We start from the raw sequence: 72,089 nt of genomic DNA, 5'->3' as shown, positions 1-72,089 counted from the left end.
TTTGTGTGTGTGTGTGTCTGTGTGTGTTCTTACCTAGTTGTTTTTACCAAATTGTATCTTTACAGGAATGAGTCAAGCTCGTACTGTCCCGCGCCTTAAACCATATTTATCGTACATATCCTTAAATTTGTGAATTGTTTTGACACACTATTTCATTCGGTAGTGCATTCCACTGATAAATTGCTCTGTTTGGGAAACTGAATTTCCTTACGTCTTTATCACCTCTCTTCTTATGCAGTTTTTTGCAGTGTCCTCTTGCTGATGCTTCCCCATAGGTTAAGTAATCATTTATGTCTATTTTCTCCTTCCCTGATATGCACTTATATAGCATTATCATGTCACCTCTTTTCCTTCTCTCCTGTAGTGTTGGTAGATTCAGTTTATTTAGTCTTTCTTCGTAGCTTAGGTCCCTTAAGCTTGGTATCCATCTTGTAGCGGCCCTTTGAACTTTTTCAATCTTGTCTATGTGTTTTTTGGGATGAGGACTCCAGACTACTGATGCATACTCCAGGGTTGGTCTGATGAATGATGTTATTATCCTTCTTAGCATGTCTTCACTTAAGTATGTGAATGCTATTCTCATATTTGCAAGCAGTGTATACATGTTCTGTACCTTCTCACTGATGTGGTCAGCAGGAGATAGTCTGTTATTGATAATCACACCTAGGTCCTTCTCTCTTTCTGATGTGTGTAGGGTTTTATTTCCTAATGTATAATCCCAATCAGGTCTTTTTCCACTTTTACCAAACTTGAGTACATGACACTTGTCCACATTGAATTCCATTTGCCATGTATTACTCCATTCATGAAGTTTATTTAATTCTTCTCGTAGCTCTTTACAAGAGTCTGTGTCCGTAATTTTCCTTTGTAATTTTGCATCATCTGCAAACATATTCAGATAGCTCTCATTTCCAGTGTTACTGTCTATATCATTTATATACACTAAAAACATGATTGGTGCAAGCACTGAGCCCTGTGGTACTCCACTAGTCATTTCTTTCTATGATGAGTAATTTCCCCTTAGTACTGTTCTCATTTCTCTTTTTATGAGAAAATCTTGCATCCACAGTTTGCCTCGAATTCCTCCTTGATGGTACAGTTTCCATAAAAGTCTTTGATGTGGTATTGTGTCAAATGCTTTCTTGAAATCTAAGTAGATACTGTCCACCCATCCTTCTCTTTCCTGTAATGTGTCTGTTACTCTGTCATAGTAGTTCAACAGATTAGTAACACATGATTTTCCTTTTCTGAAACCAAACTGTCTTTCTGTTATCATATTGTATTCTTCTAGATGATTTACCCAAGCTTTTCTTATAAGCTTTTCTAATACCTTGCTTAAAACACTGGTCAGTGATCCTGGTCGGTAGTTGAGTGGATTTTGTCTATTCCCTTTCTTGAAAAAGGGGACAATATTTGCTTTCTTCCAAATATCAAGTAGTTTACCTTGACTCAAGGATTTCTTGAAAATTAAAAATAATGGTTTACTTAACTCCTTTGCACATTCTCATAGCACCCAACATGAAATTTCATCAGGACCATTTGCTTTTCCTCTGTCTAATTTACTTAACTCCTCCTGTATTACTTTTTCTGATATTTGTATATCTGGTAGTATGTGTGGGCATGCATGTTCCACATAGTCCCTGTCAAAAATTTTTTCTTCTGTGAAAACTAATTGGAAATTCTTATTTAGTGCTTCACAAATATCCGTCTCTTGTGTATAGGTGATTCCCTCGTCCGTAATGGATTGTATTATATATCTTTTACTTTGGTTTTGCTTCTGATGTAGCTGTAAAATAACTTCGGTTGATCACTACTTTTATTTATGATGTCCCCCTCAAACTGTTTTTGGCCTTCCCTCCTTATTTTTGTATAATCGTTTCTAGCCTGTTTGTAATTATTATATGCCCTTTCACTATTGTGTCTTCTGTATCTATTCCACAACAAATCTCTTCTTTCTTTTGATTTTTTACATTCTGTATTGAACCATTTCTTTTTCTTTTCTGCTTCTTTGTGCTGTAGGATGTAATTCTGGACTCCTATTTCATAAAATTCACTGAATTTTTTATATACAGCATTTAAATCTTGTCCTCTAAGCTCATTTTCCCAATCAACTTCTAAGAAATACTTCTTTAGGTCATGATAATTTCCCTTTTTATAGTTTAGGCTCTTTTTGTAACTTTCATTGTTGTTAACTATGTCATATGCTATCCTGAAGTTGAAATTTAGTACTGCATGGTCGCTTTTGCCGAGTGTGTGTGTGTGTGTGTGTGTGTGTGTGTGTGTGTTCTAACCTTACCTAATTGTATCTTTACAGGAATGAGTCAAGCTCGTACTGTCCCGTGTCTTAAACCATATTTATCGTACATATCCTTAAATTTGTGAATTGTTTTGACACACACTATTTCATTCGGTAATGCATTCCAATGATCAATTGCTCTGTTTGGGAAGCTGAATTTCCTTACGTCTTTATCACCTCTCTTCTTATGCAGTTTTTTGCAGTGTCCTCTTGCTGATGCTTCCCCATATGTTAAGTAATCATTTATGTCTATTTTCTCCTTCCCTGATATGCATTTATATAGCATTATCATGTCACCTCTTTTCCTTCTCTCCTGTAGTGTTGGTAGATTCAGTTTATTTAGTGTGTGTGTGTGTGTGTGTGTGTGTGTGTGTGTGTGTGTGTGTGTGTGTGTGTGTGTGTGTGTGTGTGTGTGTGTGTGTGTGTGTGTGTGTGTGATATTTATCCCAGGAAATGCTGGGAAACGGGTAAACAAAAAGCACGTCAGAGATGCACTAGGCTCGCGCGGGCTGTAATTAACAAGGGGGAGGGTAATCCCTAACCGTGGTGAGGAGTAAGTTGAAGGGTGCACTGGTAACAATACCCACAGCATCATTTATGTCGTCCCCCATCTGAGTGAAGCCCATGTCGGGCGACACCTAAGCGGAATAGTGGCTGGATAGTGGAGGAGATAATGGATGAGTGGTTCCTCAGATCTAGCCAAGCAGTGGGGACATGGGTCTGGCTCTGCACCAGAAAGTTGTTTGAAGCAGAGGAACCCCAACTGCAATCGCCGGAGTCGCACCACAAGATAATTAGGCAGGCCCGGGAGGGGCAAAAGCCAGGCATAAGATGTGGCGGTGGCATATCACGCAGCAGAGCGTGAGCCCTCAGAAATAGAGAGCTGGTGGTCAACCCGTGACAGCCTGCCAATGGTGCCCATCCAGGTGGTGACAATGTGTAAGATGCCTGGCCGGAGTAGGAACGTGGCCTCCAGGAAGGATCAAGCGGAGCTTGCTGTGGCATCAGCAAGCTCGTTCCTGTTATTCCCACATGACCTGGGAGCCACTGGAGGGTGGCGATGACACCTCTGTCGGTGAGAAGAGAGGCAACGTGAAAGATTGCAGAGAGCAGAAAGACATTATCATATAGAGAATAAAAGCGGATCTCTGGAGCGATGATAGGGAGTCAGTGTGGATGACTACATGCCTGTGACAATGGTTATAGGCATGGTGCAATGTCCCAAGGATGGCCACGAGTTCTGCCTGAAATGCAGAGACTCCCTGAGAGAGTCCCCATGACTCTATATGGCAGCCACAGACAAAAGCTGACCCAGCAGAGCAATGAGGACAAACTGAGCCATCTGGTAAATAAGTGGCTGAGTCAGGGGAATGCGAAGTAGCCACTCTATGAAGGCCCTCCTGACGTAGCATGGCTGGAATGGAAGAGCATGGTTTGGCCTCTGAAGGGCAGAAGATCGTGAAAGGAGGAGGGTGGTCTCACCGTGGTGGGGCAGCAAACCCAGCACAGGGTAAGTCTGGATCCCAGCAGATGGCAGGAGCAGCATCCAAACCGTGAATAACACCAGCTTTTATGATGGCCCAATCATGATGGGGTAGAGGGGCGGGAGGCCCACACAGCAGCTGCTTGAGCAAGACCAAGACTGGCAGGTGCGGGCGACATTGCAGAAGCTGGAGATTGTTAACTTCTGTCCTTAACGCAATATATGCTCCAGTGACGACAAACCACTCTCCATACTTAAATTAACGAGCCAGGTCCAGCAAGGAACGCCCAACACGATTTGGAGCTTGTCATTCCGCAGGACCTCCAGTGAACAAATGATTGGAGGGGCAAGGCCAGTTAAGCAGATGGCACTGTAGTCCACCAAAGCCCTAATGGCATGAATGTAAAATGTCTGGAGGACCCTGTAGGACGCTCCCAAGCTCTGACTCGAAAAACACCTGAGGGCATACATGTGGGTTGCAGCACACTCCAGCAGGTACTTCACATGTCTCGTGAAGGTGAGGCCACCGTTGAACCAGACTCCAAGATACTGGTGGAAAGTGATAAAGGCGAGCTGGTGCCCACCAAGAGTCAGTGGAAAGTCTGGGGAACGGAGGCCAAAAGAGAGACACTTAGTTTTTACCAAGTTATTTTTCAGGGCCAATTCATTGCACCTGGCTTGTATCTTGGAAAGAGCTGAGTGGGCCTGAGTAGAATAATCTTGCCTCATAAAGATGAGGGCCAGGTCATCCACACAGCTGAAAAGAGTCACCCCAGGACCATAATCTATGGTCAGTAGCCCCTCCACCAGAACGTTAAACAGGAGCAGGCTCAGGACACTCCCCTGAGGGGTGCCATTGGGGTGGCTATAAAAATAGGAGAGGTGCCCCTGAAAGCGGACCCCTACCGTACACTCCTCAAAGAAGTCCCTGAACCACGATAGCAGTTTGCCGCTGACTACCTTGGCCGCAAGAGCCACCAGAATAATGACAGGGCTGGCCAGTTCAAAGGTTTTTCGAGGTCGAGGAAGACAGCCATCCTCCTTCCACTTCTGAGCTCCCCAAGGAAGGATGCTAGGCAGTGAGTAGCACTCCTGCCTGGATGGCAGGCATAAATCCTTGGGTGTAGCGGTCCCAGATGCCAGGCAAGGCTAGAGTGCACAACCCTCTCCACCGTCTTAGTGATGGAGCTAAGAAAAGGAGATAGGGCGCATAGCAGTGATTTTGCAAGGTTTAGGAATCAGGTGGATGATAGCTGTCTTCCACGACCCTGGCAGCCAATCTTCGGACAGCGAGAGGTTGAGCAGATATAGCAGTCACTCACTACCACAATCTCCAGTATGAGATAGGACAGAGTAAGGGAGCCCACCAAGCCCAGGTGCAGTGTCGCTCACATGGCTTAGCGCTTTTGTGAGTTCCTTGTTGGTGATGGGACAATCAGTGGGGTCAGGCCTTTCACAGGCAGCTTGGATCTCAGTGACATGGGAGGCAGACAGCCGTGCTTGCAGGGCTCAGACAGACTCCAGGAGATTATGGTAGGCAGAACAGTCCGTGAAGTGCTGCTCAAGATGGCTGGCCTCAGCAGCAGGGTTGGGATGAAAAGGCAGATGAGGAGAATGTGGATAAGTGATGGACAGGATTCTCATCCACACTTCATGGAGAGTGGAGTGAGAATCCAGGGTACGACACCACCTGATCCATGCCTCCTCCTTGATGCGGTGCTTCTCAGATGTTACATGGCGCATAAGTGCAACCAGATACTGACGGTCCTGGGATGTATGGAGCCACCAGTACTATCTGTGCTGCTTTCAGCCTAGTATTCAGGTCCTTGATCCATCTGTCTCAGTAACACCGCGTGGATTGTCACAGCAGTATAGTGAGCGAGGCCGCATGCGTAAAAGCACGGGCTACCTGATCTGCTCGGCTCTCGAGGTCCGGGGCAGGAGGAGATTCCGCAAAGGCTGCCGCCAAAGTGCAGCTGAAAGCAGCCCAATCAGCCTTGCTGATTTCCCATTGCGACAAAGGGAGTGGGGGAGGCGGAAATGGAGCCATTTGCAGGGAGACCTGTATCGCAAAGTGATTGCCTGCAAGGTGGGGGTGGAGTGATCATGTTGCAGAGCAAGAGGGGAGAAGACAAAAGACAGGTCGAGGCGACCCTCAGCGATATGTGTGGCCCAGGCAGTGTCATTTAAAAGGGAGACACCTCCCATCTCCTCAAGAACTATGGAGATGTGCCGCCCTGCTTCACTGGACCAAAGGGGCGAGGAGAGAAGGGCGTGGAGGGCGTTGGTGCAAGGCCTCCTAAAATTAGAAGGCCTCTCCAACCCTCTTGTGACGTCAGCGGCGTAGGTTAGGGGCAAGGTGCGTGATCAGGTAGCGGTCAAGGTTGCCTCACTAACTCTCTGTTGTGAGTGTGTGTGTGTTGTTTAAATGATATTATATATTAATAGACTTATTGGTACTCATAATATTATTCATGTGAAAAATTTACAATGGTAAAAGAAGAATTACTACAAAAGAAACGTATGTAGTAACATCTGAAATCTGGCATAATTTATTACAATATACAGTATATATATATATATATATATATATATATATATATATATATATATATATTGTTACATAGCCTATGATTTCATCATCCTTTGTGTAATTCTAACGTACAGTATGCTGCATGTTTGATCACGAGCGTGTTCTACCTCACTCCCCCCGTCCTCCCTCATAGTAGAGTAAGTCGTTCTTTCTGTTGTTCAGAGCAGGATTGTCAACTCTTTGTCCCCTCTGGCTTCATTTGCGCGTCCTTCTTACAAGTTATATCAAGCTCTGCCGGCCCCAATATAATGAGCTCAGTCTCTGAATTATTGCCACTTAGATCTACTCCTCATTTTGTTCACATCTCTGTCCTCCCCTGTACAGTTGTTATTATTGTGAGTGCTCAGGAAGTCTCCAGCCATCTAGCAGCTGTGTAATTTGAGTATAAGTGTTATTGCATTTTTCTTGTACTGTGTAGCATAAGGTGTTAATTCTTAGGCCTAGTAAGGTTTTTGTGATTAATGTAAAGTTTCATGTCAGCCATTGTTCATAATATTTCGTATCTGTAATAATATATCTTGCATTCACTGAGTATTATCTGGTATTTTCATTTTATCAGGGCTGACTTAGATAAATTTACTCTTGCTAATTTCGTGTTAATAGAGGCTATTGCAGTTAACCATATATTTAACCTGTTTTTTGCCATTACATTATCCTTATGAGTCCTGAATGTTTTGTTCTTAGTTTGACCATTAAACTTTAACTTGTAATTTTACCTAACTCTTTTCTTTTGAACCTGGAACTTTACGGGACAGTAGTGATTTTTAGTATTCTCACTTAAAGTGTACATTATCTTTCTCTGTTCCGTAACATAAATTTGGCGACCTCTTATCAGGATATTCAGGATATTATCATAAGGATATTGCTTGATATTTTGTGACTGTGGTTTATTCATGATGTCTACTATTACTACGCTTGATGATGCAAAAGATTTTTTGTCAAATATGCAAACAGTGTGTGATGTAGAAAACAGAACAAAGAATGAACTTAAGCTTGTTGCTCAACAATTGGGAATTGCGGTTTGCTCTCATCATTCTAAAGATCAAATTGTTCACATGATTAATGAAAGCTTGTTTAATGTAACTCCTCCAAATGAGCAAAGGCAGATTGAATTAGCTAAGTTACAGCTAGCCCTGCAGGAGGCCCGTGTTAAGGAGGCTGAATTTCAGGCAAATGCTAAGGAGGCTGAGTCTCAGGCTCGTATTCAGGAGACACAAATTGAAATTGCTAGGATTCAGGCAGACCATGAGTATCGCATGAAACAAGGTGGAACTGGATCAACTAGCTCTGATGATTTTGATGTGGCTAAAAATGTTAAACTTGTCCCTCCTTTTAATGAATCTGATTTAACAAAGTATTTTCAGTTGTTTGAGAGGGTAGCTACAGGTTTTAATTGGCCAAAAAAGTATTGGCCAGTACTCCTTCAAACTGTTCTCACTGGTAAAACTCAAGTAACTTATGCATCTTTGCCTCAGGATCAATCTGATAATTATGATGTAGTTAAGAGCTTGATTCTTAAGGCCTATGAGCTTGTTCCTGAAGCCTATAGAGTAAAATTTAGGACAACTTATAAACAAGATAAGCAATCTCATGTTGAGTATGCAAAAATCAAAGAAGATCTGTTAGAGCAGTGGTTAAATTCTATGAATGTGGATTCTGATTTTGACAAATTTAAGCAGATGATTTCGCTGGAGGACTTCAAAAGGTGTGTTAATAAAGATGTAAGCCTATATCTTGATGAGAAAAGAATAGATAATTTGTCTGATGCTGCAGTTTTAGCTGATAAATATGTTCTCACTCACAAGAGGAAAGCTGAGAGTAAGTACGTTGCCTCTACTCAGAGTACAGGTAATAGGAAAGAGAATAAAGATGATGTTTCTCAGGAAGTAAATACCAGCTCCACCTCTAGATTTCAGAAAAGTATATGTACTTATTGTAGTAAGCTTGGTCATACTACGGAGAAATGTTTCAAGAGACAGCGTGATGTGAACAAAAAGGAGTCTTTAAATATTCAGTCAATTGGTCTAGTGTCCACCCTTGAGAGTTCCCAGAATTCCTTAACTGAGTTAACTGAACCTGCTTTGAGGGGTAAACTAAATTCTCATGATGGAGCTCCTCTTTTGAGCAGTAACGTGGGTGACACTCTCAAGAGTTCATGTGCTAATTTCCTGTCTGAAGGTTTTGTCAGTCCTCTGGACAGTAATGACAGGAAATCAGTTAAAATACATCGTGATACAGGTGCTTGCCAATCCCTTATGCTGGCCAGTGTTCTAGGCTCTAATGTTAATTCCTCTGATGAACCTGTAATCTTACAAGGTGTAGGGAATAATTACTTCTCTGTCCCTCTGTGCAGAGTGAATTTAGAGTCTGGTTTTGTTAATGGTTCCGTTATGGTTGGGTTGGTTGAGACACTCCCAATGTCAGGTGTAACTTTCTTACTTGGATATGATATTGGTGGAAGTCAAGTGTGTCCAGCTCCTCAGTTGTCTAGTGAGCCAGTGACTGCGACCCAGGATTGTGATGTCCCTGATGTGTTCCCTGCATGTGCTGTCACTAGGGCTAAGTCTAAAGTTACTGGTGACTTAGAGGATAATGATGATGATGATGCTATCCTAGCTGACACTTTTCTTGCTAATTTGGACCACTCACCAGATGAGGCAGTACCGCGTAGTGTTCATAATTTGTTTCGTCAAGAGTTGGTTGAGTTGCAGGTTGCTGACCCTGAGTTGAAAGGTCTAGCTAACTCTGCTTGCAGTGAGGAAGAGTCAGCTGGTGCTTCTACTTGTTATTGTATAAAGTCAGGAGTACTTATGAGGAAGTGGAGACCCCCAACAGCATCAGCCGACTGTGAGTGGGAGGTTGTACACCAAGTTGTCATCCCTCGTATTTGTAGGCAGGATATCATTAGAGTGGCTCATGATTCCAGTTTGGCAGGACACCTTGGAGTGAGGAAGACTGTGGCATGCATTATGAAACACTTCTACTGGCCAGGTATCTTCAGGGATGTTTCCTGGTATTGTAAGTCTTGTCACACCTGTCAAGTTGTGGGGAAGTGTAATCAGACCGAAAAGGTTGCACCTCTAGTTCCCATTCCTCCTTTTCAGGCGCCATTCACCCGTGTGTTGGTGAATATTGTGGACCCTCTTCCTAAGACTTCTTCAGGATTTTCTTATGTGTTGACCCTGATTGATATGGCTACTCGTTATCCTGAAGCCATTCCACTTAGAAATATCTCAGCAAAGAACGTGTTTAAGGAAATGCTAGGGTTCTTCACAAAGTTTGGTCTGCCGAAGGAGGTACAGTCAGACCGGGGAAGTAATTTCATGTCAAACGTTTTCAAGCAATCTCTGAAAGACATGGGCATCACCCAGATCATGTCTTCAGCTTACCATCCCCAGACCCAAGGAGCGTTGGAGAGATATCATCAAACACTCAAATCGATGCTCAAGAAATACTGTTTGGAACATCAGAAAGACTGGGATAAAGGTCTTCCATTTGTTGTATTTGCCGCAAGAGAATCTCCAAATGAATCACTGGGCTTCTCACCTTTTCAACTACTGTTTGGCCATGAAGTAAGAGGACCCCTTAAGCTACTCAAGGAATGCTGGCTGTCGGAGGAAGATGACGTCAACCTGCTGGAGTATGTGATGAAGTTCAAACAACGGCTATCCACTGCTTTACAGCTGGCAAGAGAGAATTTAGGAGCTGCTCAGGAGAAGATGAAAACTTGGTATAATAAGAAGTCAAGGTTACGCCACTTTCAGCCAGGAGATCAGGTTTTGATTCTGCTACCGGTTCATGGGCAACCTTTTCAAGCCAAATTTAGTGGTCCTTATTTCGTGGAGAAGAAACTCAGTGATGTCAACTATGTCATCGCCACACCAGATCGTAGAAAGAACAAGCAACTTTGTCACATGAACATGCTAAAGTTATATCACAGGTGGGACGAAAATAACCCAGTCTGCACTGTAGCTGTTCCACCCGAGTCTGCAAGTGAAGCTCTCCCATGCAGCATGAGCCTGAGTTATAGTTTGGGGAAGAATCCTGATATCATGAATGATCTCCAGACTAAGTTTACTCATCTACCTCCCGAGGAAAGGCAGGAGTTTTCGGCATTACTGCAGGAGTACCCGCAAGTGTTCCGTGCCACTCCAGGAAGAACCACTGTGTTGATGCATGATGTCGATGTTGGAGACGCAAAGCCAATTAAACTGCCTCCTTACTGTGTGAACCCAGTGAAAGTTCCTCTCATCCAGAAGGAGCTTGGCTACCTGTTGGACCACAAGATGATTGAACCCTGTCAGAGCGAGTGGAGTTCTCCTGTCACTCTAGTCCCTAAGCCAGGTGGGTCACAGCGGCTTTGCATTGACTACAGACGTGTTAATCAGATAACCAAAACAGACACTTACCCTCTCCCTCGCATGGAAGATTGCATAGACAAGATCGGAAAGGCTAGGTACATAAGTAAGTTTGATTTGTTAAAGGGATACTGGCAAGTACCTATGACTGAACGTGCTAGGGAGATCTCATGTTTTGTAACACTAGGAAAGACTTTTGCATGTTCTGTAATGCCATATGGTATGAAGAATGCACCAGTCACTTTTCAGAAGCTCATGAATGTTGCAACAGAGGGTGTGGCAGGGTGTGTTGTTTATATTGATGATGTATTAATCTTCAGTGACAACTGGAAAGATCACCTATGCCATGTCAGTAAATTTCTTGAGCGTTTGGTTCAGGCTAATCTTGTAGCTAATTTATCAAAGTGTGAGTTTGGTCAAGCTAAAGTTCAGTACCTTGGGTACGTAATTGGTGATGGACATGTTGCACCACCAGGAGCTAAGGTTCAGGTTATAAGTGATCTTCCCAGACCTAAAAGTAGGAAAGAGCTACAAAGATTTTTGGGAATGGTAGGTTATTACAGGAGATTTGTTCTTAACTTTTCAATTCTTGTATCACCACTTACAGACCTACTGAAAAGGGGAGTTAAATTTGTCTGGACCGATAACTGTGAATCCTCTTTCAACAAACTTAAAGCTATCTTATTAAGTCAGCCAGTGCTCGCTACTCCAAATTTTGCTAAGCCTTTTAAGATGGCTGTTGATGCAAGTGATACAGGAGCTGGGGCTGTTTTGCTGCAAGAGGATGATCAGGGTATTGAACACCCTGTATCTTATTACAGTAAGAAGTTCACTCCGCCTCAAAAGAACTACTCAACTCTTAAGGAAGAGCTTTTGGCCTTGATTTTGGGTTTACAGCATTTTTCATTTTATTTGTGTTCTGGTTTTGACCCCATAGTCATTTATACCGATCATAACCCACTGAAATTCCTTAGTAAGTTTAAAGATAAAAATCAGAGATTGACAAGATGGAGTCTACTTCTTCAGGAGTATTCATTAGACATACAACATGTCAAGGGGAAAGAAAATGTTATTGCAGATTGCTAGACTTTAGACAGATTGTTTTAGAGTAATAAGAAATTTCCTTTGTAAATTTCTTTTTTCTTTGTGGGGAGGTGTTACATAGCCTATGATTTCATCATCTTTTGTGTAATTCTAACGTACAGCATGCTGCATGTTTGATCACGAGCGTGTTCTACCTCACTCCCCCCGTCCTCCCTTATAGTAGAGCAAGTCGTTCTTTCTGTTGTTCAGAGCCGGATTGTCAACTCTTTGTCCCCTCTGGCTTCATTTGCGCGTCCTTCTTACAAGTTGTATCAAGCTCTGCCGGCCCCTATATAATGAGCTCAGTCTCTGCATTATTGCCACTTAGATCTACTCCTCATTTTGTTCACATCTCTGTCCTCCTCTGTACAGTTGTTATTATTGTGAGTGCTCAGGAAGTCTCCAGCCATCTAGCAGCTGTGTAATTTGAGTATAAGTGTTATTACATTTTTTCTTGTACTGTGTAGCATAAGGTGTTATTTCTTAGGCCTAGTAAGGTTTTTGTGATTAATGTAAAGTTTCATGTCAGCCATTGTTCATAATATTTCGTATCTGTAATAATATATCTTGCATTCACTGAGTATTATCTGGCATTTTCATTTTATCAGGGCTGACTTAGATAAATTTACTCTTGCTAATTTCGTGTTAATAGAGGCTATTGCAGTTAACCATATATTTAACCTGTTTTTTGCCATTACATTATCCTTATGAGTCCTGAATGTTTTGTTGTTAGTTTGAGCATTAAACTTTAACTTATAATTTTACCTAACTCTTTTGTTTTGAACCTGGAACTTTACGGGACAGTAGTGATTTTTAGTGTTCTCACTTAAAGTGTACATTATCTTTCTCTGTTCCGTAACAATATATATATATATATATATATATATATATATATATATATATATATATATATATATATATATATATATATATATATATATATATATATATATATATATATATATATATATATATATCACATACGTATTTACACACACACACAAATTATAATGGTAAAAGAACAGTTACTACTAAAGAAACTTATATAGTGACATATCTGAGATCTGGGGCTGTTATACTGGTGGTATATTGCGATGTTATATTGGTGGTATATTGGGGCTGTTATATTGGTGGTATATTGGGGCTGTTATACTGGTGGTATATTGGGGCTGTTATATTGGTGGTATATTGCGATGTTATATTGGTGGTATATTGGGGCTGTTATATTGGTGGTATATTGCGATGTTATATTGGTGGTATATTGGGGCTGTTATATTGGTGGCATATTGGGGCTGTTATATTGGTGGTATATTGGGGCTGTTATATTGGTGGTATATTGGGGCTGTTATATTGGTAGTATATTGGGGCTGTTATATTGGTAGTGTATTGGGGTGTTATACTGGAGTGTTACTGTATATTGGGGTGTTATATTGATGGTATACTGGGGGTGTTATATTGGGCCTCTTATATACGGGGTGAACAAGGTAATGCAGATTTCGTTTGAATTCGATTCAGTTTCTTTATAGAGGAAAGCTGTGGAGATATGTTGGAAAAATGAAGGGTTATATTTTCCTCTCTTATCCAGCTCCAGCCACGTCTGTGTAATGGCTTTGTTCTTACACCCTAGCATGGCTAAGGCCTCATTTTTCTTATATTTAGTACAATTACGATGACTTAAAGCTTCACACTGTACTCTCTACACTTTTTGGATAATAATGAACAGAAAATAATGTTGTACTTACCCTGCTGTTCCGATTTGGAGTGAACTGGTCGCGCTTAATGGCACGTAGCCACTTGGAGGCAAGTTCTTTATCTTGCGGGAAGGAAAATACACTTACTTTTGGTCCATTTTTATAATTTCCCTTACATCTGGGAACACAACACATGTAAGGCATTATTACCTTAATAAAACATACAAATAATGTAAATATCAATATATAATACAATGTTTTTCCGTCCTTATTGTCATTGAACACACAGCGTGACCTCTCCCGATCATAGCTGACCCAACACTACCTAGACCTACCTAGTAGTACGTCACGGCTTACCGTCCCCCCCACCGACGAGGCCTTCTAATTTTAGAAGGCCTTGGTTGATGTCGCCTCCGATGTACACAGAGCCAGTGGTACCCTGGGAGAACAGGTCTCCCACCTCCAGGGTGCCCCTGTTGCTTTGTTATACACTGTACACCGTTAGGGATGACGTCGCCAGGTGGAAGACCACACCCTGTACCTCTACATCAGGCCCACAGAAAGGAGGGGGGTCACAGTCTGTGGACGCAATGTGATCCCGAACTAGGACGGCACAACCCCATGTGATGCTATGCACATATGGGAGAAGATGAGTGGTGTAGCCTGGGATATGGAAAGCTGCCCACTCCAGCAGTAGTGTCTCCTGTAGCAGGAAGACATGAGGACGATCCCTCATAGCTGCCTCCAGTAAGAGCAGGAGCTTACTCCTGGCCCCTGGGCAGTTCCACTGGAGGATGCAGAGGTGAGAAGTGGCATCTCACAGCCAGATGGATCCATCTGCAAGGTGTCCTCCATTGGAACCTGGATCACTGGCACCATCGTGACCACCATCAGTGTTGATGGGGTCTCTGCGGAGGGCACTGGAGGACGTGGTGCCTGAGCAACTGGGGGAGGGGGAGAGGGAGGCTGAACATCGGCTTTCTGATCTCGTCAAGGCTTCCTGCAAAGGCGAGGAGAAGCAGGGGAATGGGGCTGCTGCTTCTTCCCATAAGCCTCAAGACCGACCACGGCAACAGCGGGATCTGTGCACACCGGTAGCCCTGTCATTTGTGCGATCATCTGCACTACTGCCATGGTTATTTGTGTTCCCAGCAACTTGAGCTCCACCATCGAGAAGAGCGGAATCGACTGGGTAAGAGCCGGGGGGAGGGGGACGAAGCTCAGAGCTGGGTGGCTGGGTCTGGGGAGAGGGCTCTGCTGGATGGTGGATCTCAGTGGTGGTCTGGCCCTGGATGAGAGCTGTGGGCAGAAGTGGAAAGTCAGCCATACTGAGAGTCAGCAGACTTGGCGCAATGGGGCATTGTTGCTGTCCCCAGACAAAAGTACCTGGGGAAGCAGGAATGGCACTGGCAGCCTGCTGGTCCTTCACCCACGCTACTTGCTGTTCCCTGCCCTGCATCACACTTTTCACCCTTGCAAGGCACCTAGGATGCCACACATGGTGAGACCCTGAGCAATTGGGGCAGCAAGTAGTGAGAATCCTTCGCCTTGAAGCACGCCAGACACTGCTCGGTGTCATGGGCACCACTGCAGATCCCTCACACCACAGGGCGGGTTCAGTTGGCACAATGGTGGCCGTACCACTGACAGTGGTAGCACCGTAGTGGCTTTGGCATGTATGGGTGAAGGTAGTACATTTCTCAATTCCCAAGGTCGAGCTATGGCACTAGAGGGCCTCTCAGGGTTACACACACTTGCTGAGTCTCCTCCCGTGCGCAGCGGTTTTGGCACTGCATCACCTCTTCCACTAGTCTGTGTTTCAGCAGGATATCCACCAGCATGCACCGGGGATATCCCATGACTGGCTTTGGTAAGTTGGCCACCCCAAGACAGCTCCACGATATGCACTTGCGGTGCTTTTCTGCCACCACCGCCCTCAGCCACAGATACGCCTCCTCAGTGGCCGGGATCAGCACACAGCTCTCGTCATGGCTGGGGTTCATGACCACAAGCCCTGGCAGGTGATGTTCCAGGGCTGCGACCGCATCATAGCTGGTGCTGTATCCCAAATGGACAGGGCCATGAAAAGCAGGGAGGGTGGAGCAGGGTGGTGGAGGGGCCATGACTGGGACAGCAGGGCACGGAGCAGGTGGAGGCCCCTGTGGAGCTGCCAAGTGTGGTGCCTTCTGGGAGCCGTTACCCTATGTCACTTGCCGTGTTTTCTGTGACACAGGGATCCAGTCATCTTCCTCAGGAGAAGCAGCAGGGGCTGCAGAAGTGGTCGCCTGGGCAGGAGGAGCAGTGGTCAGGGGTGCCATGGTAGCGCGAATGCCCGTATTCCCGCCAGAATGAGCTAGGGTGGCAGAGGTGGTGGAGAGAGTGGGTGGAGCTGTACAGGTAGGTACTTCCTCCATCACATAGTGGAGGTGAGCAACCTTCACCGATCAAGCCGAGGAGGAGTTGGTTGAGGTACCATGTCAGTGACGAGCTACAGCCCCAGTGGATCAAGGAGGAGAGTGAGCAGCAGGGGAATCCCTATGTGTCAGCAAGTGGGAGCTGCCGGAGGAGATCCACTGCTCCCACTTTGCACCCGTGACTTGTTTAGGGGGAGGAGGGCCTCGATATAGGGGTAGGGAGGCAGGCAGGCCCCAGGGGCCTAGGGATGCTGGATCCCTTCATGCTTCCGACAACTGACACACACAGACAACACACACAGACTTCACACACAGAAAACACACACAGACTTCACACACACAGACACACAGGCATTCACCCCAAAGAGAATAAACTACAAAAGTGGCCTAATTCCCCACAGTGACCGGCAACCTATGCTCCCCTCCCTCTAAAGGGTGACGACATAGGAGGCCCCCTCACTGCCTTCTGAGGGACTTCCCTAATCTATCAGCAGTTGCCCTCACTGCCACCTTTAACCAGGCCCTAATGTCCCCCCTTCATGGAAATGCCCTAACGGCACCCCTTCAGGGCTCGTCGTTATACTACAATGAGAGACACTAACGGCAGGCAAAAAAAAAAAAAATCACACACACTCTCACACCGACACCCACACTCACACACAGTCAGGCAGACGTCTGTCAGCTGGAGACAGAATCCCAGCAAAAGCTGGTAAAAAAAAAAAAATCTTTCTAATTGCCAGAGACAAAGTCCCTAAATGACAAGAAACTGGTAAAATACCAGAAAATCTTTCATCAGTAAATGGGGGTATGGTAGCTCAGTGGTAGAGCTTCTGGCTCATGACTGGGGGATCGGGGGATCGCGGGTTCAAGCCGCGCCCAGGTCTGTCATGCCGGGAGGGGTAGCTCCCTCCTGTAACCTAGCAGGGCTATATGACCTTTGATGTCTAGCTCGGGTAATTCATTTCTCCATTTCCTCAGTAAATAAGGCAGAGTCCAAATCAAGAGATAGACTGGCCAGATGTCTGCACTCCACGGTGGCTAGGCAAGGAATGATTTCTTAGTGTAATAAGAAAAGTGTATGGTAGGATGCTTATTGACAGAGTTAGGGAAATAACAGATGAATTAGTTGGAGAAGAACAGGGAGGTTTTAGGAACGGAAGAGGTTGTGTAGATCAGATATTCATTCTTAGATCTTTAGTGGAAAAGTTTCTAGAGAAGGGAAGGAAGTTGTATGCGGCCTTCATGGATTTGGAGAAAGCTTATGACAAGGTGAATAGACAAGGATTATGGAAAATATTAAGAACGTATGGAGTTGATGAGAAGTTGTTGAATGCTATGAAGAGTATGTATGAGGATGCTAAGGCTGCAGTGCGTGTGGATAGTGAACTGAGTGAATTTTTCTACTTGAAGATCGGATTAAAACAGGGATGTGTCATGTTTCCATGGTTGTTCAATCTGTATATGGATGGGGTTATAAAAGAGATACAAGGTAGGGAAGTGGATGTGGGAGTGGCCCTAATGAGAGAGGACAGTGTTGAGAAACTCCTGTAGGCTACTGTTGTTTGCAGATGATACTGTGTTGTAAAGAGAAGACTAAGGGGAGCTGCAAAGCTTGGTGGTTGAATTTGGGAGAGTGTGTAGGAAACGGAATCTAAGGACGAATGTAGGGAAGAGTAAAGTTATGGTCTTCGAGAGAAGTGAAGTCAGTGAATGTACAGTGAGGTTGGATGAGGAGGAAATGGAAAATTTGAGTGCGTTTAAGTACTTGGGTAGTGTGATGAGTAAGGATGGAAGTTTGGAGGGTGAAGTGCTTGAAAGGGTACAACAAGGACGAAAAGTTGCTGGTTCCTTGAAAGCAGTGATAGGAAACAGGGAAGTGAGCATGGAAGTGAAAAAGCTATTACATGACAGTATTGTGATACCAACTTTAACGTATGGAAGTGAAGCTTGGACCTTGTTGGAGGGACAGAAGTCAAGAAAGAGAGCAGTGGAAATGGGTTATTTAAGAGGAGTATGTGGAGTCACATGGAGAGACAGACTGACAAATGAGGATGTGAAGGAGCGTTATGGTGTGGATGTGGATGTGATAGGAAGTGTTAGGAGAAACACATTGAGGTGGTTTGAGGTGGTTTGGCCATGTGGAGAGGATGGAGAGTGAGAGACTGACGAGTAGAGTGTATGTGAGAGAGGTGGGGGGGGAGAGGGAGGAGGAGGCCAAGGATGAGATGGAGGAATGGAGTGGAGAGGTATATGAGAGAGGGGGCGTGTGAGCTAAGAGCAGGACAGTGAAATGGCGGGGAACAGGGCAACATGGAGGCGATTTGTTTGTGGCTACCCCTTTACGGGATTAAGGCGTCTGTCAATAGATAAATAGATAGAAAAAGAGAATTCGTTCACTCAGTCAGGGAGGCAGACACTGCAGTGCACAGCCTCACCCAGCCTCCAGATCCACTCACGGGGGTTCCTTTGTGTAAGCCTCCTGCCAGCAATTCTTCCCTCCCCCCCTTCCCCCCCCAAAAAAAAAAAAAAACGATGGAAATGGTCGACTTGTTCCAGCCTGAGTTTTGTGGCCTACCCTTGGTCTTCTATACTTCGGTCTCTCTCTCTCTCTCTCTCTCTCTCTCTCTCTCTCTCTCTCTCTCTCTGAAATTGCTTGATCAGTCCTGTGAGGCAGGATGGTATCATTTTCGGCAATTTGCTCTATATATACAGTTGCGAGAGATTCACCGCGCGCGAGCACGTATGTGTGTGTGTGTGTGTGTGTGTGTGTGTGTGTGTGTCTGTGTGTGTGTGTGTGTGTGTGTGTGTGTGTGTGTGTTTAAACTCCTAGGTTATTCGATGGATTCAAATGAAACTTCCCAGGTAAGTTCGTCTGCTTACTGGAAAGATCTTCCACAGTGTACTGTTTTCCAGTTACGATTTTAGAGGGGTCAGCCCCCTCAACAAAAAAATTCTCTGATGTATCTGTAGTGAGAAGACGTCAAATATGTTTTTAATATCTTGGAACATGTTATGTTAGACTTTCATCCGTAAAGCGCTATTTAGGGAAAGTACCTCCCCCTCCTCCCTCTCCCTCCCCACAATGATTCTTGGAAGAGTTAGTCGCCCTCACAGAAATAAAAACGATCAGAAATAGAGGAAAGTGAGCATTTGGATTTCGATGAAATAAGCATACATATCGCAGGAATGGGTATGCAGTTTCCATGTTCTCTTTGAATATACGGGAAGAAACTGACCACCTACTTTATTAGCAGATTATTCTCATATCGACGAGATATGTACCTATATAGCAGGAGCTGACGTTCACGTAATTATTCACTCACGCGCTCCTTCGATATCTCATGATCCTCCTAATCCTTTTATACACAACAGACCAAATAACCTTTCCAAAAGCACTATACAGCGTCCATGTTTCACGGCCAAAAAGGCAGGAAGAGATAGTATTTTGAAGATGCGAATCTAGTGTTATATGCACTTGGTTGTGTTTTGGATTTAATTCCTGCCTCTTAGGTGCGCTGCAGGAAGGAGTGTTGGGGCTATCATTTCAAACGAAATCGAAGTGTATGAACACTCATGCTCTCTGGTTCAACAGATCAGCTCACCAAAACTTGCCAATAAAGCGAAGGTATACGGGATATGAAAATTAGGTCTGCGCTGCCTGAAACGACCCTTGTAGCAGCTGTACACAAGTATCGTCAAATCCACAGTGAAATTATGTATGAAATTCAGTGTTCAAGCTTTCCGATGAGCAGGATTAGCTTAAAGCTGTTCAACTGCAACCTGCTGTTTTTAACATGCCTGTCACCAACTTACTCTTATTTATTTTTTATTTTTTCATTTGTACCACAAGTTTTATTAATAAAGACACTGATCTTTCCACCCATCATTTTTCTAACCGCTCAGAGCTGCGTCCATCACAGCGGTCACAGCAGCAATGAAACCAGGGATGAATCCTCGGGGGGCGAGGGCTGGGTCGGAAAGTTTGGAATATTGTGAAGTTCGTTCAAATTCAGAAAGACAGACAGACAGACAAACAGACAAACAGACTGACTGACAGACAGACTGACTAACAGACAGACAGACAGACAGACTGACTGACAGACAGACAGACTGACAGACAGACAGACAGACAGACAGACAGAAACAGAGACAGACAGACAGAGAATTGAAGTTCCCAGTAGGAAGATTTTGAACATGGGAAGATAGAATTCCTATATTTACTAGCTCATTGCAGGCTACGTGGTCCATGGGTAGTGAAGGTCTGCTCCAAGATGTATAAAGTTCACAGGCAGTGTATTGGATACAAGTGGCACCAATGAGCTAACAAAACACAGTTTGTTATCACGCAATATATCATACATTCCAGTTCAAGACTTAGAGGATATTACAATATCTTTACAGTGGAATGAAAATTCCATACCTTTTATTATCCATCCTTTCAGTGTCGGTAGACACTCTGAGTATAGAAAGCCTAACATACGTAATTCTTGGCAACTGCTAAACATCGATGTTCTTAGTTTTTTTAAGCATCCAGCCTTAATTCTCATGTCTGTCTACACATAAAGCATCTCTAAAATAGCTTGAAAAGCGCTCTAACACCCTAAAACACAATCAACAAAATCCCGAGTTCCCCATTTTTTCTTTCCATTTCTTTTTGTTTCTCCTCCTCCTCCTCCTCCTCCTCCTTCTTCTTCTTCTTCTTCTTCTTCTTGCTTAGACCCCTCCAGGTCTAAATGGAAAAAACGATCACAGAGGGGTCGCAGTTTTCATTGGGTCACAGGCATGGTAGATATTGACCGAAAAAAAATCAAAGGTAATACGTCGGCAATTGGTCAACTTTCACAGTCTTCGTCCGATTTAGACAAAATTTGGTAGATGGGTAAGGGGTGGTTAAAAGGTAAAGTGTTTCAGTTTTGATGACAGTCAAAATTTAAGATCACAGGAGCGTCATACATTCGGCTCTTAACTCAGAAAGTTCTGTCAATTTGAATTAAAATTGGTGAAACGATTTAGGGTTAGCCATAGATTAAAGTGTTCAATTTTGAGGATAATAGGACAAAGGCCAAGGTCACAGGACAAAGTCAACTTAAACATTTTTTTATCCAGGTCGAACCAAATTTAGTGGTGGGGTTAATGGTCACGCAAAAAAAAGTATTTCAGGTTTGAGAACAATCAAAGCTGAAGGTCGCAGAGCTAGGTCAAAAGTTGGGTCATAGACCGATCGCAAGGTGTGGGCGTTGTTGTCTCTGAGAGCTTCTTGCCGATTTCTTCAGATTTTTTTTAGTTCTCAGCTCGAGAGGTTTGTTGAAGTGGAGCGATTTAGTCAAAGCCTGCATTAACACCTTTACTGATACGATGCTGATAAACTGAAAAACTTACCAAAATCCCTGGAGTTTTTTACACAGCGGCTTTAAAAATCATTAAAGCAAAAATTTTAATAAATGTATGAAGATGTACGGATGGCAGTACGCCAAAACTGTCGTTACAAGGTCGAGGCTGTAAAATAAATAATCCCATCCCTACATTTTGTCCCCTCCAGCATATGCCATTATGGTGAAGCACAAGGGCACATGAAAACTGTCTTGATAATGGTATAACTAATAACCAACCACACAGTACACAAAAGTAGGCCATAAACAAAATACAGGAATGGGATTACACGTTTTACTGTCTCGATAGTTTTTTGCGCACTTCCATCCCTACGTCTTCATTTATTCAATGTTTTCATACGCACTTGACATAATGGTGTGCTCTGCTGTCGCGGAATAGGATTCTGCATAATCGGCTGCAGCATCGCAATGACCATTTGTGTGTGTGTGTGTGTGTGTGTGTGTGTGTGTGTGTGTGTGTGTGTGTGTGTGTGGAAAGTGGACGGTAGAAAGTAGCCCAGACTAGAAGATTAGTCTATTGCCTATTTTCCTCATGTTACATTCAGCCATCTGATGTAATTATTCTGACAGAAACTGGTAGACGATTATCTGCCCACCCCAATCTGCCAAAATGTCTGATTTGGTACAAAATAAACGAATATATAAATAAACTATCAAATTCTGGATTATAAGAAATAATGGCTACCTTTATAATACGTGGTAATGGTTTTTTGAGTCACAAAGCCACAAAAATCTTCATATTTCTTACATCATATTAATAATTGCATTTTGTAAAGCAGCAAGAGTCACGGGTGTCATCAACAGTTGCAGTGACTGACTAGATGGATCAGAAAAATTATATCAAGCAAGGTCTGATGGCACTATTTAAAAAATTAATATGTCCATGCCCTTAACCCCTACGCCCTGGTTGACGTGTTTAACTGTCACGATTTTGGGCGTGGAGCAACGCCAGTTGACGTGTACAGCCGCAAGCGTCTTCCTGCCACCCTTTGAACTTTAACTTATCCTTACTCATCGACGGGACACCTGGAGACGTGGCGATACTTTCATTCGAAAGAGGAAGAGTGATTGAGTCTTATGTATCTTTAATTTTTTCTTTAGCTGTTATAGTTTGGCAGATATTACGGTTTGAAGTAAGGGTATTTTTTTCCATCATGGATATCCCCCATAGGGAGAAGCGTGCACCATCGGAAAACCCCCAGCGTGTAGGGGTTAATGCAGTTTTCTGGTACAAAATTATAATTAAAATCACAAAATGAGAAACAACATGAGTGATTTTTGAGGCACAAATGGGTACACCACCACACTCCTGGTCTTCCTAAATATCACTGTGGTCCGCTCACTTTGCTACTCGAGCCGGAGCTTGTGCTACTAGTATAACCCTACCTGCTGTGTTAAAACAAGGTGTTAGTCAAGTTTAGAGGTCTCCCACCTCCAAACTTTACCTTATATACCTCTCAAGTTAAATCAGGATGATTCACGGGTCATAGCAATATTCCCCATCTGATGTACTGTACATGCTAAAGTAGATCAAGAACCTTATTTCCTCCTTGATGTACGTGCTAAATTACATCAAGAACTTTACCATTCCAAATTCAAACCTGCTAAATTAGACCAAGAATTCTCCCATTCTCCATCTGATGTATCTGCTAAATTAGACCAAGAATTCTCCCATTCTCCATCTGATGTATCTGCTAAATTAGACCAAGAACCTTGTCCCCCACTCTGATATACATGCTAAATTAGATTAAAAACTCTCTCATTCCTATTTGTTTTAAGTATCTGTCTCAGGACAGGGTTCACAGCATGCTCCCAAGGCCCAGTAGTGCTCCTACGTACCATACACCTCTGCATGTCACCACTTCGGTGCTAACACCCACCGTCCATATTGACTACATGTTAGGGCTGTCTCATACAGGACTGGTGTAATGGTGCACCCGCTAAATTAGATCAAGAACCGTCCAATACCCTCCCTGATGGTACCTGCTGAATTAGACCAATAACTCTCCCTTTCTCAGGGTAATGTAATGTACTGTACCTACTAATGCTAAATTAGGTTAACAGCCATGCCAGTCGTCTATGTATTTAAGTTCCATTTGTATCAGATCAAACGTCCTATAGATCTAATGCTTATGGCCCAGTGGAATATAAGCAAAAATTAATCATCTCTCACCAACATCAGTAATTCTTGACTGGAAAAAAAGGAAAAGAAAAAAGAATTATGCTGAGAAAATATCTCAGATTGAATAATCCGGCCAAATAACGACCACTGAATGCTGACTTACAATGACACGGAGGACCCCGACATTCATGGACTTAAAATTTTTGAAGAAAATGTTGATGTCTCAGACTTTCAGATCATGAAAGATATCAAGAACACATGTAGGCCCATTAAGACCCGCCAGTCAAGGAAGACACGCTGCTAATGCAAGCAAACAGTGAGATCCAGTCGTGGAAGTTCTTAGACCTGAAGAAGATAGCAGGGGTAGATATTCAGTATCTGCCAACCACTTTCTTAAGCAGGTTAAAGGAGATGTTTTCCATCAGAAACTAATGGCCAACTCAGAGGAGATGTTACAGACATAACTTGCAGAGGAAGGTGTAACGGAGGTCAAAAGCATCCAAATGATGGTGGGAGAAAGCTATGAGGACTCCCCATTGCTGATCCTCACCTTTGATTCGGAGCAGTTGCCTGAGAAGATTATGGGAGCAAGGTATGTATTGGAGGTCCGTCCATACCTGCCTGTTCCAAGGCATTATTTTAAATGCCAGGAATTTGGACACATCGGTGCAAAATGTCGCTCGGCAAAGACAATCTGTGAAAGATGTAGCAAAGAGTCAGTAGAATTAGATGGAAACACTTGTTCTCAAACAAAGTGTCCTAACTGTGGTGACAAACACCAGGCTTCTGATAGGAACTGTGAGTAGTGCAGGATGGAGAAAAAAATGATCTCCATACAGACTACAGACAAACTGTCCTACTCTGAAGCTACAAGGCTTGTGTACAGAAGGTACACCAAGCCTCCAGGAAAGAGTTTCATGATGGTAATAAAAGTGCCTTTACTACAACAACAGCCAGGTACACCTCCTTCAGAAGCCTCTGCAAGACCCTAGGCTGCTGGAAAGCCGAAGGCTCGGCTCCCAAGAAGATGCAGCAGGCTCGGGAGAATCCAACAGTTCTGAGGAGGACATGGTCCTCAGAGAAATTGCTGCAACCCTCTGCTGCTCCTGAGCCAAAGAAGCAAAGGCATACCACTGCCCCCAGCTGTATGGGGAACGAGGAAGGAAAAGGAGGCAAATCCAAGATCTCAGAATCCTCTGGAGCTAAGAATGAATTTCAAGAAACAATTCGAGTCAAGGAGAAGGCCTCATCCACTTAAGCCAGACCCAAGACGCCAGTATTTGAGACCGAACAGGAGGTCCAAGGGGCAGAGCAGAAGAGCATGCAGGAACCCCAACCTCCTCCAACCAAGGACCCCCAAAAGATAAAAAGAACAACATCACTCACCGACGTTTCCCAAAGCCCAGAACATCGGGACAGTATGGGGCATGAGGAGTTCACATTAGTGAAACTCTCTTCCAGCAAAATGGTGAAAAAACGAAGCTCGTTGACACCTTCACCACATGAATACTCCAGCTCAACGACTTGTTTTCCTAAATACAAGTTAGTTAGGAGGTAATGGATAATATGCTGGAGTGGAACTGCCAAGGTATCCATGCAGAATGGGAGGAGTTACAACATCTGAGAGCTTCCTGGAATCCAGTTTGTATATGTCTACGAGAGATCATGAGCAGGGAATCCCACCAGGAGTACAAAGTTTATGCCTACAACGGGATCTCTGTCACCAGTTCCCATGAAGAAGCAGCAGAGATGGCATGACAAGACATTCCCTCCGAACTGCTTCCCCTGCAGACATCACTGAAGGTAAAGGCAGTAAGGGTAGGATTAAAATGGACATACACCATAGCGCCCATCTACTTACCTCCACGTGATCTAGACACAGAAGATTTGAAAGACCTGATGGAGCAGTTATCCCAACAAATCCTTCTAGTAGAAGACTTCAACGGCTGACACCACCTCTGGGGAGACTCCATGTGCAACCCCAGAGGAAGAGACTTGGAGTCAATATTCCTAGACAGGGATGTAGCAGTTCTCAACAGCAATTCACGCACACATTTTCAAATTCAAACTGGAACATTTCCCAATACTGACTTGTCCATATGTTCAGCCAATGCCAAACTGAACTTCACATGAAAAGTCATGGAAGACTTACATGGAAGCAACCACTACCCCAGACTCTTCAAGACTGGTTGGTATACCAGCCAACAGGCTGCAGAGATGGCGACTTGAACAGTCATGCTGGAAACTCTTTGAATCCATCACTGCAGTGCAATGTCCAACCGAGGAATTCCCCAGTGTTCAAGAAGCCCTGGACCACCTGACATCCCGGATCCACCTAGCTGCAGAAGCAGCCATCCCCAGGAGTACTGGAAGGTACCACAGACCTTCAGTGCCTTGTTAGTCATGTGAATGCCAAAAAGCTGTCAGAGGGAGGAAAGCTGCGTTACCACAACTGAAACGGAGATCCAGAAATGCGACATTAGTCCACTACAAGAAGAGCAAAGCCAATGCCAGGCGAATCTTGAAGGAAACCAGACAAGGAAACATTACGTGTCTTCCATCATCTCCGGGACTGTGCTTGCATTCGAATGGGACAAGGTGCGCAAGATAGCTGAGAAGTCAACCCCGGTTTCATCATCAGCTCTGAGGTCGATGACACAATCATCACTGATCAGAGAGATATTGCAAATGAACTAGCTCATTCCACACCAGAGATCTCCTCTGGTTCATTATACACTCCTCAGTTCTCCGTCTTATGAACAAAGTACAAACGGCGCCCATTGTCATTCAGGAGCAGAGATAAGGTGACGTGGCATTAGATTCAGCCGTTCACCCACTGGAAGCTGGGGTCGCCCCTGCAACTCTGCCATAAGACGGCCCCATATCAACTTATACTGCACTTATCAGAGTGCTCCCTGGAATTCCCGTTCGCCCTCTACAACAGGATATTCAGGAAGGGCATAGTTCCACAAAGCTGGAAAGAAGTTATCATCCTTCCCATCCTGAAACCAGACAAGGATGCTGCCATATCAAAAAGCAACAGATCATTCTCTCTGACCAGTTGTCTATGCAAGATGCTAAAGAAGATGGGCAGCTTCAGAGTGACTTGGTTTTTACTATAAAAAGGAAAAAGTACCGACCAAATTCCAGCATGGATTCAGGGAGATGAGATCTACTTCAGATGCCGTAGTGAGACAGGAAACTGCTGTACAGAATTCCTTTGCAGCATGGCACCTCAGGTAAGCAGTTTTCTTTGATATGGAAGAAGGCTATGACACCACATGGAAGCATGGCATACTAATGAAGCTGAGGATTCCCTTGCCAACAGGAACTTCAGGGTCTGGGTGGGAGGCAGCTTCTCAAATCTGCACTGCCAGCAGGAAGGGGTGCTACAAGGAATTGTCCTTTATGTCACCCTGTCTGTAATCATCATCAATGACACCGTGAAGGTTGTTCCAGAGGGTGTCTCCCTCAGTTTGTATGTGGATGACTTTGCATTATTCTCTTCAGGGGTACGTATACTAGTTGTACAAAGATGCACACAGACTGCAAGCAATCAGGTTCAGCAGTGGGCAACATATCACAGCTTCAAGTTCTCTCTGAACGAGACTGTGGCTATGCATTTCCTCAAAAGGAAAAGAAACTTCCAGCCTACCCTCTTCTTACGAGCAAACTCACTGCAATTTGTGAATGAGGTTAAGTTCTTAGATCTGACATTTGGCCCGAGACTTTACTTGGGCTCCTCATATGAAGCAGTTGAAGACAAAGGCCACTAAAGTGCTCAGTATCCTGGGGGAGCTCTCCCACACGTCGTGGGGGTTGGACCGCAGAACACTTTTGCGGCAATAGTGGGCGCTAATACATAGTAAACTGGAATATGGATGTGAGCCGTATTCATCAGCAACACCCACTGTTCTCAAAGTGTTAGATCCTGTCCACAATAAAGCCCTCCGGATATGAACAGGGGCCTTCAGATCTTCACCTGTGTAGTCTCTGCATGGTGAGACCTGAAAGCAACCTCTATCATTACGTCGTGAATACATGAACCTGATTTATTACTTTAGAATGCAGAGAATCTGGACTCCCAAATACTGGGCTGTTACCAACCGTCTACCGGATGAGCAGTCCTATGGAAAGAGACCAAAGAAATCTCTGCATGATCTCAAGTTGAATCTCCTTGTGATTCTCCCAGTCGGAGTACCTCAGATCCTACCTTGAAACAGTCAACAACAGGTAGATTTGTTCGAAATCGGGAAAAAGGACACATCCGAAGTGGAAATCAAGGCAAAATTCTTAGAACACGCTTCAATATACCGAGGTTCAACATCAATTTACACAGACAGTTCTAAATCTGAAGATTGCATTGGCTATGCTGTAGTGGGCATCAAGAAGACAATAGAGGGCAGTCTCCCCTTTGTAGCCTTGATCTGCACGGCAGAGCTGTACGCCATCCTGGCAGCGGTCAAAATGACCAAGGATATAAGGGACCGTTCCACAGTGATCTGTAGCGATTCTCAAAGAGCACTGTAGGCTGTCAGCAGGTTGAACTCGCCACACCCAATGTTGAGAGAAATCCATGACTGGCTTGAAGTAAGGTCAGTACGAAAGAAGATTACTCTTTGTTGGGTGCCTGCGCATGTTGGAATTTATGGATATCAGCAGGCAGACCAGAGGGCCAAGGCAGCTGCCACCCAACCCTGGAATGCCCGCCTTCCCCCTCCCACACACCTACGTGAAATTCATCATAAGAGAAAGTCTTTGTAACAAGTGGGGAGAGCAGTGGAGGCACACCACCAATAGTAAGCTGCGAGAGATAAAGAAGGATCTCGGCAGTTGGATGAGCAGCGAACATCCAAACAGACAAATAGAAGTTCCGTTAACAAGGCTTCGAATCGGACAAACAAGATTGACTCATGGGTGGTTAATGGCTGGAGAAGAACCAACACAATGCGAGGCATCTCAGGAATCATTAACCGTGGCCCATGTAGTGGATAGGTGTGTGGAATTCGATGACTAAAGAAGAAGATTTCTTAGCCCTCCTTTTACAATACATAATGTTTTGGGGGAGGGCTGTCATATAGACAGCCTAATTAGTTTCCTTAGAAAAACTAGGATGTTAGATAATATCTAAATTATTATTTTAAAACGGTACATACAAGAATGCATATGACTTTCAAAGTTTTTGACTACATATGAATTATACAAGAAGTGGATTTTTACAAAGATCTTTATTACAAAGAAAGGGAGTCGCTCATGACCTAGTTGTTGACGTGGCTACAAAACTCCAAATAATTAAGGTCAGTTACACAGCAAAGTCAACTTAAACAGTTTTTATCCAATGTAAATTCTACTTTGTGGATTGACTCACGTCATAACGGGATAAAAATATTCGATTTTGAAAGCAAGGATAAAGACATTCGATTCTGACAAATCAATCAAAGGTCAAGGTCACAAGGAAAGGTCAAATGACAAGGTTACTGAGCAAAGTCGTTCCAAAAAGTTTTAATCCGATTTGATCCAAACTGGTGGAAAGACGAAGCGTTAAGCAAGAATGATTTAGATTTTGAAAGTAATTTGTCAAAAGTCAGAGTCACATGGCAAAGTCAAAAACTCGGTCCTTAGATCAGGCGGAGGGCGACGGTGTTGCACGCTCTTAGTTCTCGGTGCTGAAACAGAACGCAGTGATGTGGACAGACTTTCGGCTTTTTACAATAATTCCTGGAGCATGTGATTATAGAACACGTCTGATCTTTCTGTACCTGTGCTAACTGCATTTCGTAGTATCTAAAGCAGGCTGATCATTTCAAACTATTGCAGATGTTTCATAGATGACCATCAAATATTAGGGTTTGTTTTCGTCTTCGTATAGGTTATCCAGTTGAGAGAGAGAGAGAGAGAGAGAGAGAGAGAGAGAGAGAACACAACTGTATTATGCGAAATAAACAAAATCGGAAGAGATACAAAAATTAAAAAATCCTCCAGCAAGGTGAAACGAGTATGTGCCTTAAACCTTTTCCGTTTCACCGATTTCTGTTGGTAATTATGGCCGTGTGGGGATATTGATCCAGGTATCCCGTTTTGGTACAGCCCGGCAGTTTAAGGTTCTATAGGTGGGGATTTTCGCCCTCATGCAACTTACATCATACAGTAAAGTCCAACAATAAGACAATGTGCATATAGCGACTATTTATCCTTTCCTTGGCACTGCTTCGTCACTAACATCACATTCTAATGTTAATGTTTTGTCACAGCTCGATGGCAGAATAGGACAATGGCACAGCTCAGAATCATTTCCATAGTTCATCATTATGACTGGTATTATATTCCACCTTTATTCATTTGTTACATTGTAGCATTCAAGATAGAAAGGAGATAATTTCAGGCCAAATTTAAGTGAACACAGTACAGTAATAACGAATTAAACTAAGAACAAAGCATGTTTGTTCAATATTCCATTTTCTCATCAAAGAGTGTACTGCAATGAACGTGAATGTAGCAATGGATTGTTGTAAATAATAACAATATTTTAGTACTTGTAGTATTTACTGTATTTGTTGAGTTCTAACTAACCAAAAACGAAAAGAACTTCATACACAATAGAATAATGGATTTAAAAATCCATCAACTTTTATGAAATATGTACTTTAATTACTATTGCTTTTCATAGTCTGCTTAGGACAGCCTGCTCGTACAGAATTGGTAAATGAAGGCTGTTTTCAGCTCTTCCTTTCGAAATGTGTCTCCCAAGTTGAATAAAATAGTCAGAAGAATATAAGGATGGAATATAAAAGAAGTCCTTTGTTTGGAAATATTTAATCATTCATTGGTTGGTCAAATACAGATAGAAGACAGAAGTATAGTAGACTATAAAAGGCAACAGTAACCATAGCATGGCAGTGACGGCAACCAATAACAGATGCTATGATTGAGATAATAATACAAATAACAGGAACAATAAATCAACTCCTTAACGCCGAGGACGTCTTGTTAATTTTAGTCTTGCTGCCTCCAAGATCTTTCGAAAGTGAGGATGGATACAGCGTTTATTAACGTCTTCAGTTTGAGAATTTTTCCTATTTTGAATATAATCGTCTGAAGAAAGGATCAATAAACTGAAAAAATCATGGTATTGAAGGTGTTAACGGCATCAATATAAAAATTATGTACTCGTATACTTGTATTTTAAAGTATTCTTGGTAGGATACTAACCAACAGTTATACTCAACTTAGGTAAGATGAATGCAGTTAAATGGATTAGATGAAGCCTTCATTACGTCCGACACTACCACATTGCTTTCTGGGGTTGAAAAATATTCCATGATCGTAGCAAAAATAAATTACTGGAAGACGTCCTCGTAGTGAAATATTTAATGGCTCAGTAGGAATAATGCTGACATAGACGGCCGCCAGGGTTCCACGAACAGCAAGTGACTCAGCAGAGATCCTGAAGGGCGTCGAGAGGAACGTCATGAAGCAGCATCCCACCCACACAGGAAGATTCTTGGTGGATCTTGACCATTTTTGCGTCATCCTGTGCCAACCACAGCACATCACACCCACACAGCAGCGGGTTCTCTGTGGTCACCAGGAGAACACTTAAATTATGCCTGTCGATAACACGAGGCTCATTAACGCATTCAGCCTAAAGACACATTTTTTTCATTTTATACTTGCCAACTCCAGCCACCTTTATTCAAATTTGGAGAGACCTCTCGTAGTGAAAGGGTTAGAAACAACCTCCTTAAAACCCCTGTCCTATGAGAGGTCTCCCAGTTGCAACATAAGGTGTAAATGCAGATGGTTGCAAGAACAGATTATATACTACCACATGATACCAAAGAGGTAAAGGCAGACAGTCATTATAGCTAAGTCTGTCTTCCCCTACAACACGACCCACAACAGCCGTGTGAAAAGCAGCTGATAACACAAGTCCACTAATCTGACAGGACTTGGGTTTTTCCAGTTACGATTTGGGTATGTTGTTCTGATGAGAGAGGTAAATTAGACTGACCAATGATGGAAAGTATACTGTGTCAGTAAATGGAATCTGAAGTGTGGCTGTGATTCCAAGGCCTTGAATGATAGGTAAATGAGGTTCTGGCACATCTCACTCTGTATGCTGTTGACAAAGCTTCCCTCGTTTTTTATCTTTTTTCTTGCTTCTTTTCTTGTCTTTTTTTTTTTTTTTTTTTTTTTTGTCTAGCAAAAATCATCTTATTTTTTGGTGGGGAAAAAAGCACGAGGATGATGATTTCGAAAGGTGTACATGTGTTAGTATAAGATAAAATTTTTATTTTTTAAATGTTAGGTTGTGGGACCCCTGCCATCTACCTACTCTTTGTGTTGCTGTTTTCCGGCGACTCTACAATGAGTGCCAAGCCAACTGGTTTCCTGTAACCCAGGAACTCATTACTTTACGTTGTTATAACCATAAAACCAAATGGATGCCTGGTGGCCTATTGGATTAAGGTGCTTCAACTGGATGGAGGCCTTATGGGTTTTCACCCAAGGGTTGGGTGGGGTTTGCTGATCACATAATGTCACTCAGTGGCGATCTAACTAGTCACTTTCTTCTCAAATGTCAGGCCTGAGTAGCCTATCTCTGTTCCCTCGGTAGGACAAAAAAAAAGGGGGGAGGGTCGAATGGTATGTAGATTATGCCCTCGAAATTACTACAAGATCAGCATTAATCCTATCAGGCATTTTTACGTGCACTGTCGTTTCTTTATATCCACCAAAGGCTTACCATTAATGCAACTCATATCATAAAAACCTAAGATTATTAAAAAAATCAAACAATACTGTATACAGCAGCTCTTAAAAGTCTCATAGCAGGTCATTGTTTCCATCAAATATAACATCTGCAGGCAACGCAGTGTGTGTGGCTAGTAATGCCAGACGGGAAATATTCTTTATGAACTGTGGATCCAGTCTACCTGTGCGGAAATGGAAATTAAATAATTATTCACTTCATTTCCCTCTCCTGCCTCTCCCATCACTGTGGTCATAGATGTTTGAATGGGATATAGTAGACACTGGTGCGTATAATCCCCCACAGATGGGTGGTAATATGCACCTCAGTCCACTACGACATATTCAGATGTCTATAAATCCAGCATTGAAAGAGAGGTAGAAGAGGCATGAATTTTTGTAGCTTTAAATGTACAAGATAGCTGGGATCAACAACATGACATTTGAGAACAACTACACAGCTAACCTCTGAGATCAATGGCGTCGTTCCTAGTGACCTGGTCGACAAGGTTAGACCAGTTCTCCTCATCCAGTCTCTCGATATTGTTACCACGGAAGTCTATGATGGCTGCTCGATCCACTCCTGTTGAAATGGATAGAAGGAAGAGAACACTTTTCCATACAGATGGAGACAATAGTTCTCCTAATCATTTACCTCTTTTACTTTTCACTTTTACTTTTCACTTTGCTCTGTCAGCTAATGTACCTAAACTGAGAGTGCCACGGTGTGAGCGAGCTGCTATTATATCACTGCCATTTATGGGGCATTTGTATATTGCTAAATACTATCGACGTGCATCCCACATTACGGTGTAGTCAGCAACGATAGATTAAGGTCAGACATGTTATATTATCATCATTTGCTTCAGAAATTATTTGCAAAAACTGGGGAGCTTGTTCAGGCCTTCCCACACTTAGTTTTAATAATGCGACTCATAGTTTTCAGCCCACCCTGTTCAGATGAAGAGTTCAGTCGTTTCTGCACAACCCATCCAGCGATGATTAGCATTCCAGTCTCCTGAGGTTTTGGTTTGTATGTCAGGATCTGTTGGTTTTTATGTCATGGTCTGTTGTTGTTGTTTTTTTTCTCCTCTGACAAGGAGAGTATGTTGCCATCCCTGTTCGTTTGTTTAATTGTTAGTTTGTTTGTCTATTAGCAGGACACTCAAAAACTAAGAGAGATTTGGACCAAATTTCCCAGGGAACAATCAATTACCTTTGGGACCAATGTTTGTTAGTTTGTCTGTTAGCAGGATTACTCAAAAACTGAAAAAGAGATTTGGGCCAAATTTGATGAGTAGATAGCTCATGTCCCAGGGAACAATCAGTTAACTTTTGGGACCGATCTCGTTCGTATTACAGATTCTGAATCCGGAAACCCTAATCAGTAATGAGAAAAGCTAACCCATTATGAAGAGTGGTTTGGAAATTACGTTGCCTTTGTCGGAGAGATGCGCTCCACTGAGTGCCCCTCTAGTAAGGTCATGATTTGTTGGTTTGTGTGTCATGATTTGCTGGGCTGTGTGTCATGATTGTTGGATTGTGCATCCACGGCTTTAGGGGGTAGGGGGACTTGGAGGTGTACGCTGTCCCTGTTTTCGGTGTACTAATGATAATAAAAGAATTGCTATTTACCAGAAAACCTGCAACAAATACTTTATTGCACTTGCATTTGCCCATAGTGTTGTATTGCTATGACTGAAGCAGGTAAAAATAAAACTGTCTTTTGATATTTTGAATCCTTAAATGCATTAAATACTAATTCTCCTACAAATCACACACCACCCCTTTCTGAAAGTGCTGGATCCGGCCCTAGGGGTTGTAATTTCGTTTATACGTTCCTAGCATGAGCTGTTGCACAGAAACGCCCCTTGAAAAAAAAAATAACTCCTGTTCCAACCAAGGTGGGCTACAAACAAAGCATTATGAATGTACGTTTTAAGGGAGCAGCGGTGTATATTTCAACGATGTCTGCAGTGCATTATTGTTTCCCTCCCTTTGTCAGTATTATTATGATTCATTATTATTATTATTATTATTATTATTATTATTATACGAATAATATGAATAAACGTGTGTGTGTGTGTGTGTGTGTGTGTGTGTGTGTGTGGATGAGTAAATCGGGAGTGTGTAGTCCTGTCTCGGCTGCCCCCTTTTTGGGGGGGAAAGCAGCCTAAGCATATAGATACATAGATAGATTATTATTATTATTATTAATGCTACTCTTTCTACTAAAATTACCTCTACTGATATCATTTACCATAACTGTCGTTTTATTTATTTTGTCCAATAAATTATCACAAATTATTAACAAACTTTTAGTCATGCACATCACTAACCAAGTGTACTAGGTCTCTCATTTCTTGTACGATCTTTTTGTAACTTTTTTCTGCAAGTAACTGACGGCTTTATACAGACATGGAACAAGCTTACCGTGCGGTAACGTGTGTTGTATTTTATTCTGACTCATAAACGATTTGAGTAAGTTTATTCGAGATTCCTCCCTTGTATTGAGGGAGGTGGAGAAGTCCCTCATAAGGTGACCAAAATCGTCTGGAGATGGCAAGAATGTCATAAAAATACGTCATTGAGAATAAACATGATGCCTTTAACTTCACCATTGGGAAAGGTTTCTCCAAAGTCAAGTAAAATCATCTCAAGGAAGCAAAAATTGAATAAAAAGTCATCGTAGTGAAGTACTTAACCTCTTTTATTCAATTACATTATTTATTCATTTCTTCTTGCTGCCATTGACGATTTTATTCACCTTCTGCCAGACCTTTTATAGTCAAAGAGTAAGGAAAGTTGAATCTATACCTCTTCAGCTAGAAAAATATCTCTATTGCCGCATAATATAGTGTATACCGGGTATGTAACAAGAATGAAATGAAAAATACATCATTGTATCGAAGCATTTCAACGTACCTGTTATTGCCTGTGGTTTGATGCCGGTGATGGTGTTGTCGTTGAGGTACAGGTGTCTGAGGGTGTCTAGAGGCACACTCATGAAACCTGTCTCCAACTCGCCCTCAAACTTGTTCCCGCTCAGGTCGATGCTCTCAATATAGTTGAGCTGAGCGAAGACATCCTGTTCCATGTAGGTCAGCTCCATGTTGGCCAGCTGAATGTCTATGAGGTCACCTGCTTGGCTGAACGTGTCCACTGTGAAGGTCAAACCAATGTTTTGGGACAGGGATAGGTATTTCAGTGAATCTGAGACGATGTCAGGGAGGAAGGGAAACAAATTATCATCCAAGATTAAAGCCTGAAGGTGAATATAAAGTGGAATCGTCTCAAAAGGGAAAACAGAAATCCTGTTTCCGGTGACTTCGAGTCGGAGCAGTGTCTCCATCGATGGCGTTAGTGCCTCTTCCTCTATGGTCTCTATGTAGGTGTTCCGGATGAAGATCTGCTCGAACGACACCTCACCAAATACACCGCTTGGAAGGTCTTGCAGGGTAGAAGTTGGTGTGTCTGGTGCGATAGTGAAATTGTTGAATTCTGAGAAAGGAAAGTCGACTTGGAAGACTTCAGCAAGGCGACTACTGGAGATCACATCAGAACAGTCCATGTTGAGAAATACATTGTCAGAAGTACAGACGCAGGGAGAGATTTCAGTTTCATCAGGACACAGACCCGCCTTGCTTCTTCGGTGGGCAGGGTTGGCTAGCACGGCGTCAACGAGAGCCACCCAAACTAGCAGGTATCTTAGCCCCGCCATCCTCTCCGAGTGCGTGAAGTGTGGGAAGCCCGAGCTCGTCTCACCGTTGCCTTACATACACTGTATCTTATCGTACTGTACCCAGAAGTTCTACTCTTGCTCAAAAACTGTATCCATCAAAAATGTATTGTGTTGGACGGGTCCAGAAATAGTCTAAATGATCAGTACTGTTCTTGACGTCTAAGAAAGATAAATAAATTTTCATGTGCGTTTACAAAAACAGCACTAACTGTGGATAAGAGAGCAAATACTGCCACCAAGTGATGTTGCGTATTATAAGGAATGCAGGCTTAGGAATACCTTTGCAACATACTTCGTCTACGGTGTCAAATTGTTTCGCGTGGAATGCTTCTCGTACTCGTTTGATCGAGTGAAATTTTGTTTATTGCGTTTCGGATAGCGCAACAAATGGACATTCAAAGTCTGATTACAGACTGGTAAGATTGGTTTGTGGGATATCAGAAGACACTGTGAAATTAATACTGTATGCAGTGCTCAGCTGAGAAGCTGTCAAGTGTCTGAACGAAATCGTGTGGTTTAGCATCAGTCAAGTCTGAGTCCTGTGATTGGCTCGGCGTATTGTGCGGGTTGGCACAGCGATGATAATGCCTCAGTGATTGGCTGCTCTACAATGCAGGTCTGGTAAAGGTGATGATGTAGCACAATACCAAACAGCACACGAAGCTTGGAATACTTCTTCATGAACGATTCTCTCTCTCTCTCTCTCTCTCTCTCTCTCTCTCTCTCTCTCTCTCTCTCTCTCATTACAGTTTTTGATTCTCTTGCACTTTGCTAAGGAAAATTATGTCAGTACTACAAATATACAATTACCATAAAAAAGAACATAAAAGAGGTTACTACGAAGACCACAGGCTGAACGAATGACACCTAGACTACTGCCCTATGCAAGTTTAGAAATCAAATGAAACGAAGATACAGGTATTAATTTCAGCTAACCTGGAGAAGGCCTTCATATGGTGGTACAGTACATGATACAGACGCTCCCCTGTCTGGTTATACAGACGTCCATCAGCTCGCTTCATATTTCCCAAAAGGAGGAGGGTACACTGCAGGACGACAGCTCCAGCCTGCAGTCCACTGGGTTCACGTCCAAATGAGCCTGGGATTGTGGAAGTTTCTACTGCTACTACAATTACAGCAACAACCACTACTACTGCTACTACTGTTGCTGCTGTTACTACTACTACTACAACTACTACTACTACTGCTGCTACTACTACTACTACTCCTTCTTCTTCTTCTTCTTCTTGTACTACTACTACTTCTTCTTCTTCTTCTTCTTCTACGACGACGACTACTACCACTACTACTACTACTACTACTAATGCTGCTACTGCTGCAGCTATGACTATTTTTACTACTGTTTCTACTACTACTACTACTATTATTACTGCTACTACTACTGTTACTACTATTTCTACTACTATTATTATCCTAGAGATGTAACACATTCACCTAAGCACTGTCGCAAATTAACAATTAGTTTCACATTATCTTTAAGTCATGATTCCCACGTGGCTGTGGGATTTACCTGGGTTGCTCTGCGGGTGACGGTGGTGTAATCCGAAGCACACTAACGACCGCAAATGAGAGGACTCGGGTTCGATTCCCGGGCCAATCTTGACAATTTTGTGCAAATCTTTTAAATTCTTTTCGCCCCTGCAACTAGTCTAGGGACCTGGATTTATAATGTGACGGTTGAACGTTACACTCAGGGGAAATGTTTGTTGGACACTTTCCTTGCCAGATACATTGTGTCTTTAAGTATGTTAAGTTAAACTTAGTCTATTTCAACCCTTTCGCTGAAACCACTTCTTTCAGAATTCAAGGTACATGACCTAAATTTAACCCATTTTAACTGTTCACTGAGAATTAGGTCTTCCATAATTTCAGTTCTACTACCGAAATACAGTTTTGTGTTGCTCAGGAAAGGTCGGGGAATAACAAGAGCTAGTCTTCTTTAACCCATTTTTATCCTCCAAGATAAAAAAAAGTATATAAATAAATAAATAAAATGATGTGGCTATAACAAGAATGAATTAAAAAAGGACGTTTCCATACTTAAGCTCATGAATCTGGTGACGTGTTCTTTTGGTTTTTCTCTGCTGCTTCCAGGCAGAGTGGGAAATGTAGCAGTTGAAGGTGTAGTTGGTATGCATGGTGTGCCTGGAAGAAATGAAAATGGGGAACGAATGATAGGCATGTGCGTTGAGCGAGAGATGGTGATTGGAAATACCCTGTTAAAGAAGAAAGATATTTATAAATATACATGAGCGAGACAGGAAGGTGGAAGGGTTGTTGGTAGAGCATTGATGGACTATGTGGCTGTATCCAGGAATGTAATAGGAAGATTGTTGGATGTGAGAGTTCTGAGAGGGGAGGGTGGAGGTATGTCTGACCACTACCTGGTGGAGGGAAAGTTAAGAGTAGGTAAGAGTTGGGTGAGAGCTAGGAGAGTTAGGTGTGGCAGGGAGGTGGTGAAAGTGAGTGAGTTGGATAAAAGAGAGAAAATGATAGAATTCAAGGAGAAATTGAGAGATGAGTGGAATGCAGTGAAAGGTCAGGAAAATGGCAGTGTGGAGGAGGAATGGCAGTTCTTTAAGAGTGCTGTGGTGGGGCATGCAGAAGAGGTGTGTGGTGTGAGACGTGTGGGTGGAGGTGTAAGAAAAGGAAGTGAATGGTGGTGCGAGGAAGTAAGTATGGCTGTGGCTAAGAAGAGACGTGTTTATGAAGTTTGGCTACAGAGGAAGGATGAGGTGTCCTATGAAAGGTATAAGGAAAAGAGGAATAGGGCGAGAAGGGCTGTGCGTGATGCTAAAGTGGCAGCAGATGAGAGGTGGGGTAGGCGGTTGACTAAAAATTTTCAACAGAATAAGAAAATGTTTTGGAAGGAAATGAAAAGGGTGCGAAAGGGAGAGTCCAGGAAGGAAGAGAGAGTAAAAGCAGAGGATGGAAGGATGTTAATTGAGATGGATGCAGTAAGGAAAAGATGGGCAGAGTATTTTGAAAGATTGTTAAATGTAGAGGAGGAAAGGGTGGCTGAGAATGTGGCAGATGGAAGGGTGCAAGGAATAAATGTGTTGGGAGAGTTGAATGATTCTTTGATCACGAAGGAGGAAGTGGAGAAGGCAGTAAAGGAGATGAAAAAAGGGAAAGCTGCAGGTATGGATGGGTGTGCTGTGGAATGCCTGAAGGGTGGTGCAGTGACTATTGTTGACTGGTTAGTAAGAGTGTTGAATGAGTGCTTTATGAAAGGTATGGTGCCAGTTGACTTGGTAAGTGCTTGTGTGGTCCCACTGTATAAAGGCAAGGGTGATAAGTATGAATGAACTAGCATTAGGGGTATAAGTCTGTTGAGTGTTGTGGGTACAGTGTATGATACAGTGTTAATTAAGAGAGTTAGAGAGGGTACAGAGAGAGAGTGATTGGTGATGAGCAGTGTGGCTTTAGGAGAGGGAGGGGATGTGTGGATCAGGTGTTTGCTGTGAGACAAGTGTGTGAAAAATATTTAGCAAAGGGCAAGGATGTGTTTTGGACGTTCATGGATTTAGAGAAAACGTATGATAGAACTGATAGGGAGGCTTTGTGGACTGTTTTAATATTGTATGGACTTGATAGTAGGTTACTGAAGGGGGTGATAAGTTTTTATGTAAATAGTAGAGCTTGTGTAAGAGTGGGAAATACTGTGAGTGATTGGTTTCCCGTGAGAGTGGGGCTGCGGCAGGGATGTGTGATGACGCCTTGGTTGTTTAATATTTATATGGATGGTGTTATAAGGGAGGTGAATGCAAGAGTTTTAGGTGGAGGTCTGATTCTGGTGAATGTTGATGATGGAGAGTGGAATCTGAAGCAGCTGCTGTTTGCAGATGGTACTGCATTGGTGGCTGATTCAGAGGAGAGATTGAGACAGTTGGTAGAGGAGTTTGGAAGGGTGTGTGAAAGGAGGAAATTGAAAGTATATGAGAATAAGAGTAAAGTGATGAAGTGTTCGAGGTTGGTAGATGGTAGGGGAATGAATATGGTTTTGAATGGTGAGTTGCTTGAGGAGGTAGAGTGTTTCAAATATTTAAGGTCACATGTTGCTGTGGATGGAAGAATAGATGCAGAAGTGAAGTTTAGAATGAATGAAGTAGGTAAGGTGCTGGGAGGAATGAAAAACGTGTTTAGATGTCGTTCGCTTAGAATGGATGTAAAGAGATGGCTGTATGAGGGTGTTGTGGTACTGACTGCGTTATATGGTCTGAAACATGGAATATGGGTGTAGAAGAGAGGAAAAGTTTGAATGTAATGGAGATGAGGTGTCTGAGGAGTATGTGTGGAATGACACATATGGATCGAGTGTGAAATGATGAAGTGCGAAGGAGAACTGGAGTTTTTCGGGAGATGGCTGATAGAGTTGAGCAGAGGGTTTTGCGATGGTTTGGGCATATGGAGAGAATGGATAATGAGCGATTGGTGAAAAAGATAACTAGATCTGGTGTGAGAGGCGTAAGGCTGAGAGGGAGACCATCAATAGGATGGATGGATAGTGTGAAGAGAGTGCTGGATGCGAGAGGGATGTCTGTTGAGCAAGGAAGAGTGGCTGTGCATGACAGAAATAAATGAGAGAAATTGTGAATGTATAAATGATGACGCAGCCCTGAGGGGATATTCTCCTGCATTTGGTCTGATCAGATAGTCAGGTCAGGTGCAGGTAAGGGGAGGGGTTTATTATGATGTGGCAGGGGTAAATCAGCTCTGCTGTTGAGCCCTGCTGCGGATGTCACTGATTGCATTGCGCAGTTGACCCTTGTGTTGTGTGGTTCTGTGAGGATCTGTCCCTTCTCCCCTTTGGGGCTAAGATGAGAATGAATGTGTCTGAATGGATGAGTAAATGGGGAGTGTGTCGTACTGTCTCGGCTACCTCCCTTTCCTTGGGAAATTTCTCTCCATTTATTTCTATCATGCACAGCCATTCCTCCTTGCTCAACAGACATCCCTCTCGCATCCCACTCTCTCTTCACAATGTCCATCCATCCTATTCATGGTCTTCCACTCAGCCTTACACCTCTCATATCAGATCTAGTTATATTTTTCACCAATCGCTCATTATCCATTCTCTCCATATGCCCAAACCATCGCAACACCATCTGCTCAACTCAATCAGCCATCTCCCGAACAACTTCAGTTCTCCTTCGCACTTCATCATTTCTCAGTCGATCCATACTCGTCACTCCACACATACTCCCCAAACACCTCATCTCCATAACATTCAAATTTTTCCTCTCTGCTACACCCATATTCCATGTTCCAGCCCCATATAATGCAGTCAGTACCACAACACCCTCATACTGCTTCTCTTCACATCCATTCAACACGAACGACATCTAAACACTTTTCTCATTCCTCCCAGCACCTTCCCTACTTCATTCATTCTAAACTTCACTTCCGCATCTATTCTTCCAACCACAGCAACATGTGGCCCTAAATACTTAAAACACTCTACCTCCTCAAGCAACTCACCATTCAAAATCATATTCATCCTCCTACCATCTACCAACCTCGTACACTTCATCAATTTACTCTTATTCTCATTTACTTTTAATTTCCTCCTTTCACACACCCTTCCAAACTCCTCTACCAACAGTCTCAATCTCTCCTCTGAATCAGCCACCAATGCAGTATCATCTGCAAACAGCAGCTACTTCAGATTCCACTCACTACCATCAACAATCACCAGACTCAGACCTCCACCTAACACTGTTGCATTCACCTCCCTTACAACGCCATCCATATAAATATTAAACAACCAAGGCAACATCACACATCCCTGCCGCAGCCCCACTCACACGGGAAACCAATCACTCACAGTATTTCCCACTCTTACACAAGCTCTACTATTTACATAAAAACTTTTCACCCTCTTTAGTAAACCACCATCAACTCCATACAATCTTAAAACAGTCCACAAAACCTCCCTATCATTTCTATCATATGCTTTCTCTAAATCCATGAACGCCCAAAACACATCCTTGCCTTTTGCTAAATACTTTTCACACACTTGTCTCACAGCAAACACATGATCCACGCATCCTCTCCCTCTCCTAAAGCCACACTGCTCATCACCAATCACTCCCTCTGTACCCTTTCTAACTCTCATAATTGACACTCTACCATACACCTTGCCTGCAACACTCAAGAGACTTATGCCCCTAAAGCTAGTACATTCATACTTATCACCCTTCCCTTTATACAACGGGACCACACAAGCACTTGCCTAGTCAATTGGCACCATACCTTTCACAAAGCACACATTCAACAATCTTACTAACCAGTCAATAATAGTCACTCCACCACCCTTCAGGCATTCCACAGCACACCCATCCATACCTGCAGCTTTCCCTGTTTTCATCACCTTTACTGCCTTCTCCACTACCTCCTTCGTGATCAAAAAATCATTCAACTCTCCCATCACATTTATTCCTTAAACCCTTCCATCTGCCACAATCTCAGCCACCCTTTCCTCCTCTACATTTAACAATCTTTCAAAATACTCTGCCCATCTCTTCCCTACTGCATCCATCTCAATTAACATCCTTCCATCCTCTGCTTTTGCACGCTCTTCCTTCCCGGACTCTCCCTTTCGCACCCTTTTCACCTCCTTCCAGAACATTTTCTTATTCTGTTGAAAATTCTTATTCAACCGCCTACCCCACCTCTCATCTGCTGCAACTTCAGCATCATGCACAGCCCTTCTTGCCCTATTCCTCTTTTCCTTATACCTCTCATATGACAACTCATCCTTCCTCTGCAGCCAAACTTCATAAACACGTCTCTTCTTAGCCACAGCCATACTTACTTCCTTGCACCACCATTCACTTCCTTTTCTTACACCACCACCCACACGTCTCACACCACACACCTCTTTCGCATGCCCCACCACAGCACTCTTAAAGAACTACCATTCCTCCTCCACACTGCCATTTTCCTGATCTTTCATTGAGTTCCACTCATCTTTCAATTTCTCCTGATACTCTATCATTTTCTCTCTTTTATCCAACTCACTCACTTTCAAAACCTCCCTGCCACACCTAACCCTCCTAGCTCTCACCCATCTCTTACCTACTCTCAACTTTCCCTCCACCAGGTAGTGGTCAGACATACCTCCACCCTCCCCTCTGAGAACTCTCACATCCAACAATCTTCCTATTACATTCCTGTATCACCAAACAAAAGTTTGGTCGAAATCCGTCAAGGGGTTCAGGAGATATCGCAGTCACAAGGATAAACTAAATCGACCCCATATGACCTTGACCTTTGAGTCCTTGACTCAGCTGACCTAAACAGTTCATTGTCCCTTCATACTGTATCACTGGCAAAAGTCTGGTGGAAATCCGTCCATGGGTTCAGGAAATATCTCTTCCACAATAATATTACAGATGCACAGACCCACACACGCACGCACGGACATACCAGTTACTTAATGTTCTCTCCAGACGTTAAGTTGAAGAAATGGAAAACAGATTTAGTTCATGAAGTTTTTCACAAGACTTTGAGTGAGGTGTTGTAGCTGTATGAAATCGCTCCCAGGAAAAAAAAAAAATGGAGGTACTGGCTACCAACTTTCAAACTTAATGATGGACCTCAATCCCTTTGGTTTAGGAGACTTCGGAACACCTCTTCCTTATCGACTTGTTCTGCTTACTGCCAGTGGCAACAACTTAATGTAATAAAATGGGTTTATTAACAATCCTAAACTGTCCTCTCTTTGAAGCCACTGGTCTCTTACCAAGAGGTTCTCTTAACAGACCAGGTGCGTGACTATAATGCACATCGTAGTTTTCCCATCCACTGCGGACCCTCGGAGCCGGCAAAATGTTCCTCCACTTTCCGTAGCATTTCATACAGCATTCTCTTTTTTCTCTTTTTCAACTTTCTTGGAAAAAAAAAAATATTGGTTGCTTGGGATGCCAGAACAAGTGTTGTAAAACCGGGTTGCCTTAACTAGTCTGGAAAGCTTACTGAACCTGCATAAAACGAAATTATGAATTGTCATGTTTCGGAGTATCAGTCTAATATCAATGATCTGGAATACTATCACTAAATATCTACATAACTAGAGCCCCCCTCCCCAAGGGGGGAAGCACACCAGCCACGAGCAAATACATATATAACGCGACTCGGAATATGACCTCGACCTTGACCTACTTTCACCAATTCCGAGCTCGTAGGAGATTTTCATCCCTACTATACACTTGTAAAATTTTGTGATGATATCTTGAGCGGTTCCGAAGTTACCGTGCTAACAGAAACATGGACAGACGAAAAGACGGACAAACGGACAAACTGAAAACTATACCAGCATCGCTATCGCGGCTGGTAAAAATCCAGACATTTCTGGGTCAGATCAGGCGCTAAGAGTCACAGCACAGGAGCTAACAGGAGCAAGACGATGCTAGCGGTTCCGTATCAGGAATTTTCCACACATCATAATTATTTGTCTCTCATGATATTTTCAATGCCTATTAAATGATTTAACATCCTTATCTGAATACAACATTTTGTCCGTGGTAATGCATTTCTTTTTATCAGCCGCAATAGCGATGCTGGTATTATTTTCAGTTTGTCTGTCTGTGTGTGTGTCTGTGTGTCTGTTAGCATGATAACTTCGCAACCACTCAAGATCTCATCACAATATTTTACAGGTGTATAGTAAGGATGAAAATCTCCTTGGATTTCGAAGTTGATAAAAGTAGGTCAAGGTCTGTGTGTCTGTTACCACAATAACTTTGCAACCGCTCAAGATGCAAAATTTTATAGGTGTGTAGTAGGGATGAAAATCTATGAGTCGAAACTGGCTAAAGTAGGTAAAGGTCGAGGTCATATTCTGAGCCGAGCTAGATATGTATCGGCTCGCGGCTGGTGTGATTCCCCCCTTGGGAGGGCCTCTAGTTTACACCTGTGCGGGTAAAGGGAAAATGTTGGATGCTTGATTCGGTGTTTACCCTTTTCTGTCTGTCAGTCTGTCTGTCTGTCTGTCTCTCTGTTGGAAACTTTTGTAAAAAACTAATGGATGGAATGCACCAAATTTCTTGCAACGATTGAGGAACCTCAGAGGAACAAGAACTTAAATTTTGGCTGAAGAATGACATGCGTTATTTGTCAAGGACAGGATCAACTCAAAGAGTTATGATCCGATTCAGGTGGACTTGGTGGCGTGGTAGAAGCTTAGGAAAGACTTAATGATTAATTTTTCAAAACAATCTGCAATAGGCAAAGGTTACAGGGCAAGGTAAAAAAAAAAACGGGTTGAAGGATTAACGGTCAGCCTGTTATAAAGTGATTCTAGTTTGAATCAATTAATTAAGAGTCAAGATAAAAGGGTAATGTCAACTTAGAGACCTTTTAATTAATATGGATCAAACTTGGTGAGAGTATTAAGGCTCAGACAAGGATGTAGCAATTGTATTCTGAGACCAACTGATCAATACTCAAGGCCAAGGGCAGGATCAAAAGTTCGGCTTTCGGTCGATTGTAGAGGGATGGTGTTGTACTGTTTGAGTGCTGAATGTTCCTTCTTGTTTACCCGAGAATCTGATGGATAATAACACTGTTCATCGCCTCAGGCAAAAAGATTTACTCGTATTAGCCCTTGTCCTCCCGCTCCCCTCCAGACACCCGACCCTGCTTATAGCACCGAAAGCATTCTATTAAAATAAACTCTTAATATTACGAAGATATGAATAACATTTTTAAAAAGCGATAACGACCAATCCTTCAATGGATCCAGACATCTGAGGGAGGGAGGGCCGAGGATAGGCTACTGTAGTCCAGATCATAATCCCTTGACGCCAGTGACGTATGTTTTTCTGTATTATTATGTCCAGATGGTTTTCATTCACTTTCAATACACTTGTCGAGGCGTGGGGGTACAAAGAGCCTAAATTAACTTTCTACCTATAAGAGGACTCCTGATTTAAATAAAATCGCCTGGTGGCTGCAAGATAGAAATGAATAATCCATCATCGGAATGAAAGAGTTAAAATCGTCAGAGAGAACCCTACGTTTAGTCAAGGAGACGAACCCAAATTTCAGCCATGGGTGTGACATAGGGTATGATTACATTTTTTTTTTTTTTTTTTCATAAAATGATTCTCCAGAACCTATATTTTAAGAATTCATTAAGTGCCACCTTGACATTCTTGGCGAAAATTTTTTATTCACCTAACAAAGTAAGAGTTTTATTATGAGTCGGTTATCGGCAAAAAATAAATAAATAAATAAATAAATAAATGCACTCAGAGGCTGTTACTCTTCTAATATTCAAAATGGAACGTTTCACTCAGTATATATGGGTAATTGTAATAAACACATGGAAAAAGAGGTATAATCTTCCTTGAGAGTTTAAGTCCTACAATTCACACAAAATTACAAAAGTTAATAATAATATAGCGTATGCATATGCGGTGTCATTCACATAATTTGTATTCAGTAATTATAATTTTCTTCATCATCGTCATAATCATCGTCATCTGCATCATTCTGGTCCTCAAACTGACTGCAGGGCATAATGGATTTTGTGTTCTTATTTGCACAGCTGTCATCAGCACCACACTTACAGTATGAAGTTCAGGAGAGGGCACTTATATGGCAACAGCATCTTTGGTTTGAACATGGGTGTGATATATGCAGCTGCAAGCAATACTTTGCAGAACTGAAGGTGGTGCAATGGCTGAAGTACCAGCAAGAGGAGTCACGATATTATTCTCAATCTTCCAATCATACTGAGTTATGTCAATATCTGGGGGTTCCATTTGATCTGCTGCCCTCCAAATCAGAACCTGAAGACGGGTACGTCTGATATGTTGAACTGCAGCATCATCCGTTGGTGGAAGACCTTTTATCTTGGGTGGTTCTTTCTTCGTAATGAATATTGAGTACCTCAGATTTGCAAGAGATGTTGACCGTGTTCCTCCATATAAGCTTGATATGAAGCAGAGACCTTCTTTAAGTCATACTTCTTCTGGATCCAGGGGATTTGCAAATTCCTTGAGGGTTACTTTGAAGTTCAGAACCAAGATTGCAAGTACTTTTCCTTCGCCAAAGGGATATGAAACACTGTCACATCCAGAAAGTGCATGGGTTGCCAGCAGGTCTTACAGCAAACCCTTTTCTGTATCCTCCTACTTTCTCTATACTTATTTCAAAGCCAAAGGTGGCTGTTGTGTATTTATACGCAACGACTTATCTTGCTTTCATGTTCCTGAACTCAATTCTTCTGAATTCTCCACACTCTGTCTTCGGCTTTCCTGTCATTCTCTGACTAACTATATCTGAGCTGTCGACTTATCCCCTAATTCTACTGACTATCAAAAATTCTTCGACTATCTTACTTCTATGACGGAACACATACTATCCATTTCTCCTTTCTATGAAATCTCCATTCTAGGAGATTTCAATGTTCACCACCACCTTTGGTTCTCCTCTCCTTTCACTGATCCACCTGGTGAACAAGCCTACATATGTTCTATCCTTAATGACCTAGATCAGCTTGTACAGCACCCTACCCATATCCTTGACCGCCTTGGAGAAAGCTCCAACATACTTGACCTCTTCCTTACAACTAATCCTTTTGCTTACACTGTTAATCTTTTCTCTCAGTTGGTCTCCTCCGATCACAACCTTATCACCTTATCCTGTCCTTTCGCTCCGGTATGGCCTGTGGACCCTCCAAAGAAACGTCGTCTGTGGCACTTTGGAGCTGCGGACTGGGAGGCCCTCAGGCAGTATTTCTTTGATTTTCCCTGGAATGATTATTGCTTCCATGGCCGGGAGCCATTTTGGTGTGCCTCGTGCATTATGGAGGTTATTCTCTCGGGCATGGAAGCATACATTGCTTTCTCATATCCTTTGACTAATGCAGGAAAGCCTTGGTTTAATCACGCTTGTTCTAATGCTGTCTGCAACAAGGAGAGGGCTATAAAAGGTACCGGAGCCAACCCACCCCTGAATCACATCTTTTATACGTTTCAGCCCGGAATCGTGCTAAGTCTGTTCTTCGCCCTGCTAAAAATAATTTCATCCATACTAAATGTTCTCAACTCTCAAACTCCAATTCTTCCCCCTCCTTCTGGCACCTTGCCAAAAACCAATCTAACAACTTTACCTCATCATCCTTCCCTCCTCTTTTCTACTCTGATGGCTTTCTAGTTATTTCTTCTACTGATAAAGCACTATGCTCAGCCTTTCTCCTCCAGTTCAACCTTAGATGCTTCCGGTGCTGTTCCTCCATCACAAATCCCCCCTCTGACTTCCTCATGGCTGACATTAACATTTATTCAGCTGATGTATTTTCTGCCATCACAGGCTTCAATACTAACAAGGCATATGGGCCTGATGGAGTCCCTTGAGTTGTTCTAATGAACTGTGCTTCTGTGCTTACACCCTACCTAGGTAAACTTTTTTGCCTTTGTCTATCATCTTGTACCTTTACTTCCTGCTGGAAGTTTGCTCTCATTCAGCCAGTCCCAAAGAAGGGTGACCATTCCCAATCCTCTAACTATCGTCCAATTCCTTTAACATCCTGTATCTCAAAAGTTTTCAAGTCAATTCTTAATTGAATAATTTTACGGCATCTTTCCTATCACAACCTTCTTTCTGATCGTCAGTATGGGTTCCGCCAGGGACGCACCACTGGCGATCTTCTCATCTACCTTTCAGACTCCTGGTCATCCTCCTTTCGGGACTTTGGCAAAAGCTTTGCCATTGCACTTGACATCTCAAAGGCTTTCGATCGAGTCTGGCATAAATCTTTAATTTCCAAACTGCCCTCTTATGGTTTCTATCCTTCTATCTGTGCCTTCATCTCTAGCATCCTTTCTGGTCGTTCTATAGCCACTGTTGTAGACGGCCATTGTACTTCTCCTAGATCTATCAACAGTGGTGTTCTTCAGCGCTCTGTCCTATCACCAACTCTCTTCCTTTTATTCATCAATGACCTTCTAAGTTGTACATCTAACCCTATCCACTCATACGCTGATGACTCCACCCTTCACCTTTCCATTCGGTTCCCGCAACGCCCATCTCAGCAGTTACTTAAACAAACAAGGGATGAGGTTATGGCACACCTAATGTCTGACTTGGCTCATATCTCTGACTGGGCAAAAATTTTCTTGTTGTTTTTAATACATCTAAGTCTCAGTTCTTACAGCTATCATCCCGACATAATCTTCCACAGGTATACCCACTCATGTTTAATAATATTCAGCTGAATTCTGCATCATCCTTGAATATGCTTGGGGTCTTATTTAATCGGGACTTGTCTTGGAAAGATCATATTACATCTCTTGTAAAATCTGCTTCAAAGAGATTAGGTGTGCTAAGCCGACTCCATTCCTTCTTTACCCCTGCACAATTGTTGACTCTATACACGGGTTTTATCCGCCCCTGGGTGGAGTACAACTCTCATGTGTGGGGAGGTTCCCCACATACAGCTCTTCTCAATAGGGTGGAGTCAAAGGCTTTTAGTCTCATTAACTCCTGCTTGTCGTAAAAGGCGACTAAAAGGGTTGGCAGAGGGTTAGTGCCCCTCCTCGGAAAACAACTAACTAAAAAAACAAACAATAAGCCTCGGCCAAGGACTGACCAAACGATGACGACCAAGGACCGGACAAAGGACATGGTAATTGGAACTTGGAATGTAAGGGGAGCGAATGATGAGGTGAAAGAGAGAGAGAGATTGTCCAGGTGCTTGAGGGTGCGAAAGTGGATGTATGTGGAATAACTGAAACAAAATGGAGAGGAGAAAGTGTGAGACAATGGGAGTATGGATGGGGTATATGTGCAGGAGTAGGTGAGAATGAGAGGGCAAAGGAAGGAGTATGTATAGTAGTGAGTAAAAGATGGAAGAGGAGTATAAGACAGTATGGATCAGTTGGGTCAAGGATTGTGTGGGTAAAGTTGAAAGTTGGAATACAAATGTGGGCGAGTGTGTGTGTGTGTATGCGCCAGCGCAAGATCATCCTAGAAGAATGAGAGAAGAGTTCTGGACAAATGTAGAAGTGTGCATGGAAAAGTTTGGAAGGAATGAGAGAGTGTTTTTGATTGGTGATATGAATGGTAAAGTTGGGAATGTGAAGGTGGATGGAATAGTTGGTGAGTGGGGTGTGCCTGCTAAGATAGATAAGAATGGGAGTGCGTTAGTGGACATTTGTGCTGGGAGGGGGTTTGTGATAGCCAATACCCTCTTCAGGCATAAAATGATCGACAGGTATACATGGCAAGTGATGAGAAGGGTGGGTGGTGAACTGAATGAAAGGAAGGCAATGATTGATTATGTGTGTGTGGATGAAAGGATGCGAAGATGTGTAATGGATGCAAGAGTTTATAGAGGTTGGGGGAGTGGACTTTCTGACCACTACTTGGTGGTGGCCAGAATTAGAATTCAAGTAAGATGGAGGAATAGAAGAAGGGAAAGACGAGAGGAAGGAGTAGTTGTAAGGAGAGTGGAAAGGTTACAAGAGGATGAGAAAAAGGCACAGTATAAGAGAGAAGTGGAGGAACGATTGGGCAAATATGAATTGGAGCAGATGGGAGACGTGGAAGGTGTGTGTAGGATATTTACAGAAGAAATATGTGCAGCATGTGATGTGGTGTGTGGAAAGAAGAGAAGACGGAGGGGGGTGCAAGGAACAGCGTGGTGGACTGAAGAGGTGAAACAGGCTGTGGCACAAAAGAAGAAAGCATACAATGAATGGATGAAAAATAGGGGCGTGGAAGAAGTTGAGAGGCGAAAGAGGGAGTTATATGTAGAAAGAAAGAGAGAGGTGAAAAGATTAGTAAGAGAGAGTAAGAAGAGAGTGGATGAGGAATTTGGAAGGAATTTGAGTGTAAAGTGGAGGGACTGTAAGAAAATGTTCTGGAGAGAGGTGAAAAGAGTAAGACAGGGTGGAAGTGAAGTTAGCAGGGGAGTGAAAGATAAAAATGGTAGATTACTAGTGGAGAAGGGAGAAAAAGTGAGCAGATGGAGAGAACACTTTAAGGAATTGTTGAACATAGGGGATGGAAGTAATGCGAGTATAAAAGGCTGGGGAATGGCTGGGAGAAGGAGGGAGGTGAGAAGACAGGAAGAAATCAGTAGGATAGAAGTTGTGGAAGCAATGAAGAAAGTTAAATCGGGGATAGCCCGAGGAATTGATGGAGTGTGTGGTGAAAGACTGAAGCATGGGGGAGAGATAGTAGTAGAATGGATGTGGAAGATCTGCAGATTGGCCTGGGAGGAAGGTAGAGTCCCAGAGGATTGGAAGTCAGGTATAATTATTCCCTTGTACAAAGGAAAAGGGGAAAAAGAAGTGTGTGGTAATCATAGGAGCATTTGTCTTCTTAGTATAATAGGAAAAGTGTATGGTAGGATACTTATTGTCAGAGTTAGAGAAAGAACAGAGAAATTAGTTGGAGAAGAACAGGGAGGCTTTAGGAAGGTAAGAGGTTGTGTAGATCAGATATTCATTCTTAGATCTTCAGTGGAAAAGTTTCTAGAGAAGGGAAAGAAGTTGTATGCGGCTTTCATGGATTTGGAGAAAGCATATGACAGGGTGGATAGACAAGGATTGTGGAAAGTGTTAAGAATATATGGAGTAGATGGGAAGTTGTTGAATGCTGTGAAGAGTATGTACAATGGTGCGAAGGCTGCAGTGCATGTGGATGGTGAACTAAGTGAATTTTTCTCTTTGAAAGTTGGTTTGAAACAGGGATGTGTCATGTCTCCATGGTTGTTCAATCTGTACATAGATCGGGTAATAAAAGAGGTACAAGGTAGGGTAGTGGATGTTGGCCCTGGTGAGAGAGGATTGTGTTTGGAAACTCTCTGTACTGTTGTTTGCAGATGATACTGTGTTGTTCAGTGAAGACGAAGGGGAGCTGCAATGCTTGGTGGATGAGTTTGAGAGAGTGTGTAAGAAACGGAATCTAAAGGTGAATGTAGGGAAGAGTAAAGTGATGGTCTTTGAGACAGGTGAAGTCAGTGAATGTACAGCGAGGTTGGATGGTGAGGAATTGGAAAATGTGAGTACGTTTAAGTACTTGGGTAGTGTGATGAGTAAGGATGGAGGTTTGGAGGGTGAAGTGCTTGAAAGGGTACAGCAGGGAAGAAAGGTTGCTGGTTCTTTGAAAGCAGTGATAAGAAACAGGGAAGTAAGCATGGAAGTGAAAAAGTTGCTACATGACAGTATTGTAATACCAACTCTAACGTACGGAAGTGAAGCTTGGACGTTGTTGGAAGGACACAAGTCAAGAGTGAGAGCAGTGGAAATGAGTTATTTAAGAGGAGCCTGTGGAGTTACATGGAGAGACAGGCTGACGAATGAGGATATAAAGGAGAGTTGTGGTGCTGATGTGGATGTGATAGGAAGCGTTATGAGGAACACACTGAGGTGGTTTGGCCATGTGGAGAGGATGGAGGGTGAAAGACTGACGAAGAGGGTGTATGTGAGTGAGGTGAAGGGGGGAAGAGGGAGGGGGAGGCCGAGGATGAGATGGAGGGATGGGGTGGAGAGGTATATGAGAGAGGGGGGTGTGAGTTGGGAGCAGGGCAGTGAAATGGCGGGGGACAGGGAGGCTTGGAGGCGATTTGTTTGTGGCCACCCCAAACGGGATTGAGGCGTCTGGCAATAGATAGATAGAACTCTCCTCCTCTTACTGTCTACCTTCAACCTCTGTCTCTTCGCCGCATTGTTGCATCTTTATCACTTTTCTATCGCCACTTCAATGGTCACTGCTCCTCTGAACTGTCTGCATGCATTCCTCCACCTCTACGACGGGCGCGTAGGACCCGTCTAGCAATAAACTCTCATCCCTTTTCTGTTCAGCTCTCTAATGCAAGAGTTAGCCGTTACTCCTAATCCTTCATTTATGCAACAGGTCAACTCTGGAACTGTCTACCTCTGTCTGTGTTTCCTACTTCCTATGATCTCCAGTCTTTCAAACGCAGTGTTCAGGCATCTCGAAATTATTAGATCTTGAATTTGGCTCTCTCTTGTATTTTGTTTTTGACTTGGAGGGAACAGTTATTGCGGGCTCGTGGCCTTTGGTTCCTTCTTCTTCGCATAAAAAAAAAAGTCTAAACACTTCACTCCCATCCTTAATGTCAATTATCTTTCCATCATACTTTTTCATTGTCACATGCGCAGATGGTTTGTGGATCTAGCAGAAATACAGCAACAGGACAAAAATGTATCATCAGCTAGAATCTGGATATGGCCTTTACTTTGATGCAGCTTGAGAAGATAGCTAATAATGGTCACATCTGCTGCCTCATGAGTATAAGGACTTCCTTCTCCTATCAGACTGAGTGACTGATGGCTATGCTTCATGTCATATATGAAACTGACCAGTGATTTCTTATTTTGGTCACACTTCATGATAGCCTTTCTTACAGGCAGAACAGTGTCACGTCTGAGTTCATAGACATCGGGGACAATGCCTTTTGCTCTCCTCTGACGTTCATGAGACTTTACCGAGTTCTGGTTGTAACAGTCAAAGATAATGACAGTTTCATATGGCCTGGCGAACGAAGCAACAAATCTCTTGACAAAGTTGAACAGTGTCACATTCTTGGGCCACGGAGTGTGATATATGGCTTCATTCCCATCAATCAACAGGGCATCAACTAGAACTTGCAGATCTTCAATGAAAACAGCTAACTTGTGTAATAAATTATCTTTCAACCCTTTCCGTAGGTCTCCGTAATCATCGAATAGTGATGATGGTATGGATGAAAGCTCATACTCGAAAAGCTCACTAAGATGGATGTCTCTGTTCTGCCAGATGACAAGTAGACGAGCATACAGTTTTTCCTTGTCATAAACATTCGTATCACCTACTTTCACTTTCTTCTTCAGTAACTCCATGGTGGCAACATTTTTCATCAGTGGGTCATGAAATCCTTTTGGAAGTTTGGCCATGTACTCTGCACTCATTCTTTCTCTATGGCGAGAGCCTCATCCACATTGACCTCACTGTCAGCAACTCTACCGTTGACAATGTTGTGTAATGGATCATCAGGTAGTGTTAGCAGAGGATTTGTGTGTTGCAGTATTTCATTTAAAGTTTTGTTCCGATCAACTGTGTCCAGTTTCTTCCGATTTTTTCCTTCTTCCTTGTGTCTATCACTTTTTTTTATCAAACTCATCCTCACCTTCTTCACTGAACATATTATCCATCTTCAGTGACATGGCATTACAGATATGATAACACCCACTCAGTTACCTGTTCCGAAGACAGTGATTTGCCAACCAGTCCACCTTTTGCTTTTCCATACCGAATATATGTTTGCTCATCAAACTTATCTAAGAAGACTGCATTCCAAAATCCACCATGGTGGCGGCAAACATGTTCCCCTCGAAGAAAGCTGCATAGTTCCAATGCCCAGCTGCGAAAAGGTAAGGGACCATTCGTTTCAGGAAAAACATGTGAAGCCAGTCACCTTCACGTTCGGCTCGAAAGAACAGGTGTATAATGATTACAGGGGTAATGGAACAGTCTACCCCCACAGACGTCCTGTTCTCGAGAACTGAACAACATCCAGCTCTTCCCGAATATCCTCAAAAGTTGTTTTCCCTGACGTGACAATTGGCTGAAGAATTGCTGTCAGAACCATCCACAAGCCTCTAATTGCCTTTGGCAATGCCTTTCCATTTAACATATTTGCGACCCCTTTGAAAGCAACACTAAGAATGTCCTCATGACCACTCCCATTCATAAGGGTACACAAGCACTGATTAGTCCATTTCCATCTAAGAGTCCCTGAATCTGGAATTCCTCCTCACAGGTGAATAAGGCAGTTGATTTTCTGAATCGTCTGACTTCATCATAACTTTAACAAAAGCCACTGTCATGTAATATATCAATAATTTCTCTATATCCAGAAAAATTTTATTTTGAGTGGCAACACCAGTGTTGTCTGGTTGAAGTTCTTCGAAACAAGGGCTAGTATTGCTTGGGTGATTGACAGAGATCTTCTTGTTATCTCTCTCCTAGAAACAAGTTCTGAAACTAAGTTTAGAAGTGTCTGACTCGATTGGAGAATTGCCTCCTCCTTGGTAAACTGGTTTAGCTTGTATGACCCTATTTTTTTATGGGACTTGGTATGGATTTCATCAGAAATCTGCAGAGCCAAGTCTGACACAAGATTATTATCATTTGCCTCAGCTAACTTCAAGCTCGCTGGCAAATGCTTCCGAAAACAGAGCATACTAGCACATCCTTTCACTTGTAGCAAAATAAGATTTTAACAAAATGTTCCTCCAATCTATGCATTAGTCTAGCTCTTTCTTTTCGAATGGGGCAGGATTTATCATCCTGAGGCACTTCAGCAGCAGCAGAAGTTGAGTCTTCAGACTGGGAAGTAGATGACAGAGAATGCAAGTACTCTTGATACAAGGTATGTATTTCTACGGAATTCCATATTCTAAAAGGATCGTTTCTTATCTTTTCGACTATATGATTAAAAGCAAGATCAGCTGGGCTGACTTCCTTAACTTGCACTGATGAACGTGATGCAGCAGAAATATTGCGCTTTGAAGTAAACTTAAAACAGTCCTTATGGTACTGGTCATCTGCTGCATGCAAGTGAGAGAGGCTACCAGGTATTTTCACTGACACTTGAGCATCTAAATCGCCCCTTTTTTTTTTTTTTTTTTTTTTTTTTTACATATTTCTAGAATTCCGTCTTTCATTTCCTTGGTTTGACAGTGCATCACCTTCCTCCATCGATCTGGATGCCTTGGATCTTTTGGGAAACACAACCACAGATAAGACAATGTGATCTAAACTGGAATGGCCTAAATTCAGATCGTCTTTTCTTGGGCTTTTCCTTATGTGGGGTAGTTGATCTCAACCGTTTCAGCTCTCTCTGAATGTGAGTTTTAGATGTACAGTATATGTGGAAACACACGAGCTGTGATAGTTTATTTAAAAACTTGGATCATCATCTAGCTTCTTTCTTCAGTCTGAGTGCAAGGTGTCCTGTCTTGTAGTGCTTGCCTCAATAATTCTGTTTATTCTTTGGGCACCACCAGTAATTAATTTGTCTGTCCTGTTGCACTTGAAGAAGCATCTCTCCTAGTCTTCCATGTTTATTTAAATTTATGTGTTCAGATGAAGCCTCTGCAAAATGAAATAAAACAACTTACTTTAACATTAATAACTGCATTCGATAAGTGAAACTCTGTTTGCATTTTGGACCACATTTATATTTATATATGTATATTTATATTTATTTTTTTTATTTGGACCACATTTATCCTGTTTTTAAGAAACATCACAAACAACAGGTCAATGATTTCCAAGTGCATCAGTATGATTTATCGATGTCACAGCCACCATCTTGAATTTAACTCTGAAAAAAAAAAAAAAAAAAAAAATCCCCATACCTGACAAGGTGGCACTCACCTGATCCTCTATCTATGGACCCGCAACAACCATTTTATGTAAAAAAAAAAAAAAAGGTAATAATACCCTACGTCACACCTATGCTAGGTGTCTCCTTGACTAGTCCCTTGCAGCATTCACATGATAAAACCTGCCGGCACGTCTTTGATTCCAACCGTGGCGCGCCATCACATGTCCTTCTCCCACACGAGACTTCCCCAGCGGCGCCCTTGATGTGTGGTTAAGCACTCGGGTAAATTGTTATGAAAAAATGCTACGAGGTCTCCTATTCCAACGAGGACACGATTCGGTGAAGGAGATTTAGTAACCAAATATAAATCCATCATCAACCATTTATTGATGAATACGAATCGCTTCATTACAGTGACGACTTTTGTGTTTTTCTCGAAAATTTCAATAGATTATTATCACCTCAGGTGACACCAAGCACCCTCAAATTGAAGAGAATAAAACAAAAACATTTGGCACCTTCAGCCCCGAAGTTCTTTTTCTTAATTTATTCCTGCTGTTACAAACACATGTCATTAGATTACCAGAACACCCAACCATTGAAGGGAATAATGAAGGCACAATCAAACCCCTCCAATGTGATAGTCTCTCTTAAGCTGCATAAAATCTTTGGCGAGAATCTAATAAAAGAAAAAGAAAGTCATCGTCTTCAGGGCGTTAATGAAGTAACTCCTCGGCAACATAAAATCGTCGGGCAGTCCTGAGAATTCAGTGAAAGGGATGGCCATGAAATGAAGAGGAAAAAAATGTTAAAAACAGTGGTGTCGTGCCGAGCCAGACAGCGACAAGAGGGTGCATGTGTGGAACCCTGTCTGTTTCCCACGCAATGCAATAAAAATGACACCTTCGTCGCCGTCTTATCAACATAGTTCTCTCTCTCTCTCTCTCTCTCTCTCTCTCTCTCTCTCTCTCTCTCTCTCTCTCTCTCTCTCTCTCTCTCTCTCTCTCTCTCTCTCTCTCTCTTATTTTCACCCCTCATTCAACGGTCATAAAGGCTGCTCATATTTTTTTTTTCCACGACCCGTTTTTTTATTGTCTTTCTGTAAATGATACTGACGTCATTTCTTGTTTATCAGATCGTTTTTTCCCTTTTCACCGTTTAAAACTTCTGCTTGACATGCATCCATCATGATGTAACACAAGCATAATCATTCGCTCCTCTCCGCCTTTCAACATCCGCCAATAGATCATATATACAACGTTGCTGATGTCAACAATACACAGACATCTCGTGCCTCCCCAAGGGCGGAATCACACTATAATAGCAGCGAGCCCAGACAAATCTAGCGCGGCTCGGAATATGCCCATGACCTTGACCTACTTTCACCAATTTCGAACTCGTAGGAGAGTTTCATCCCTACTATACACCAATAAAATTATGTGATGTCTTGAGCGGTTGCGAAGTTATCGTGGCAACAGACACGCAAACCTTGACCTACTTTCACCAATTTCGTACTCGTGATCGAGTTTTTCCTCACTACACACCTGTAAAATTGTGTGATGATATTTTGAACGGTTGCGAAGTTATCGTGCTAACAGAAACACAGACAGACGGAAAGACGGACAGACAAATTGAAAACAATACCAGCTTCGCTATCGCAGCTGGCAATAATTTCCACACCACTAAATACTCATAGGTTTGTAGTAATAGTATGTGTATGTGTATTTGTATTCCGTATATACACCAGTACCAAATTAGGCCGGCTGAAGGACAGTGAAGACTCCTTGGAGAGAAAGTAATAACCTGAATTAACCCTTACCCATGCTGGGGCAGTATGAATAGGAAAGAGACTATTGTTGGAAGTGATGCATCTGAAAATGGATGTTGTATTAGCTGTTTGTGTGTCAGTCCGAGTATACCATCAGTAGAATCGACAGGGTGCACACATATGCAAGGATATGTAAAGACACACTACCAGCACACAATTTACGTATTATCTGTGGCATGGGCTTGAAACCTAGACTCTAGGCTCATCCGTCACGTTATGTGTACACCACCATCTGTCCACGGCACCATTAACGTGGGTATCACTCACGTAATTATTATAATGACAGGAGCTTCCAGTGACCGTTTCTGTATTTCTTGGACCATATAAAAAATTATAATGTATCAAGCGCAATAAAGTGCAAGGCAGTTCACTACTGTGAGGCCTCAGAATAACAATATCTCCGTTATTAATGAATGGATTTAAATGAAACTTCACTCTCAATCTTCCTTATACTGCATCAATGAACCTCTCAGAGCTGTGAATATGAAAAATCATTCTCGTGAAAAGAAATACCACTCTTGACAGCGCGGCACTGAGTGGTCAGCAGTCAGGCAACTGCACTGATCCAGTGATCTTGTCCTACTTTATTCGATGACTGAGCACGTGTTCTTTGTAATCCCAGTTTAATTCAGGTTTTTTATTCCTGGTGGACTGCCATAAGAGAATCATTAAAAATATGCCTTGCACACCCGATGAGCTAAAGTGTGCTGCTATTAGGAAGACTTCAGCATTTCCAAAGGATATTCTGGACGGAACCTTCAGTACTATGAAACAGTGCTTAAGAAAGAAAGTGGCGAATTTCTATTCAACCCATTCAGTAGTAACGAATATATTAAGATTAATCTGGGTCTCAGAAGAGTCAAATAATTTGAATAATCAGGAGTTGGTCAGTCTTACAGAAATCTTCGCATCCTCTTCCCTATATGATGCGTATTCTTCAGACCTTGATACGAAGTAGAGTTTTGATTACAGAAGCTACATGAGAACTACATGTGTGTGTACTTGTACTCACTTGTCGTTAGGGAGACATGAAAATACAGTATCATGAATGAGAACATCTGAAGTGCGACTGTTAAGGAATGCACGTAGGATCTAAGGATAAAAAAAAATAGAGAAAGATAAGTGGTGTGTAGAAAGCTAAGGAGGCAAGTGGTGTGTGGAAGGCTTAGGAAGTTTAAAAGAGGGTGTGCATAAATGGTATGGTCATACTGAGAAAATGGATGTGAGCAGGGTGGTGAAAAAGGGTGTACATGAGTGAGTCTCAGATAAGGAGGAGGCATGAAAGCCCAAGAAAAAGGTAGCAGCAGCAGCAGCAGTAATAGTAGTAGTAGTAGTAGTAGTAGTAGCAGTATTATTATTATTATTATTATTATTATCATTAGTAGTAGTAATAGTAGTAGTAGTAGTAGTAGTAGTAGTAGTAGTAGTAGTAGTAGTAGTAGTAGTAGTAGTAGTAGTAGTAGTAGCAGCAGCAGCAGCAGCAGCAGCAGCAACAACAACAACAACAACAACAACAACAACAACAACAACAATAGTAGCCGCAGCCGCAACAGCAGCAGCAACGGCAACAGCAGCACCAGTCGCAACAACAGCAATACTGTAGTAGTGATGGTTGCTGCTGCTGCTGCTGCTGTTATTGTTGTTGTTGTTGTTGTTCTTGTTGTCGTTGCGTATCTAAAAGTGAACCCGGCGGACTGCAGCATGAAATTGGCTTTCTCCTGCAGTCTACCGTTCCCTTTTCGGGAGATAGGGAGTTGTGGGATGGTTGTGTAATCAGGCAATGGGACACCTCAGTTACGAGTATGTCGGTGCCACCACGGGAAGGCGTCCCTTTCTAGCACCAAAAAAGAAACTCGATGGATAGAGTAAGTGATGTTCGAATAAGCTAGGTATGGAATTTGAGGAAGCCAAAGCACTGACAAATGGCTGAAGTGGCTAGATGATGAATGTACGGAGATAAACATTTGCGAACACAGCAAAAAGCAATGAAGAAGTAAACAATGACTTTCAAAACCCAATATTACCACTTTCATTGTTTAACAAACTTTTCAGAATATTTTGTGAGATCTGATTCACGATTGTTCACACAAAATGTGAACGATATTATTGACTATGATGGCACATTTCAACGGCTGCACCCCTGTTTAACTTAACTCTTGATACAATGGCTTTATCCCGAAGGCATTATGAACTTCACTTTCATGTGAAACATTTTAGAGGCCTGTGATGGTGAACCAAGAGTTTCGAAGTCTTCTTGACGAGTTATTAAATGTGTGACCCATTTCACTTAGCGCTTGGTAAGATTGTTCTTCAGCTTTTATACTTTATTTTTTTCCACCCTCTCACTCCATTTTTAATGAAAAGAGTTAATAGGTGATTACGAGGCGATGAGCACAGGACTGTCCATTTACAGTAAGACAGGATGAGCTCTCTATTTTCGAGGCAAAAGATCTATCTATCTATTTATCTGTAGCCCGACGCCCTAATCCCGCAAAGGGTGGCCAGGCAAAAGATGATTGTTACAAAACATAACCTTATTTTGTTTCGTACACAGTGAAAAAGGACGATGATGCGCCACAAGAGTTACCAACCCTAATGACAAAGTGAAATGGGCAGAATAATTTTCAGAGATTCACTCACATAAACTTTCCATGATGTACACGTGGTTGCTACATATTGACAAATATAAGTAACCTCTAATACAGAAGGAGTAAGAGTATTAGCGGCCTTGGGGAGCGTGTGCAAAGAAAGAATAATACCGAGGCAAAAAAGAGCTCGCATGAAGGCATATAAATACTGACCATGCTGCAAGAATTCGAGGCATAGCCATGAAGTACTAAGGATCGAACATAGATGGGTGTGTTAAAAATGAAATGCCAGTGGGCTATGTATAGGGGTCACATGGTATGATAAAATGAGAAATGGCACTGTCAGTTCGCGTTGTCTAAATAGATGCAATATATGGGAAAGTGTTAAAGTGGTAATGCCAAAATGGATGATGAGATGTACAGATCAGAAGAAGAGAAGTGAGGGCAAGAAGGAGTTGGAAGGATAGTGTGAAAGAGATCAGAATGAAACAGTGGAGGTCCAAGCATACAGGAAGGTGAGAGGTGTGTATTGAACAAAACAGATGAAATGAGTACGTTCATGGGAGGATTATTCGATGTCGGAAATCCATAAGAGATAAGAAGTGAAGTTACTAAAGAAGACCACAGTGTGATTAGTAAGAATTTGTCGGGGATGTTTGAAACTTGCTTTGATATAGAGTGTTATATGAGACTGTTAGGCGAGCATCTGTGGATAATTTCTCCCTTTTCGGACGCTAATCGGTTTAAGACAACCATCTGTAGACAGCAAGAATCAAATTCTGAAGGACATCGTATTAAATGGTCCAAATACCTGGGAACGCTGATATAAGGAGAGGTTAACATGAAAAAGGAAGTGGAGGGTAAAGCAACGGCTGGTACTATGAAGGTCTTAATGCGGAACAGAGGTCTGACTACTGAGGCAGCAAGGATGCTCTCTGAAGTTGTGTCAGTGCAGCACATTTACGTATGCGTGTGAGGCTTTGGTCCGGCATGGAATGGAAGCAGTAAAATAGGCCTGTTAAAGAATGTATGCCAGCTGCTCCGCATGGATAGCATAAACAATATTGACAGTCATGAAACAAGTGGAGTTCGATTTCTCTCTCTCTCTCCTCTCTCTCTCTCTCTCTCTCTCTCTCTCTCTCTCTCTCTCTCTCTCTCTCTCTCTCTCTCTGTCTTTTGCCACTGGGTAGATAAGTGTGCTAAGCTGTATGTTGACACAGAGAAAATGAAAATAAACAGCGTGGTGCAATGGGCAACTGTGAGTGCATTTGAGCATATCGGTTCAGCGCACTCAAGGTCCACTCAAACCCTTCTCATCCATCCGGACCTGTCATGATTATTCCTGTCCATTCAGATCATTTTCGGTCTTTTACATCTGTTAGAGTAATTTCAGTTAAATTTACGTCTATTTAAGCAATTTCAGGCCCGGTCAGGTTTGCCTTATGTTGGTTTATTATTTGTCTTTATATTTTTAATTCTTGCCACAACTACAGTACATATTTTACTTAGGAGAGTGTCCGAGACAGGAGCGGATTCATGAATGCTGAATCTAACTCCTCAAACTAAAGCAAATCCCTTCTGAGCTGAAAAAAAAAAAAAGTCTGGAAAAAACATATTAATAAAGACGTGCCCTGGCTGAGGGGGTGAAGTTTCAGGCCTGTCATCTGTCATCCAGTAAGTTCCAGGTCTGTTATCCCTCATCCAGTAAGTTTCAAGTCTGTTTTCTGTCAGCCAGTCGGGTAATCTCAGATTATTAGGATTTCTTCAGGTTCTCTTGAGTCCATCATACCTATGCCGGCTCAGTCGGTTCAGTTCCAACTCATTATCGGGTCTGTTTCCATACATCCACGACCAAGAGGGTCATTTTTGTCTAACTGAATGTTCAGCTCCAGTTACATCACATCAGGCACGACTGGACTACTTCAGGTACTGGCAGGTGGTGGATAACCGGCTAGAGAGTGATTTGCTGTTCAAAAGGACACAGTTATGATCCAGGCTGGAGCAGGAGATATATTATTGAATTAATTAAAACAAAATTTGCTGATCTTCCAGAAGACTCCCTACATGTCATATAAAATATCTCCGCTAATACTATCACACCAGTTTTGAATGAGACAACTCTAGCATGTACTCAATATGGCCTGTGAATATTTGCACCGAAGTGGTGATATGAGAAAGCATTTGACACCTAGGAGGGCTACTGGGTCTCAGGTAATGGACTATGAAGTCAGTGTCCAGAGGCGGACAGATTAATAAAACATATACGGTCAGGCTACTTTGAGATCATCAGTCACTGAGACCCAGTGATCAACCGAGGCACTGCTTCACATTCAAAAAGGTAAATCAAAGCTCATCTGGTCAGATTCATGCAAAGCCATTAAGTTTCCCACAGGTCAGCCCAGGCTGCATCTAGTTAGGTCAGGTGCATTTAAGTCAGATTACTTCAACTGAGAGTGTTTCAGGCCGCTTGCTATCGAGTCAAGCACTTCACATCCAGTCTGACTCAGTTATGTCGGTCCAGGTCCGTTCACGGCGTTCACGTCCTTCAACCCCACTTGGGCCCTAACATGTCGGCTTATGCCATCACCAGAAGATTTGATTCAGTTCCTAAGCTGAATAAAGTCGTCTGGTTGTAGGATTAACAAAATTTGATATAATCAACATTCTTTAAATGAAGAGGTCAGGTTTGGTCAGATCACTTTACATCTATCCACGTGGCTTCAGGTACAGGTACTGATAGGTCAAACTGGGTCCAGACACGCCCATCCAGGTCATATCTGATTCCTCTACTCAAGGTTCATTTACCCCCAGTTAAATCCAGGGTGTCTCAGGCCCATTCGGGTCACATCAGGTGTTCCAGATCTGTTCAGGTGAACTGAGTTTAATTCGCGTTCAGCCTAAGGAACCACGTGCATAACAAGGGGTGCCATGCAGCGGTCACCGAGACGAACTGTTTAACCATTTTCCCTTGGAGGTATGGGAAATGGGGGAGAGGAGTGGGAAGGATGGGTGGGATGATGGTGTCTGGTGGGGCAGGGTGAGAGAGAGGGCTGTATACTCGTTAACTTAGAAAGATTCGTAACAACTCTTGCTTGATGATTTATTTTCTCTTATACAGCTTAACATCCTCTCGTATGCCACTGACACAAGGTACGTTGGTCTGAGAAAAATATAAACAGCCTACAGAAAAATGCCAAGCTGTAACATGTAAATCAGAAACTCCGAAAGACGTACTACGGAAATTGTGCCAATGAAAATGCGATTCAAAGACAAACCCTGCAGAGATGAGCATTGTATTTGTGATAAAGATTTCCTAGAATTTTAAAGAAAGGAAAGTATTTGGATGGCCTGGGCAGAGAGAAGTGATCCAGATGGACTTCAAGACAAAGGCTTCTTCCATCTCTTTCCACTCTGAGTCAATAACAAAAACGTATTAAAAAAAAAAAAGAACATATGAAAGAAAATAAAACTCTCTGTAAAACTGAGATACTAAGCATAAAAAGTACAACGTAAAGGTAATTAGGTTAGTTGAAATTAGCCTAGGTTGGGATTGATAATTAAGGCTAAAAAAAGATAGGCTAGGTTAAGTTGGAAATGCTGGGGAAGGCTGGGTATGCTAGATATGGTTAGGTTAGAAAGATTAAAGGATATCAGTTAAAGTTAGGCTAAATTTGATTAAGTTAGATTAGGGCAGGTTAGGCCAGGTCAAGAGACAGAGATAACAGGAGCTGGGGAAGGTTAAGTTGTAATTGGTTGGGTAAAGGTAGGGTAGAGTAGGTTATAATGAATTGGTTAGGTCAGGTCAGGTTACGATTGAGAAGGTTAAAACCGGTACGGTAGATCTGACTACTTAAAGTTAGGTTTCATTAGATTCAGTTATGCTTGGATAGACTAAATTAAGGTAAGTTAGGATGGGTTCAATAATGCTAGGTTAGGCTTTCTTGGGTTAGTTTAGGTTTCGTTAAGTTAGGTGTTGTTAAATCAGGTGAAGTTATTTTAGGTTAGGATTGGTTAAGTTTAGGTTAGGTTAGGCTGGTATGAAGAGAAGGGCCGGTGAAGGTGAAAGAGGTCACTCTGAACCTGTAACCCATGGGAAACACACATTTGCACGATATTTCACAACACCTCCACTTCTCAGAACTACTTCGCCGTGGCTTTTCTTGGAAATTGCGTGGTAACATCCAGATGGCTTGTAGTTATCAAGTGGTTTTTATCAGCTAAATGAGTGCTTGTTATCTGGCAGGCGCGCTTTGATTTATTCACTCAAGTTGTGTAATATACTTAATATTTTATTCTTGATACATGTACTGTAGAGTATTTTATTCAACGATTTTATTCAACTTTGCTGAGGAGGGAGTTGATTATGACTATACCTAACCCCAGCAGAGTCTAACGTTTATCATAAGATGGAGAATCATGTAGGGATGGAACGATTATATCAGATAAAGCGTCAACGAATTAAATGGATAAATGGATAAAAATACATATTGCTACTGTGTTTATTGTGAAGATACAAGAGGTTAGGCATTACGTGTTGTATCCTCAGAACAAACACAGGGACAATATGAAGATGTAATTCCTTCCAGTTCAGTAATCCATGCTACTGTGAGGTCAACATCAGCTGGGATTTATTTTGTTGTTATTAATCTGCACACTACTTCAGAATCTTTTTGTATTTTATTATTGTTCCCATACGTTTTGTTTAATTCAGGAGAGCCACGTGATAGTAAAGGAGCTAATTAAATCCATATCAAGGCCATCCAGTTAGAAAAATCCAAGTTGAATGCTATGGTCTGGAGATAGAAGACCGTATAAATAAAGCCATCCAACAAAAAGGCTTACATGGCTTCCTGTAAGGCTCTTTTAACCCGTTCAGTCCACCCGACGTCCTTTGTTAGTTTACTCTAACTCCTCGTAGACGATTTCATTCATCTTGGGAAAGGCCTCTTGTGCTGGAGGGTGTGTTAAGGCTGGATCAAACCCCACCAGTTCGAAACATTTATCCAAAAGGAACTAAAATCCCAAAACGACAAGAACAGAGAACACGTCACCTGGGTAAAGAGGGTAATGAGAGGCAAATATTGACTGTGTTGTGGGGCTGACGACCCTAAGGTTAAGCCCTTCAACCCTAGTACATCATTTTCATTTTATTCTTGCTGTTTCCACACGATTTTATGCAGCTTATTTAAGGCATCTTATTAGGATGCTGGCTGATGAAGGCTATTATCTAATTCCATCAGTTCCAATAACCTTTCCTATGCAAAACAGATTTACTGGGAGGTACTAACAACAAATCGGACTGACGTCCTCTGGCGAATTCGCAAAGACGGCGAGACCCTGAATTTTGACGGACAGTTATGTGGCGCTATTCTTTACAAGATTTGATGAGCCCGCGTCTCACATTACTGGGTGGTGTCAGCACCGATACAGAGGTAAGACTGGCGCCATCTTCGTCATGGGCTTAGGGATTTATTGTAAAAACCTAGGGACTTGCCTACCCCTGTGTTATTATACCTCTTCATCCCGATGACCTATCCCACTTTTTTTTTTTTTTTTTTGTCACCCAGAGATCATTAGACTTAAGGAAGAATTATGGAGCTGGGTCAATTGCAAACAGCCGTCATCAATCCCCTAAACGCATTGGCTGAATAAAATCGTTTAATGGCTGCAAAAATAGAAGTAGTACGACGTCAAGGTTGTGGAGAGTTAAGGTTAAAGCCACGGAGCCCTACGACATCTTTATTACTTTGCTATTGCCATGTTCTAAATAGTTTACTCAGTTTGGAATAGAATCCTCGAACTTTAGGGGTTAGACACAGCCTTAAGGCCTGTCATTAACAGAGGCCTTTCTTTAGTGGAATATAGTCGTTCATCGTAACCTGGAACATAATTCGAAAGTCATAATTCTCGTTCTAGTTTCCAACCCCTCTAACCAGACCACCTATTTTATGTCTTACTTTTGCTTTCTCCATGCGACTGATTCAGTTTAGAAAGAATCTGTAGTAGTGAAGGGGCTTGCTATATATTCTCTCCTGACTGAACAATCTCCTATAAAATTGTCTGGAGATCATATGAAAGGTTTAAAAACATAATAGCTGTATTCATGGAGTCAGTCGCAACATTTTCATCATTTCTGGTGCCCCAAGTTTCTCCTAAATATAGTAAGATCGCCTGATGTGAAATATAGTGCAAAGTTGATTATTGGCAGCCATTGAGTTATTGGTGTTGTGGTTGTGGTTGTGTGGTATTGCTGGGACGACTGGATGGCATCATGGCTGGTTGTGTGGCTTGGTAGTTCACATTGGTCGTGTTGCTGGCTCCAAGACTCCTGCGTGTGCCCGTGTGCATGTGTGTGTGTGTGTGTGTGTGTGTGTGTGTGTGTGTGTGTGTGTGTGTGTGTGTGTGTGTGTGTGTGTGTGTGTGTGTGTGTGTGTGTGTGTGTGTGTGAATCCTGGAGCAAGGATGTGAAAGGCCTAAGGATTATGAGGCTGAAAGGCCTATTAAGCCCTTGGTTAGGGTGACGTATAATTTCCGCACAATCATGCCATCTCTTTTATTACAATATAGGGAAGTCCCCTGGCAGTTAAGGGGTTAATAAAGGCCATATTTAACTCCTCCAGTCCGAAAAATCATCCGAAGATAGCAGGAATCAAAGACGTTGTTGTTGTTGTTGCTGCTACTGCTGTTGCTGTTGTTGCTGTTTCTTCTAAACCCCAGCTTGTCTGGCTGAGCAGATCCGTCGACTGCAGGTAAGGAACTTCCCCTCCGGGATTATCCCATAGGTTCTTTACACCGTTGATGCTGTTGTAGCGGATCGGATTTCATACTGCCACACAGGACAATATCAAAGACTCTGTTGTTGGGTCTAGGCTGTATATTATTAATGCACTACAACATACCGTGTTACAAGGGTATGTTGTGAGAGAGGGAACTACCACTTTGTGCGACTTAGTGAGTGACTTGGAGTGTGGTGACCGAATGTGTGTGCGAGTCTGTGCTTTTATTATGGCTAATTCTTTCTTGGAGGTTACAGTCACTTGACAACAGGTGGTGGATTTAATTGCCTGAGGGAGTTTAGCTCACTTATCAGCTTGTTAGTCAAATTTATTCCAGTTTAGGAAGGATTGGGCGGCCTTGTTACTGCTTTGTGTCGCGCTGCCTACCTCGGGAGATTAGCAAGAGACCACATGGTGTACTGTTGTGTATTGTATGGTAGCAATAGCATGTGGTACGCTACATCACTACCCCCTCCTCACAAAAAGATAAAAAAAAAAAGATAAAATAATATCACATAAATGAGAGTTAACAAATATAAAACATCGAGCACATCGCTCTAATACACACAGTTTAAAAAATTCTTATATGGATACACAGAATACAATATACATGTAAGTAGGGGGCAAATATGTAACATAAACGGTAGGCACGGAATATGGATATAGCATACTGTATACATGATGTAGAAGAAAATAAGGAATACAATGTGTACATCAATAGTTAGATAGTAAGGGCGCAAACAGTATATTTACACCAGGCATATCACATAGAATACTGAACATTTTCAAACTGGTTAGGAAGTAATATTATGGGGAGGCCTGGCGTCATATTAAACGCTCTACCAGAGCGTTTGATATGACTATCTGGGTTGAATGGCTCTGCCCCTGGGTTGGTGGGAGGTGATGGGGGTGTGTTGTGAGGGGGTTGGTCTACTGTGGGGAATGGAAAGTGGTTACCGTGGATGGGACGGGAAGGGGGTGACAGTGAGAGCCACTGGTCGTCGCTCGCTGTAGGTGAGGTGACGGGCCGGAGATGTGTAGATGTGGGTGGGTGAGAGTCATTGGGTAAAGGATGGGGTGACGACGAAGGTGTAGCAGTGGCAGCAGATGGAGATGAGGGTGGTGCTGAAGGAATTGCGACTAGGGCTGGGGACAGGGGAGTAGGAGTAAACAATTGTGGATTAACACGTGACCACACGGTGTACTGTAGTGTACTGTATGTTAGCAATATCATGTGGTACACTGCACTGTCTCTGTGTCTTAGGGTCGTACTATAAAAACCAAAAGCTCAGGCGGTCAAGCGGTGATTTTCAGTCGTCAGACGTTCCTGAGCGTCAGTCATCCCTACAAAAAAATCTGGACCGCCAGTCTTGGCGAAACTCAGTTCAGGCGTTTGACTGCCGCGACAGTCGCGAGATTGGGCGAAAATATGCTACCTAAGCACTATAGTGTGCGAATATTTAATGCTTGTTCTATATAATAAGCCAGACACATCGCTAAGCCCATTTTAAGCAGTTATTTTAACATAGGAAAGAATATTTATGCATTAGAACTGGCATAAATGGACGGTAGATCACATAAAGACGATGCATTTAAGTGCAAGATACATATGCTCTATAGGCTAAACATGAATTTTGACTTAGCCTCTTTATGCCATTATCTGGATGAAGTAATTGTTGAAGATATCAAGATTTAAATTTATACGAGCAAAGTGAAGTCATTATTGCATACATTATACACTTTCATGATATGTTTCCTGCCAGCCCACCAATCAGGAACTACACAGCAGTATATCCAGATAATGTGCACCTCTGCTCATGAAGCAGTACGTCCTATGTTCCTTAATTTATATTGCACGATAGATAGTTATTACAGAATTATTTTTAGTACGGACTCTACTTTGCTTCTTTACTAAGCTGGTTGAATGGTGACATTCATTGCAGCACCAACACATGAGGGATGCAATAACACTCCTCCATTTTTTCATCAATGTCTTTCCACATCTATCATCCAGCCATAACCAGCAGACCATGCTGGAAAATGGTGGTTATCAGACTTGTGTACTGTCACAGTTGTTCATTCACTTCCTGTATATCTGACTAGAGTTTTCTTTCCCTATACAGCTGCCATCTTACTTGTCAGTTATTACTAGTAAATTTCCAGTTTAGTTCTGTAATTATATTCCTCTGGAATTAAAATTCTTTATTATTATCTTTTCCTTCACGCAGTATTCAATTATTTCTTTAGTTACTTGGTACAGTATTTCTTTTTCTATTCCAGTCTGCTAGATAAGTCTTACCTTTTTTCCCAGAAATCATTCCCCCTCTACAGTACTTTCATCCAGTTCTAGTTTATACATTTTCAATCTGCTTACTGTTTTTTTTTTTTTAACTTTCTCCTAAACTCATCATATGCTTAATGTTGGCCTCCTTCACTAAATACTTATCTCATTATATCCTGTTTGTGACAGTCACTGCTTACCTGCTCCTTTCATGCTTTTGTGTAACCCTTTCACCCAAACCAAGTATTCCCTGCCTTTGTTACACGCATCTGCTCCTCCATTACCCTAACTGTCGTATCCATCTAACTATTTTTGTTTATGTGCATAGTACTCGTACAGGCCATTTCCTTAGGCCTGCACTATTTACAGGTAAGAAAAGCTCTTGGGGTAGTAAGTTGCCTCAGAATTTGTGTGTGTGTGTGTGTGTGTGTGTGTGTGTGTGTGTGTGTGTGTGTGTGTGTGTGTGTGTGTGTGTGTAAATGGTGGTGCGAGGAAATAAGTATGACTGTGGCTAAGATGAGACGTGCATATCAAGTGTGACTGCAGAGGAAGGATAAGGTGTCATACGAGAGGCATAAGGAAAAGAGGAATAGGGCGAGAAGGGCTGTGCGTGATGCTATAGTGGCAGCAGATGAGAGGTGGGGTAGGCGGCTGACTGAGAATTTTCAACAGAATAAGAAAATGTTCTGGAAGGAGGTCAAAAGGGTACGAAAGGGAGAGTCTGGGAAGGAAGAGGATGGAAGGATGTTAACTGAGATGGCTGCAGTAAGGACGAGATGGGCAGAGTATTTTGAAAGATTGTTAAATGTAGAGGAGGAAAGGGTGGCTTAGATAGTGGCGGATGGAAGGGTGCAAGGAATAAATATGTTGTGAGAGTTGAATGATTCCTTGATCACGAATGAGGAAGTGGAGGAGGCAGTAAAGGAGATGAAAAAAGGGAAAGCTGCAGGTATGGATGGGTGTGCTGTGGAATGCCTGAAGGGTGGTGGAGTGACTATTGTTGACTGGTTAGTAAGATTGTTGAATGTGTGCTTTGTGAAAGGTATGGTGCCAATTGGCTGGACAAGTGCTTGTGTGGTCCCGTTGTATAAAGGCAAGGGTGATAAGTATGAATGTACTAGCTTTAGGAGTATAAGTCTCTTGAGTGTTGTAGGTAAGGTGTATGGTAGAGTGTTCATTAAGAGAATTAGAAAGGGTACAGAGGAAGTGATTGCTGATGAGCAGTGTGGCTTTAGGAGAGAGAGGGGATGCGTGGATCAGGTGTTTGCTGTGAGACAAGTGTGTGAAAAGTATTTAGCGAAAGGCAAGGATGTGTTTTGGGCGTTCATGGATTTAGAGAAAGCGTATGATAAAACTGATAGGGAGGTTTTGAGGACTGTTTTAAGATTGTATGAACTTGATGGTGGGTTACTAATAGGGTTGAAATGTTTTTATGTAAATAGCAGAGCGTGTGTAAGAGTTGGAAATACTGTGAGTGATAGGTTTCCCGTGCGAGTGGGGCTGCAACAGGGATGTGCGATGTCGCCTTGGTTGTTTAATATTTATACGGATGGTGTTGTAAGGGAGGTGAATGCAAGAGTTTTAGGTGGAGGTCTGAGTCTGGTGAATGTTGATGGTGGAGAGTGGAATCTGAAGCAGCTGCTGTTTGCAGATGATAATGCACTGGTGGCTGATTCAGAGGAGAGATTGAGACAGTTGGTAGAAGAGTTTGGAAGGGTGTGTGAAGGGAGAAAATTGAAAGTTCATGAGAATAAGAGGAAAGTGATGAAGTGTACGAGGTTGGTAGATGGTAGAGGGATGAATATAGTTTTGAATGGTGAGTTGCTTGAGGAGGTAGAGTGTTTTAAATATTTAGGGTTACATGTTGCTGTGGATGGAAGAATAGATGCAGAAGTGAAGTTTGAATGAAGTAGGAAAGATGCAGGGAGGAATGAAAAAAAAGTATTTAAATGTCGTTCGCTTAGAATGGATGTATAGAGAAGGCTGTATGAGGGTGTTGTGGTACCGACTGCGTTATATGGGGCTGAAACATGGAATATGGGTGTAGCAGAGAGGAAATGTTTGAATGTAATGGAGATGAGGTGTCTGAGAAGTATGTTTGGAGTGACGCATATGGATCGAGTGCGAAATGCTGAAGTGCGAAGGAGAACTGGAGTTGTTCGGGAGATGGCTGATAGAGTTGAGCAGTGGGTGTTGCAATGGTTTTGGCATATGTAAGGAATGGATAATAAGCGATTGGTGAAAAAGATAAATAGATCTGATATGAGAGGTGTAAGGCTGAGAGGGAGACTACGAATAGGATGGATGAACAGTGTG

At 42.5% G+C, this 72,089-nt stretch overlaps 1 protein-coding gene across 1 annotated transcript; it reads right to left on the bottom strand.

The window, feature by feature from the left end:
* Positions 1-30,862: 30,862 nt before the first annotated feature.
* Positions 30,863-35,902, bottom strand: LOC145413959 (oplophorus-luciferin 2-monooxygenase non-catalytic subunit-like). Its single transcript, XM_080283543.1, has 3 exons — positions 35,107-35,902; positions 32,648-32,764; positions 30,863-31,005 (listed from the first exon to the last, which is right to left on the bottom strand). The coding sequence occupies exons 1-3, from the start codon at positions 35,900-35,902 to the stop codon at positions 30,863-30,865; spliced, it is 1,056 nt and encodes a 351-aa protein (XP_080139669.1).
* Positions 35,903-72,089: the final 36,187 nt, after the last annotated feature.

This window comes from Coenobita brevimanus, chromosome 12 (assembly GCF_032717465.1).
Source record: "Coenobita brevimanus isolate Jiangsu-jjx chromosome 12, ASM3271746v2, whole genome shotgun sequence".
Lineage (NCBI taxonomy): Eukaryota > Metazoa > Arthropoda > Malacostraca > Decapoda > Coenobitidae > Coenobita > Coenobita brevimanus.
Note: the sequence above shows the minus strand (reverse complement) of the source record. Positions and strands in the feature narration are given on the sequence as shown.

Bases quoted from the DNA above. Each gene is read 5' to 3' on its own strand.
- LOC145413959 (XM_080283543.1), bottom strand. From the start codon at position 35,902: ATGGCGGGGCTAAGATACCTGCTAGTTTGGGTGGCTCTCGTTGACGCC. The intron at 32,765-35,106 runs GTACGTTGAAAT...CCATTTCAACAG, and splicing joins CAAACCACAGGCAATAACAG to GAGTGGATCGAGCAGCCATC. The intron at 31,006-32,647 runs GTTAGCTGTGTA...TGGTGACCACAG, and splicing joins CGACGCCATTGATCTCAGAG to AGAACCCGCTGCTGTGTGGG.